General features: G+C 29.5%; 4 protein-coding genes across 4 annotated transcripts; 1 reads left to right on the forward strand and 3 right to left on the reverse strand.

The window, feature by feature from the left end:
- The first annotated feature begins 18,967 nt into the window (after positions 1-18,967).
- On the forward strand, positions 18,968-22,230 carry LOC124931956 (probable LRR receptor-like serine/threonine-protein kinase At4g30520). Its single transcript, XM_047472546.1, has 11 exons — positions 18,968-19,372; positions 19,467-19,599; positions 19,679-19,750; positions 19,829-19,972; positions 20,054-20,125; positions 20,202-20,261; positions 20,349-20,452; positions 20,523-20,660; positions 20,745-21,089; positions 21,181-21,563; positions 21,652-22,230. Exons 1-11 carry the CDS (start codon positions 19,276-19,278, stop codon positions 22,021-22,023), a joined length of 1,920 nt encoding a protein of 639 aa, XP_047328502.1. The 5' UTR covers positions 18,968-19,275; the 3' UTR covers positions 22,024-22,230.
- Positions 22,231-25,641: 3,411 nt separating this feature from the next.
- On the reverse strand, positions 25,642-26,194 carry LOC124932133 (counting factor 45-1-like). The gene has a single exon (XM_047472740.1). It carries the CDS (start codon positions 26,124-26,126, stop codon positions 25,776-25,778), a length of 351 nt encoding a protein of 116 aa, XP_047328696.1. The 5' UTR covers positions 26,127-26,194; the 3' UTR covers positions 25,642-25,775.
- Positions 26,195-29,594: 3,400 nt separating this feature from the next.
- Positions 29,595-30,173, reverse strand: LOC124932111 (lysozyme D-like). Its single transcript, XM_047472716.1, has one exon. The coding sequence runs from the start codon at positions 30,117-30,119 to the stop codon at positions 29,775-29,777; it is 345 nt and encodes a 114-aa protein (XP_047328672.1). The 5' UTR covers positions 30,120-30,173; the 3' UTR covers positions 29,595-29,774.
- Positions 30,174-33,059: 2,886 nt separating this feature from the next.
- LOC124929868 (probable polygalacturonase At3g15720) lies at positions 33,060-34,689 on the reverse strand. The gene is made up of 7 exons (XM_047470253.1): positions 34,606-34,689; positions 34,331-34,501; positions 33,950-34,157; positions 33,792-33,873; positions 33,577-33,688; positions 33,372-33,485; positions 33,060-33,293 (listed from the first exon to the last, which is right to left on the reverse strand). The coding sequence occupies exons 1-7, from the start codon at positions 34,687-34,689 to the stop codon at positions 33,060-33,062; spliced, it is 1,005 nt and encodes a 334-aa protein (XP_047326209.1).
- Between the last annotated feature and the right edge of the window lie 37,400 nt (positions 34,690-72,089).

Below are 72,089 nucleotides of genomic sequence, written 5' to 3' on the forward strand. Positions count from 1 at the left end.
TTGGATTTAAATTTATACAAATTTTGCTTTGGATCTTGTTTTTAATTTACACATAAAGCATTCTGTTTGTATTGCTTTTATTATGAGTTTACTTTATTTTAATACAAAAACATGTAACAGTATATTAAAACTATTCCACTAAAAGATAAAGTAGGAAGGAAAAGGAACAAATATATTTAAATAAGTAGACGACAGGTTGGAAGAATGAATTCCACTTTGAAGTAGAATATATCATAAAAAAGCACTCACTCCAACAAAGATTTGGCTTTGGCCCTTATCTAATTTCCTACCAATTATTTTATACTTTTTAGACTATTCAAAATGTTTTTCTAATCATGAACTCACTCACCATAGTTATATTTAGTAATTACTAGTTATAATTGAAAAATAACTTTATATATTACTTATAATCATATCTAAGTTCACCATTACCCTAAAAAGTTGTTTCATCCTAGTTTTTTCTTAAACTCTTCATCGTATTTATCGTTTTAATTATTAAATCACTTATTTTATTGACTAAAATATCAAAATACTTATTAAATTTAAATTTTAAATAAAAAAAAACATTTTAAATTTAGAAAAAATTCCATAAAATACCTAATATCAAATGAGCCCTAAGAGCTTGTTTTATTTTGGGTTATTTGTGATTTTTATTAGATTTTTGATGAAGATGTAGGTTATTTGTGTTTTTAATAGGTTAAATGTCTATAATTTACCATTTAAAATTTATAAAAATAAAATAAGAATATATTTTTTATGATATAATGATATTCATTCAAGCATAACGACACAAACAATAAATAAAAAAACACGAGTGTTCAATTTGTCACAAAATACAACGAGATTAGCTATTTGAGATCAACAATGAAAACGTAAACAAAAAATACTCAACACATAATCTGAAATCTAACGTTAATCAACTAAAAAATCCTAAAAAAATCAACAAATTCACCTATCATAATTGAAAAAATAATTATAATATATACTATGGAAACATTTGATGTAAAATCCGCTCCACTAGCTATATAAGAGTAATTAAATATTCCAGAAGAATAATATATGTCATATAAGCCTTGATTAACAACAACAAAATGAAAAAAAGAAAAAGATAACAAGATAGTAAGAAAAGAATGATTAAATACAAAATAACAAACGGTAAACAAAGAAAAAAAATACCAAGTAATGTATCATGAGCTTGTCAAGAAAATTGAAAATTAAAAAGTTTCACATGTTTTCAAAACATGCATTATAAACTGATTGATTGATGACAACATAAAGCAAACATAGTAGTGAGACTTTAACCACTAAAGCAATTTCATGCAACATGGGTGGCCAGGTGGGTGCTTATGTATGTCACATGCACTATCTCCATGCCTTTAATTTATTTTATTTGATTTTGTTTATTTCAGGGTTTTAATGGGTTTAATTTTTTTTTATAAGTAATAAAGTATTAAATAAATAAGTCTTATTAATTACACTAAATATAATAATTAATTTCTAAATTGTTTATAAATAGATAAACTATTGTGAAGATTAGTCATTAAATCATAATATTATTTCAATTTTTTTCTTTCATTAACTCAATCAAAATAGTATTTATTTATTTTATTAATTCTAGAAATCAAACTTGGTATTAGAGCTTATAAGGGAAAATTCTCGAAAACGATTTCATTAATAGAAGAAAAATATCAGTTGTCAGTTCTACCAATAATACCAGGAAGCGTAAAACTTGATAAACATAACTATATCTATTGGAAATCACAAGTTACTCCAATCATGATAAGTTATCATTTTATGAATATAGTTGAAGAGAATCTTGAAGTTCCTCCGAAATTTCTTCAAGAAAAAGATGATCAAAATAATATAATTCAAATCAAGAATCCAAAATTTAAACAATGACGTATTCAAGATCAAAGGGTACTTGCATGACTCTTTTCAACATTGACTGACGAGATTCATCAACAACTCTCAAAATAATCTTCGGTGCAAGAACTTTGGGAAACCCTAAAGAAAATCAATGTTTCTCAATCAAAGAGTCGACTATTTCAGTTACGGAGTCAACTCTTAAACGCACACAAAGGAAGTGACTCTCTTCTTAACTTCATTCAACATATCAAAAATCTGTCAGAAGCACTTAGCCAAACAATATGTTTCTAATGAAGATCTACAACTAACTCTACTCAACGGGCTTGGAGACGAGTTCGAGTCGATGATATGTGCTCCAACTTTTAGAAAAGATCTATCGTTTAATGAGATGACAAACATCCTTCTAAATCATGAAGGATGACTCATATTCAAGAAAATAAAATTCCATTATGAAAATATTTCGCCCTCAAACATTTCAGCGAATATTGCTTATATTTATGGGCATGGAGGTGGAAAGAACCAAAGACAATAATCGTCCGCAATGTAATTTTTATCATAAAATTGGTCATCGCTCCGAAAGTTGTTTTTATAATCCATCTTGTCAAATATGTAATGTATAAGGACGTAGTTCTCTCAAGTGCCCTCGTTTTAATCCTTCTATAAATTCTACGACAATGTTAGTTACATCTTTTACTATTGTAGATCCCACTTGGTGTTGAAATTTAGGTGCTACCGACCATATTACTTCCGATCTTAATAATCTACACGTACATTCTCCTTATATAGGTACTTAAACTATTAAAGTTGGAAACGGTATGACTCTGAATATTTATAATATTGGTACCACTAAAATTTTAAATCAACAAAAATCTCCCTACTTACGTAATATCTTACATGTTATGAATATTACTAAAAACTTTGATGAGTGTCGCGAGATTTTCATCAGATAATAGCGTATTTTTTGAATTCCACCTGAATGTTTGTCTTATTAAAGACTGAGATACAAAGATAGTGCTTTTTAAAGGATTACTCAAGGACGGACTTTATTGCATTGAACCTACTAAAAGTTCGTTTTCAACATGTTCTAATAAACAAGTGTTTATTGATATTCGATCTCCGACTCAAATTTGGCATTCACGACTTGGACATCCTTCTAGCGCAACTACATCTTTAGTTATATCACACTTTAAATTACCAATTTCAGGTAGTAATACTATTTCTTTTTGTGAATCATGTCAATATGGGAAAGCACATAAACTACTTTTTTTCGGCTTCAAAATCTACATCTATGGCTCCTTTAGACCTAATTCATTCGGATGTTTGGGGACCTGCTCTTAAATTTTTGTCTACTAGTTGTCGTTAATTTGTACATTTTGTGGATGATTTTAGTAAGTTCACATTAATATATCCACTAAAGAAAAAGTTGGATGTTTTGAATACGTTTATCAACTTTCTTCGACTTGTTGAAAATTTATTTAGTCGTAAAATCATAATATTGTAAACGGAAATTAGTCTCGCTTTATTGGCTCATGCATCTATGCCACTACATTATGGTAGTGAAGCTTTTGAAAAGTCACATATCTTATCAATCGTTTTCCTATTTCGACATTACATCAACGTTCACCATTCTAGACTATATTTAACTCTTCTCCTGACTATGGTTTTTTGACGACATTTGGGTGTTCTTATTATCCACTCACACGACCGTACAATTAACATAAACTTGATTTTCATATTACTGAATGTAGTTTCCTTGGTTACAGATCATTTCACAAAGGTTATAAGTGTCTTCACATTCTGTTTGGACGAATATTTATCTCTCGACATGTCATTTTTGACGAACTCACTTTTCCTTTCAAAAGTAAGGACCTTGTGCACTTGTCTAAAACACAAGAAGATAATGAGACATCTCTTCCAACAACTATACTTAATTCATCAATACCACCTCTATTATCTCATATCACTTCATAGTCTCCACCATCACCCTCTTCGACCTCCACATCATCACCAAACATTATATTATCTTCTTCTACTATTATTACTGTTTCTTCAACACAATCAATTATCATAACATTAATGCACATAAATCTTCTACTCATCAGATGATCACACGCAATAAAACACGATCTATGTCCTCATCAGCTCTCACTGCTACTTCTTCCGCTACTACACCTACATGTTTTACAAAAGCTAATAAGGATCCACAATGACATCTTGCTATGACAAATGAATATAATGTTCTTATTCAGAATAAAACATGGTCTCTTATTCCCCGCACGACATCTCATAATCTTGTTGGATGTAAATGGGTTTTCAAACCCAAGCATAAAGTTGACGGGTCTTTTGATCGACATAAAGCACGTCTTGTGGCTAAAGGATTCCATCAACAACAAGGTATTGATTATGAAGAGACATTCAGTCTTGTGGCAAAACCACTACTATTCATGTTATTCTTTCTTTGACAATATCTTATCAATGATTCATTCATCAACTTGATATTAGTAATGCATTTCTTCATGTGTCTCTACAAGAAGAAGTTTATATGGCACAACCACCTGATTTTATCCATCCAATTTTTCCTAATCATATATGCAAACTTCATAAAGCAATCTACGTTCTTAAACAGTTTCCTCGTGCTTGGTATGCTACCCTCCGGACTACTCTACTATCTCTCGATTTCATAAAATCAAAATCTGACACGACTCTCTTCACGTATCATGCACCTCAAATAACCGCATATTTTTTAGTATACGTGGACGATATTATTCTCACAGGCAACTCTAAAATGTTTCTAAAAAAAATTATATTTCAATTAAATAAATTATTTTTTGTTAAAGATTTAGGTCAATTACATTACTTTCTTGGAATGGAAGCCACTCGTACCAAAGATGACTTATTTCTTTCTCAATCCAAGTATATTGACGATATTCTCACTCGGGCTGATATGCTTCAAGCAAAGCCATTACACACTCCCGTCTCTGCTGTCTCATCTCTTTCTAAACATGATGGTGACTCTTTATCTGATTCATTTATCTATCAGAGTATAATAGAGGCTCTACAATATCTTACACTAACTCGTCCTGAGTTAGCCTTTGATGTCAATCGAGCTTATCAATTCATGCAAATTCCCACATCTCACTAGGGAGCGATTAAACGTATTCTTCAATATCTTCGTCATACTCCTCTTCATGGGATCTTTCTTCGTCCAAATTCTCAATTCACTCTTGTTGTCTACTCTGATGCTGACTGAGCATGATGTCCTGATGATCGTCGTTTAACAACTGAATTTTGTATTTTTCTAGGTGACAACCTCATTTCTTGGAATTCTAAGAAACAATGAGTAGTTGCTCGCTCTAGTACAACTGCTGATCTTTGTTGAATTCAATCTCTACTTAGTGAACTTCGAGTTTCACTTTCTTCTTCCCTAGTTCTATGGTGTGATAATATTGATGCCGCATTCTTATCAGCAAACCCAATATTTCATGCTCGCATAAACCATATTGAAATTGATTTTCACTTTATTCGAGAAAAAGTTGCTATAAACAACTACTCATCCAGTACTTTCATACTGAAAATCAAGTGGCTGATATCTTCACCAAAGGTCTTTATTCTCATCAATTTGCTCTTTTACGTAGTAAGCTCACAGTTTGTGCCTTATCTTTTCACTTGAAGGGATGATAAAGTATTAAATAAATAAGAAAAATTATTTATTTATCTCCTATTAATTAGGCTAAATAGAATAACTAATTCATAAGTTTCCTCAAATTAATTATATTTTCTATTACTATTGTAAATAGATAAATTATTTTAAAAATTACTTATTCAATCATAATATTATTTTAATCTTTCTCTTTAATAACTTAATTAAATAATTTTTATTTATTTTCTCAATTGTAAAAATCAAACAGACAAAATTTACTGATATATATATATAATTTCAAATAATTCATAATATATAAATGAAGCTCCAAGATTAGCTAGTCTCAAATCCCAATGCCAAGCAAGCACATCATTAGAAGTCTCATTCATATAACAAGAAAGGAGACATCCCGTTCACATCACATGTATGTTCTTTGTACTAATCGAGGCACAATGCCACTATTCAATTGAGATAGTGACCCATCTCACACACAGACAGACATACAGGGTTATTTGAAAATTAAAACTTCTTTTGGTAAAAAATACATTAATATGAGAGTAAAAGAAATGAATTTATAATAACAAGCAACAGGCAAGAGAGGGTCCATGACAAGTCATTGTTGGATGGATCTTTCCTATAAATCTAGATAGATAGATAAATAGGCTGTTAAAAATGGAAACCATTAAAATGGATAGCTAGCTTTGATCTGTCTCAACTTCAGACACAGGCATCTCAAATCGAATCAATTCACTCCCCAGTCCCTACTCAATGTAATCATTGTAAATATCAAACCTACCCCATGCATTTATCTATTTCATTTTCATACTTTACATACTCAGACCTTGTTTGATATTGTTTTTTATTTTTATTTTATTAGTTGGGTAAAATCTTTGTTAGACTTGATTTTATGAATTTTTTTTTTGTAAAGTTTAATGACAATTCCACATTCAAGATAGATTAAATTGATAGATGAGAGGAAGATATTAAATAAAATAATATTTTAGTATTTTGTGAATAAAATGAATGATACGATATATTAGTGAAAGAAGTGAAAATATTAGTATTTTTGTTTTAAATCTCAAAAGAAAAAAATTATTATAAAAGAAAACTCTTAATTTCATCAAATATTAGATGTGTTTGATTCTTATTTAAATAACTCAATTTAATTAAATGATATTCATTTTCTATCTTTTATCACATCACTAAATAATTAACAAAAATACTAAAATATCATATATTTAAAAAAATATTTTATATATATTAACAATTTATAAGTTTTTATCAAAAAAAAATATACATTTTCTCAAAATCATCACAAATAATTATTTTTTACATAATACAAATTATTTAAATAACCTAAATCCAAAACTTCATTGTTAATGTTAGGTTAATTGAGTATTTATTTTTAATATTTTTTATTAAATAAATAAATAAGTTTTTTTTTAATAAAAATTAAACAATGATATTTTTATATTTTATTTAATAAATTAATAAATTGAAAATAAATGAAATGTGATATGTGAGTTTTTGAATGATATAATATATATAATAAAAAAACTCAACATTCAAAATTTGTTTGGATGTAAAGGAAGTTGGAAGATATCTTGGCCTCCAACGAAAGGTTGTTTTTGTTCGGTCTGACATTTATAAAGAATAGAAACTGAAATAAATATATAATCAACACTAACTGTCTAAAATCGTAGCAGTATCTCCCCTCCAAATATTCGTCGTCCTCGATGAAGAGACCTTGGGCCTGGTTAGCCTTCAATGCTCATCCTCCAATCTCTAAAGAGAACTCTTTTCTCTTACTGTTCTACAACTGTTTAATGCGGTTTTGAGATATTTTAAGTAAGGTCGGGCTATGGAATCGTAACATTTGACAAACCTTCGATAACATCTTTTCAATTATTTTACTAATTACAGAACTGGTCATTTCCTCATTGTCTTTAGCTTTTTCGAGTCATTAATCACTCCATTTTCATTTGATATATGTCTCATGTGGAAGATTTATTTGCACCCTAAGTTACATTTTCTTTTGTTGAGAAATAACCTTTGTTGTTGCAATGTTGTCGGGATTTGGTGTAGATATAAAATAAAAACTCCTTCCAGCTCCGACTATACGCTAGGGTGTCATCGAAAATCCAGGACAAGTCCTTCTTCCGGATCAGCACCACAAGAGCAACAAAAGAACCATGGCTTCTAATTACTCCCCCTGTACAGAAAATTATTGACTAATTGCTCAATTTTTGTCTTTCGCAAGGTAGGGTACTAGTATGAGAACATGCACACAACTTTTGTTTCTTCTTTTAATGGGATTCGATGATGTTGTTCCCTGACTGGTGGTAGGCCTTCGAGTTACTAGAATAGAGTGTTGAAGTCTTCGAGCAGTCGCTGGAGATCCTCATGAATCTATTCTAATATCATTGTGGTAAGTGAAACAAATTATCCTTCATGCTTACTTCTTATTTGCACCATGGCAGCAATACTACATTTCTTTAATAACTTCTCATTTCCTTGTATCAGGTTGATCAGTGCACGAGATATACCCTACAAAACCGTGGTTCTCCCTTGTTTTTCATAAGAGAGGGTTAGTTTTTCAAAATTCCAAGATGAACGACTTAAAGTAAACATCCACTCGATGCCTAACACAATATCGTACACTTCCATGGTAAACACCTTCATATTTGTTTGGTAATTCTTTCCCTTCATTGACCATTTCAGGTCTTGAGAAATGATGGAGAATAATATGTTGGAACCATCTACCACTCGAATCGACAATACCTGAGTGGGCATGGTATTATGGCTTATTTTCTTCATAATCATGTTATTTATGAAGTTATGGGTGCTGCCTATATCAATTAGAATCATCGTCGACATGCTCTCGATCTTGCCGAGGATCTGGAGTGTCTGAAAATTATTAGCTCAATGCATGCAAGGAAATGACAATCTCTTCCACTACATTAGGATACAAAGGAAGATCATCAAAAACCGGCTCTGAAGTGGGTTCTTGGAAATATGGTAAGACTTCTTGGTCATTAGCCGAAACCATGAATAACTTTGATTTACACATGTGGTTGGGTTCCCGCTTTTCACTACAAGTGTAACATAGGCCTTTCCTCCTCTTTTCATCCATTACAGTCAGGTCTATTTGGCCCTGGTTTATACTGGAAGAAGATGCATGACAAGAATGCTTGAGGTCGGTAGTTCGGTTGGTGCTTTGCCAGATCGTGTTAACATTGAATGGCTTGGGTAGTAGTGGCGGTTCAACGCTGTACAAGTAGGGGTGGACACACCTATCGATCCGATATGATCTGGTATTTCGGATCGGATATCTGCCTTTATTTTAAAAAAAATTGCGATCCGTATCCGACCACTATCTGAATCGAAAACACCGGATCGGATCGGCCAGCCGGATACCTGTTGATCCGATTTTTTTCACATTTTAAATTTTTTTCATATGCTAGAAAATAGAAACTCTTCTATTAAGGATATCAGTTATAAATTCAACTCATAATTGAAAAACATATAAAAAAGGAAGGGAGATTAGCTAGGTCTTGTTTGATAATTAATTATTTAATAATTGTTTTGTTTGGGTAAACATAAAATTATTTTAATTGACGAATGTTATTCGTTGAAAATTACCAAAATACTATTTGAAACAAATAATAAAAATAGATTAACTATTGTTCAGGCCCTTAGGGTTTGTAATTTATATAATATGTTATTTTATTTTTAAATTTTAAAACTCACTAGATCGGCTTTGGTTATCCGATTTTTTTTTGTCCGATTTGGAAATTCAGTAAAAATATCGGATTCGGATTTTTTCGGATCGGATCGACCGGATCAATGGATCGAGCCTTTCAGATCGGTTTTTTTTGGCAAACCTTATGTACAAGTGCCCACTTCTCAACATGGACATGTATGTCGCTTCTTGGACCTTGGCCATCAACATGACTTTATTTACGAATCCGGGAACCGTAGCCTGATATAATTTGCAATTTCCATCCTCAACCTAGACAGGTAGCAATCTATAACATACTCCATTGGCATAAGGTTCATCAATTGTCTCATGAGGATGTCATGTATGGAAGTTCCGACTACAGCAAAAGGTCTCTCATAATTTTAATTATCACTCAGAATTTTTGATAGAGATTATCTCGACATTGTTTTATTGGTTCGTTTAGTTTGCACTACTTTAAGAATTATCGTTCAAGAACTGAAATGAGTTCGTCTTTAAAGAAATCCTCAACAAACGCATTATCATTGAATATTTTCAATTTGTGTTTTATTTTTATAAAATTGTTTGTGAAATTTAATATATAAATAATTTATTATTGATTTTGATTTGTAGATATTATTTTGTATTATTACTAGTTAATTTCTGATGTGTAACTTTAATGGAATTAATTATTTTTAAAAAATAAATAAAATATATTTGATTTTGGATTATTTTTTAAATAAGTTTTGGGTTATGCAGAACTTTATTATTTTGTAAAACGCTTAAAATGTATTAATATTTAGTCAAATATAATTATAAAAATATTTTAATTATTTTCAAACTCATTATTCTTCCACATATCTTTGTTAATATATTGTATTTTAAAAAAATTTCATAAAAACTTTAAATATTTTTTGTAAAAGAATTTGAAAGATATAAATCAAATTATTAGAAAACTGAAAGTTGTTTATTTAGAATTATTTTATTTAAAAACTTATTAATAATAAAGTAAAACAACTTAATATTTTAAATTATTTAACAGTAAAAAAAAATATTGAAAAAAAAGAAATTTTTTAAAGCAAATGATAATAAATTAAGTGATTTATGAAATCTTTTCATTTTTTTATTTTCTTCATATTTTGTTATTTGTTGTAATTCGTGTAGGTTGTGATCATGGTCTACTTTTTTTTTTCCAGTATTCCAGTTGTGCTCCTATTTATTATTATTATTATTATTATTATTATTATTATTATTATTATTATTATTTATTATTATTATTATTATTATTATTATAAAGTCCTTAGATAAATCTACAATAATTATTAAAGTGAATGAATAAAATAGCTTGTTCCTCTTCTTGTTTTTTTTTCTAAGAAACTTTATTTGATAAAAGTATATTATTTAAAATTTTAATTAATTTAATTATTATTTTTTTAGTATTTAAATTTTAAATTTAATAAAATATAAAATTAGAGTATTTTAGTTACAAAATAAATAATTTTATAATTAGAATGTTATTAATGTGATAGAAGAAAATTTAAAAAAAATGTGATAAGAAAAAAGAAAAATTCAAAAATTCTCATATCAAACGAATTTGGTTTGGTTCAGATTGAAATTAAAAGAAAATTAATTATTCAAAAAGTAATGATCGGTGATGATTTTAAAAAGGTTAAATTGATAAAATATTTAAATATTTAATATATAATGATAAAATAAAATAATTTAAAATAAATGTTATTTTAGTATTTTAGTTAATAAATTAAATAATATGATAGATGAGTATGGAGAATGAAAGAATATTATTTAATTGAGTTATTTAAATAACCAAAATCAAATAACCCATATTATTTGAATAATTAATATAATTATTTAAATATATTCTTTTCATTGATTTTACTAAAATTAAGTTCATAAGCATAAAAAAAATTTGACATACCCCAATATTATTAATTTATAATAATATTAAAATAATATTTTGAATTTTTTAATTTAAAATAATAAAATATATATATATTAAAACTAAATTAGGGTTAATTATTGTGATAATTAAACCATAATTAAAAACATTAAATAAAAATAAAAAATTTGAGATTAAACTTAAAATATTGTATTTGTTTTACCGAAATTAATTCCAAAAAAGATTAAAATAATTTAATTATGATTTTACACAATTTAATGTATAATTTATGGCTTAAGAAAATTAAATAAATACCCCAAAATACACAAAAATATCTAAAATAAAATAAATTAATATAATTTTTATTATGTTTCCAAAAATATTTTTGTGTATTAATTTGGTGAAGAAAAACGCAAGAATGAGTTAAAAATTCAATTTCAAATAACTCTTTTATTAAAAATATAAACCGATAATCCTATGTGACAGAAATTATGTTTAAACTTTGCAGCAGGATCTGTGGCCATCGGAAGAGCGCCTGGATTTCATACACCGCCCAGGAACACGCCCTGTAGCCGGTTGTAACCAAAACGACGTGCGCCTGGGTCCACACCAAATCAGCTAACGGAGATGCTAACTCCGTTAGCCTAGATGCCCAAACGCTAGACAGAACACCCGGCGATGGACGAAACACCAACGAAGCGTTCATTTAAACAAAATGACATCGTTTTGTTTTTCTTCTTCGCGAACGCCGGAGGCCCGCACTTTACGCCAACGACATTCCAAAAGCTCTATACTCTTCATCCTTCATCATTATCATTCGAGATTTCACCCACGAGCACGTGTCTTCCTCGCAATCATTACCCCTAAGGTTTGAATTCAAAACATATACTAGATCTAGACGGCCAAGGACAAAATAGAACGAAGAAGAATCAATTTTAGAAGCCAAATTCGATATGAATTCATCTATGAAACCGACTTAGCTCGGTTATAAATAGTCTATAGAGTCCTTCCAATCCATCGAACAAACATCACAAATTACAGCCTGATTCAAGAATTTCAAAGAACTCCGGCGACTGTCTTTTTGAAGAAATAATTCCGACGGTCTAAGCTTTGATCTAGGGGTTAGGAAAGCTTCTTACAGATCATTGGAGTGTTCTCCAATCACTAGTAAGCTTCCAGACCTACTATAATTCGAATTGTGATTAAAAATTGAATTTTTTCAAGTTTGATCGGGTTGATCTTGTTTAGGACTCAATTTTATTCTTTGTATATTCAAAATCCATCTGATAGGATCGGCTTTATCAATAGAGACGGAGGTCTGTCTAATGATGAAGGCTTATGAAAAACGGTTTGATAGAAATCCTGTTAGGGATTAATATCTCTTTCTATTCTACTCAAACTTGTATAAACACTTGAAACAGATTCAAGGCGGAATTGTTTACTTGGGTTTGAAGCACAAGATGAAATATGAAAAGATGACAGAAAATGAAGAACACAACAGTTTGTTTATGGATGTTCGGAGAAAATCTCCTACGTCACCCCTTCTTCCAACCACCGGAAGGATTCACTATATGATAAGAATCGAATACAGTTTACACACACACTTAGCTCACTATTGAACAGAACACTTTCTGTTCAATTACAAGAAAATGAAGAATATCACTCAGCTAATGGTGTTTTGATTCTAGCTCTCTCTCTCGATTCACACACAGTACAATCAGAAAGAAGCTTCACAAAATAAGTTCAGTAAGCAAGATGATTGAGTAGTCTCTCTCTCTGCAAAATCAGAATGCTTGTTCGTAAGATTGGTTGAGGCTGATAAAGTCGCTGCTTCGTTCGTTGCTCTAAGGATTGATTAAATACTGAGCAGGAGCTAACGGTCGAATCTTAAAGAATGATACGTGGCGCTCTTCCATTGGAAAGCCTCCATTGTACACAACAGGTTCTGAGCACAAGGATCGTGGCCGTACCGAACTGGTAGTGCGCCGAATATTCCATCAAAGATGTACCTGCAAAACGGGTAATGTGAGGAAAATTCTCTTATGTGGCATTCCTTGATTGGATGCATATAGCTGTTGTACTAATCTTCACAGGAAAATGGAGCAGAAGTAGGGTACAACTATAGCACGTGGGTATGAGAAATGCTAGATTCAAGCGTACTGCTTAAACAGAGCATCAGACGTATTTCAGTTAGACGGATTTGGGAAAATCAGTCTACTGAAATAAGTCAACTCCTTCTCAAGAAAAACGTCTATTAGACCGCTTGGTCTAATATAATTAGACTCGCGTCTAATTTCAATAACCATTAGACGGGTACATCTAACTCCACTGAGTTAGACTACACGTCTAATTCCGGTTCTACCTCAGACTAATCTGAAGGAGTTAGACCCACGTCTAACTTTCAATTAATTAGACAACCCGTCTAATTATAATAACCATTAGACCGGCACGTCTAACTCCACTGAGTTAGACTGCCCCGTCTAATTCCGGTTCTACCTCAGACTAATCTGAAGGAGTTAGACCCACGTCTAACTTTCAATTAGTTAGACAACCCGTCTAATTATTACATAACTATTAGACCGGCACGTCTAACTCCACTGAGTTAGACTGCCCCGTTTAATTCTAGTTCTACTTCAGACTAATCTGAAGGAGTTAGACCCACGTCTAACTTTCAATTAATTAGACAACCCGTCTAATTATTACATAACCATTAGACCGACACGTCTAACTCCACTGAGTTAGACTGTCCCGTCTAATTCCGGTTCTACTTCAGACTAATCTGAAGGAGTTAGACCCACGTCTAACTTTCAATTAATTAGACAACCCGTCTAATTATTACATAACCATTAGACCGACACGTCTAACTCCACTAAGTTAGACTGCCCCGTCTAATTCCGGTTCTACTTCAGACTAATCTGAAGGAGTTAGACTCACGTCTAACTTTCACTAATTAGACAACCCGTCTAATTATTACATCTATTAGACTTACACGTCTAATTCCGCGTATTCATTAGACTACCCGTCTAATTCTTTACGTCTATTAGACTTACACATCTAATTCCGCGTATTCATTAGACTACCCGTCTAATTCTTTACACATCTATTAGACTCACGTCTAATTCCATTAGACTTTCGTCTAATTCATGCGCCTATTAGACTGCCCCGTCTAACTCCGTTGAGTTAAACTGTGCGTCTGATTCCATTAGACTTGCGTCTAATTTTATGCGAATGGAGATCAAAATCGGTCTAATGACCCTCATTAGATCCAAGTCTAATAACATATTGTCTTAATACACCTGTATCAAAACTCATAAATTATTTCATCATCAAAATATTAGTGGGTAAATTATTTCAACACTTAGTCAAAATAATTTGACCCAACACCATCCCTAAATGATTTCTATTTTATCGAAAGAGATTTTATCAATTAAACTTAAATCAAAAAACCTAATTTGAAAATCTAGAAAATTTGAATTTTGTGCTCTTGAGCTTTTCAACTTGAATTTTGATTCAAATAGTTGCCCAACATATTGTAAACATGTTAGGATGATGTTCAAACCATAAATCATACATCTTGATCATGTTTGATCGATCTGGAATTTTTGAAATAAAAAGTTTTAAATTTAAGTTTTGAATTTTGTTACAGAGCTTGATTGATGTTCTTGTTTTAATCGTGTTCGGTTGTAAACATTATTTTGAAGCTGTTGGAACAAGAATTAGGCCATGAGATGGTCTAAATCAAAAGTTCCCAATTTTTGCCATAGAAATAGGGTTGAAAAATTAATCATCTTAGAGCTCAATTGATGAGATTTATGATTATGGATTATGATCCCAACATTCATATGAGTTGTTTATAACTTAAAGATTATGTTTTCATGATCTGTATCAAAAGTTCCCAATTTTTGCCATAAAAATAGGGTTGAAAAATTAATCATCTTAGAGCTCAATTTATCGAATTTTTGATTAGGGATTATGATCCCTACATTCATATGAGTTGTTTGTAACTTAAAAATCATGTTTTCATGATCTGTATCAAAAGTTATAAACTTGTATTCTTCATCTCAAATGAAGGACACTCGGTCTTCTTGGACCGAGTCTTGTAGGACCGAGGACCAAGAAGTATGAACGAGAATCCTTGGTCTTGACCGAGACCGAGAACTGAGACCAAGGACTAGTGTTCTTGAGTTTGAATCGAGCCCTAGGACCGGTGTTCTTGAGCAAGGACCAAGAAATCAGACTGAGGATTCTCACATATGACCGAGAGATTTGACTTAGGATCGAGCCTCCCAAGTTCTACGACCGAGAAATCTAGATCTGGGACCGAGACTCCTAGACCTAGGACCGAACAACCCGAGTTCAGGACCGAGCCTCCTAAACCCAAGGGATGAACCCTCCAGTCCCCTGACCGAGTGTTCTGAGCCCTGATCCAGACCACCCTCGGTCTAGACTGAGCCCATCCGGTCCTAAACCGGTAAAAATGGACCCAGGCCTTAGGACTCCGGTCCTAAGCTTGTTTGGTTCCACTTTTAGAAATAAAAATAATTTCAGAACTCGAATCCATTTTTAAATAATTATGAAAGGTCAGGAAAATATTTTTTTTAAAATATTTTTGGAATATTTACCAAACAATTATTTTGGCTAAGGCCCTGTTTGGAATATATTTTTAAATTCTAATACTTTTATGATATTTTTCAAGTATTGTACTCAATCATATATCAACGCAATCACATGTACGCACTTTTAAATAATTTTGTTAATTATTCACGTAATTTAAATTTATCCTTGTTTAGGACCTCCGGACTATTAATTAAATAAAATAAACGTTATAAATAAATCTTTTGATTGTGAGACTTTTACAAAATAAAATCGTCTTTGACGGACGTGGAGGAAATGGCGCGAAAGTCCTTTCCCGAGCGTAACTAAATACCGAACCCCTTATGGAAACTCTGGCGACTCTGTTTTTCAAATAAATAATGTTTTCTTAAATTAATTATGTTTAATTAATTTATATTGGATTTTTTGAAATTGTAATTTGATTGAAACAAATTCCTAGATTATTAAACTTTGAATATAATTAATAATTTTACGTAGTTAATTCTAAAAGCTGCAATGTATTATCAAAATCTTTAAAAATAATGTTTTATTTTAAAAAGATGTCTTGCACGCAAACTAAACTTGAAACGTATTGAACCTTGAGTCACCCCGAATCTCCTGTATTGCCACCTTTCATCCGACACATGCTAAGCTGCGAGAGGGACATTTTCGGGGTTACAAAGTCATTGTCTGATTGTGTTTAAAAAAAACAACAATCAAACATTACTTCATCAACTTTTTTTTTATCAATTAAATAACTTAATTCATTAACTAAAATACTCTATATTTTAAAATTATTATTATATATTAATACATTTTAAGTATTTTTTAAAAAAAATAAAAAAAATTAACCTCCTCAAACTCACAATCATAAATCTTTTTTAAATAAACCTTAATAAGCTCAAATTTAGTAAAAATATTTTAATTATTTTAATTTATAATGATAAAATATTTTTATTTAATTTTTTAACTATAAAATTTTTTAATTAATAAATGAGATTAATTAGAATAATATTAAATTTGGTAAAGTTATTAAAAGAAATAAAACGAAAAAAGGGTGAATGAGAAAACCACTATAGTAGAAAATGGTTCCAATGATAAATCCCACTACACTAATACTCTATTTTGCTCACAAAAAGAACATTTTGCTATTATTTCTGTTACCAATTAGTGTGGTCATAAGTAGAAAGGTTTCTAATTATTTTAATCAAATATGATATTTATTTCAAATCAAACAATGCACTGTATGATTATAAAATCCTGTAACATTTAAAAAAAAAAAAATCTCTATTCTAAAGCTAATGACTATAACATTCTTAATCAATCCGCATCGAGTGTACTTAGGAGTGTTCAATCGGTCGGTTAACCGGTTAAACAGTTCCGATTAAGTCCGATTTTACCTCTTATTTTATAAACCGGTTAACCAACCAGTATTGATATCGGTTTTACAGAATTTGGAACCATTAATTCCAGTAAGTGATAATTCAATTTTTTTAATTAAGTATTAAACTTATAAAATGATTTTTTTTCAATTTTTTTTTTCACTTTTATGTTATTCTTCATTTTTTTATATTATAATATAATCTAATATATTATATTATATTATTGTTATAATATAATATATTATAATAATATTTAGAATATTTTATAATATATTATATTATTTTAACAATATAATATATTTTAAAAGTATTATTTTTAAATTACTTCTAAACTAATAACTATATAATTTATTTAAAAAAAAAAACAGTTCTATATAAATTATAATTTAAAATTAAAAGAAAAACTAATATATATATATTATTAAATATTATTTATAATATATCTAACATTTAAAAAAAACTAATATAAATATATATGATTAAATTATTAGCGATTTACCGGTTAAACCGTTAGAAAAATAATTCAACCGAAAACTGAATCGTTTAACCGTTAAAAAACTGGTTAATCGGAACCGTTAAAACCGGTTAACTAATAAATCGATAAAATGAAACCGATAAGCTATCGGTTCGGTTGAGTTATCGATTTTCCGATTTTTTTGCATAACCCTAAGTGTACTCCTTGCAACATATTTTTTATTAGCATAAGAAAAATAATATAATCAAAATCACGTCACTATTTTCTCACCTCAAAACACAAGTATAGTCTACTAACTTACAAGATTATACCTTTTGTGCTTAATTGATGAGTTGTCTAAATACTTTAATCAAATACATACCACCATCCAAAAAAAGACTATAACAATTTCTTATTAGAATATTTTTATGTCAATGTTCCCTTCATGTCAAGACTTAAACTTTTCATTTTAAGAAATTTGATGTTGACCTAGGAATCACTAAAGTGCTGTAGTGAATTAAAAAGAGTGATGAATCATATGGATGCATTATGTTTATATCAAAAATATTTTTTCCATTTTTTCATTATACTCTTTTTTTTTTTCTTTCATATTTTCAAATTATGATTTTTTTCTCTAAATTTACAAATCATTTAATTATAATTATAATATATAAATAATTAGAATTAAACTTGCTAAATTAAATAATTAAAATAAAAAATTAATTAAATTTTATATATTAAAATAAAATATACTATATAAAAACATTAAAATAAAATTCATTAAATAAAAATTAAAATGAAATGCATTACATGTAATATATAAAATACATTGAATATTAATCATGAAAATCTTGAAGGCATGACTAAGATTAACTAAGTTTTGTAGGTACACAAGAATACCTTAAAATGCTTGTCATTAATATTTAATGTCTATTAATATATTTTACTTTCTAAGTAATGTATTTTATTTAATTTTATTATTTATATAATGTATTTAATTTTAATATATAATATTTAGAAATTTGGAGAGGACAAAAATAGTTGGAGAATATGAATTAAATAAAATAGTGAATGAGAATGTTGAATATAATTGAAATGCATTCCATAACTTAACGGTAGAGTAATAACTCTTTTTTTTTTAATTTTCACATCTACGCCATTTAAAAAAAAAACTTAATAGCATTAAATAATTTAAGATTAGAGCTTATTTAATATTGGATATTTTAGATATGGTAAAGTTTTGTTTAAACAGGTATACTCTAACAATTAAATTACTTAATTTATTAATTAAATTATTAATTATTTTATTTTTATTAAATTTAAATTTTAAATACAAAATAATATTTTAATAAATTCTCTTTAATAACCAAAAATAAAATTTATACAAAAAAATAAAAACACAAGATGAAACAATTGAAAATGCGCATTTTAGTAAAATGTTGATTAGAATGCGCACAATACCAACTTCTGTCACTCTCAAATTCTGTGCTTTCCCACCCTCACTGACACTCGTATCATCCGCCTGATTCGCTCGTCGTCTCTACTTCCTTTCCCTTCTCTCTTTCTTCTCTCTATCTCTGCACTTGCTCCTTCCTTCTTTCTTTCCTGAGAACTACAATTTGTATTCATTCTTCTTTCCTCCCACAAAATATGGTGATACCTGTAGTAGGCCCCTAGAACACCAAACTAAACAAACAATCATTCCCATTGCTTCAATAATTCATCATGTACATTAATCCCCACATAATTCTTCTTCTTCTTCTCATGCTAATCGCCTCTTCTTTTCCAGCTTCTTTCTCCTATGAGCCCAGAAATCATGAAGGTATTATTATTCTCCATCCTTTTTCTTTCTTTCTTGTCTCTGTGTGTGTTTGTTTGTTTACCCTCAAACCATCATTCATTCTGGAACTGTGCAGTTTTAGCTCTTATAGAAATCAGAATTTCTCTAAACGACCCTCATGGAGCTTTAAACAACTGGGATGAAGATTCTGTCGATCCTTGTAGCTGGGCTATGATCACCTGTTCCCCTGATAATCTTGTCACTGGCTTGTAAGTTCTTCAAAATATGACTTATTTATATATACAATGTTTACTGATTTCAGTTTTTCTTGGTGGGTAATGTTTATAGTGGAGCTCCAAGCCAAGGATTGTCAGGAACCTTATCAGGAAAGATAGGAAATCTGACAAATCTCAAACAAGTGTAAGAAATTTCTTCTTCTGTTTTCCCAATCTCGTTTCCCTCTGTTTTCTTACCTATATGTTTTTTTTTTTTCCGCAGGTTACTGCAGAACAATAATATCTCCGGCGACATTCCACCGGAGCTGGGTAATATTCCGAATCTTCAGACGTTGGATCTGTCTAACAACCGGTTCTCCGGTCACGTGCCGGAGACTTTTGGTATGATGAAGGGTCTTCAATATCTGTGAGTACTTTTCTGATAGTTTTGATTTACTCTGTTTTGGATTTCTTCTTTTTTTGTCTTGTAATGGTTCATTGTTTGTAGGAGGCTAAACAACAATAGCTTGTCTGGTCCTATTCTTCTGTCTTTATCTAAAGACCCCCAGCTTGCTTTCTTGTGAGTATATGATTATATGTCTGGTTTTTTAGACCTTATTTTCAAAATGTAATCGATTTTGGTTCCTATCTCTCAGGGACCTGTCTTTCAACAATCTTAGTGGGCCTATACCTAAATTTCCAGCAAGAACATTCAAGTATGTATCAAGTTATAAACCCTCTTTCTCTTTCTCTCTCGATTCCTATGATTGTTAATCGTCGTCATGTGGAATTCTCTTTACCAGTTTGGTCGGAAATCCACTTATCTGTAAAGGAGAGAAATCTGAAGGTTGTTCTATTACAACCATTCCAATGCCTCTTTCCTTCCCGCTTGGTTCATCATCCTCGGGTAAATTATTAATTTTCTAATGAATCTCTCATCTTTCTGTAAATCAACTTTCTTTTCTGTAAATTTGTAGGAAAACCCAAATCAAGGAAATTGGCTATTGCACTTGGGATCACTCTAACTGTCGTCTCCTTCACTGTTCTTGCAATTTCGTGGCTGTTTTGGAAGAAGAGAAACAACAGGGAGAAGCAAAGTATTTTGAATATTACTGGTAAACAGTTTACTTTGATTCTTTTTTCAGAAATGAAATTGTACCCATCTTGCTAGATTGTGAAAATGTTGATAATTGATTCAGATATACAAGAAGAGGGTCTAATAAGCCTTGGAAATCTGAGAATCTTTACGTTTAGAGAGCTTCAAGCATCGACGGATCACTTTAGCTCGAAGAATATATTAGGAACAGGTGGATTTGGTAATGTGTACAAGGGTAAATTGGGAAACGGAAATATGGTGGCCGTGAAACGATTGAAGGACGTTTCTGGTACCGCCGGAGAATCTCAATTCAGAACTGAGCTAGAAATGATTAGCCTGGCTGTTCATCGGAATTTGCTCCGGTTAATCGGTTATTGTGCTACCGCGAATGAACGGCTATTGGTTTATACTTATATGTCTAATGGAAGTGTTGCTTCCAGGCTTAGAGGTATGTATAAATTATGATGAGTGTTCATAAAACCAAATATTTTCAAAAAAGATCAACTTTTGTAAGGTTAATTTTGTGTTTTTTGTGACAGAAAAACCGACGAAACTAGATTGGAACACGAGGAAGAGAATAGCGGTTGGAGCTGCAAGAGGGCTTCTATATTTGCATGAACAATGCAATCCAAAGATTATTCATAGGGATGTGAAGGCGGCGAATATATTACTAGATGAATTCTTTGAAGCTGTTGTTGGTGATTTTGGACTTGCGAAGCTCCTTGATCATGCTGATTCGCATGTTACAACCGCGGTTCGTGGAACCGTGGGACATATTGCACCGGAGTATCTATCGACTGGTCAATCTTCGGAGAAAACAGATGTTTTTGGATTTGGAATACTCTTGTTGGAGCTTATAACTGGGATGAGAGCACTTGAATTTGGAAAAACAATTAATCAAAAAGGTGCCATTCTTGAGTGGGTAAGTATAATTGCTATTTTTCAAACCAATTTCAATCAAGGCTTGTTTAATGGTGTGACAAATTGAGTTGTTTCTTTGTTTTTGTAAGGTAAAGAAGGTTCTAGAAGAAAAGACGGTGGAATTATTGGTCGATAGAGAATTGGGAAGCAACTACGATAGAATAGAAGTGGCGGAAATGTTGCAAGTTGCTTTTCTCTGCACTCAATATCTTCCGGCTCATCGTCCTAAGATGTCGGAGATTGTCCACATGTTAGAAGGAGATGGTCTAGCTGAAAAATGGGCGTTGACACATAACCATTCGAATCCCAACTTAAACGTAAACGAAAAGAATGGTAAAGTTGTAGTTAGAACTACGAGTGTTAAACACGAAACAAATGATTACGAAGAATCGAGCACGATTGGATTGATGGATGGTGATCATGATGCTCACTATGCAATGGAACTCTCTGGTCCAAGATAGTGTTATTGAAGTAGATTAATTAATTAATTACATTATTTTGGTTAATTCAAGAAATGGTTAGATTTGTATGGTCTAAAGGGGTTTATTCTATTTTACTACAGTAAATTAAATTTGACAGCATGAGCAGATGGGAAAGTGAAAAAAGGAAACATCTTGTAATTTGACCGTTTGACCGATGAGGTCAAATCAGGACCATTTGTTTGTGTGGAGAGTGGGGTGTCAAATTATGTTTATTTTTACAGTTTTGGTTTCTTTATGCAGGTTCATGCATTCTCTTTTCACTTTTACTTTTTTAACTTTCTAAAAAGAAGTTTTTAAACTATTTCTTAAATCTTGATATTACTTTCACATTTTGAATTTCATATTAAATAGTTTATGATTTTTTATTTATTAAAAGCTCAATCTCACAAGTCTTTATTTTTTTAACAATCCAATCACTAAAGTCCTAATCAAAACACACAAATATTCTTATTTTATTTTATAATTTTAAAAATAAATACTCCTACTTTATTTTTAAAATTTAAATTATAAAAATACATTATAATAATTAAATATATTAAAAATCCAAATAACATATAACTTTATCAAACAATTTTGTTCTTTATAAATCAAATAAAAACATGAAATAATCCAACATTCAAACAAGTTATTAAATAGTTTTTTTTAGTTTTTCATCAAAAACCTCCATATGACATTTTATTTATTTAACAATTCAGTTTATCAATTCATACATTAAAATATCAAAATATTCTTACTTTATTTTTATAAAACTTAAATAAAAAAAATCATTGATTAAAAATCTAAATAACTTACTTTTCCCTATCAAATAATTTTTAAACAAAATCAATAAAAATTTCCAAATAACCAAATATCAAACAAGCATTTGATGTTGGATTTTTATGATTTTTTTCACTAAAAACTCTTTATCAGATCTCATTTTTTTCAATCATCAAATCACTTAATTAATCAATTAAAATATCAAAGTATTCATATTTTTTTCTTATAAAATTTAAATACAAAAATATTATGGCAATTCAAACAATTAAAAATTAAATAACCATTTTTTTCCCTAACAAAACTTAATAAAATTTTCAAATAACCCAACATCTAACAAGCTCCTAAGTTAATATTTGCTTTTTTTTTTATTTTTTTTTATTTTTTATCTTTTGATGACTTATTGATTTTTGTTGCTTTCTCAATGATCATTTTTATTGTCAATTTGTTGAAAAAACAATCATGTTCAAGTGATTTATCTAATTTAGGTGAATAATTAATTTTCTATAGTTTTTGTTTATGATTTTATGAAAAAAAACTATGGATTTATCACAATAATTAGGAATTCTACCAACTATTGTATTGATTGAGAACATGTTTTTATTAATTTATATTTATTTTTAATATGAAAGAATTGGCAGCAGAATTTTGGTGGATCAACTAGTACATTAAAGTACTGGAAATGCCGTTTCATATAAAGACAAGGCTTTGTCTCATTGATAAGGGACACCAACACGTCATTTTTATTTTTTATTTTACCAAATGTATAAAATTGACCTAATTTTTGTTGTTGTTGGTGAATTATTTTTTTACCAAATGTATAAATAATTCAATTTAGAGAAAAAAATAAATACAAATACATATTTCTAAAAAAACAAAACAAATATCTACTAGGTACCCCTACCACATATCTTAACCCTGTTATGATCTAAGGATAAACCAATTTGTATAATAATCAAGTTATGTTCTATTAAAAAACTCATAATTTGATTTATTTTAAAAAAAAGTTAATACAATTATAAGAGTTATTTAAGTACACCGATACAAATAATACAATAACACAACGAGTGTATTATATCGTAACTTGTTTAAATGAATTTCATAATTTGGTTAAGATTTTATGTTGAAATCTATATATATATAATGATGCTTAATTTTTAAAGTGTCCGGATTGGCGGGTCGAGAGATGTGGTTAATTTGGATACTTGGGTCGGATTGTGGGTTGACCCGTTTTTAAATTTAAAACGGTTAAAAATAAAATTAAAAATGCTAGAGGTATGTTTCGAACTTGCAACCTAACAAAACAAGTACAACTCTTTAACCAACTAGGCTACAAAGACTTTATATTTTAAATTCAACACCAAATTTGATAAACGCGGGACGTTTTAATATTAATATAAGTTCAACTTTTTAACTAACTAATCTATATATATATAATGATGCTTAATTTTTAAAGTGTCCGGATTGGCGGGTCGAGAGCTGTGGTTAATTTGGATACTTGGGTCGGATTGTGGGTTGACCCGTTTTTAAATTTAAAACGGTTAAAAATAAAATTTAAAATGCTAGAGGTATGTTTCGAACTTGCAACCTAACAAAACAAGTACAATTCTTTAACCAACTAGGCTACAAAAACTTTATATTTTAAATTCAACACCAAATTTGATAAACGCGGGACGTTTTAATATTAATATAAGTTCAACTTTTTAACTAACTAATCTATATATATATAATGATGCTTAATTTTTAAAGTGTCCGGATTGGCGGGTCGAGAGCTGTGGTTAATTTGGATACTTGGGTCGGATTGTGGGTTGACCCGTTTTTAAATTTAAAACGGTTAAAAATAAAATTAAAAATGCTAGAGGTATGTTTCGAATTTGCAACCTAACAAAACAAGTACAACTCTTTAACCAACTAGGCTACAAAGACTTTATATTTTAAATTCAACACCAAATTTGATAAACGCGGGACGTTTTAATATTAATATAAGTTCAACTTTTTAACTAACTAATCTATATATATATAATGATGCTTAATTTTTAAAGTGTCCGGATTGGCGGGTCGAGAGCTGTGGTTAATTTGGATACTTGGGTCGGATTGTGGGTTGACCCGTTTTTAAATTTAAAACGGTTAAAAATAAAATTTAAAATGCTAGAGGTATGTTTCGAACTTGCAACCTAACAAAACAAGTACAACTCTTTAACCAACTAGGCTACAAAGACTTTATATTTTAAATTCAACACCAAATTTGATAAACGCGGGACGTTTTAATATTAATATAAGTTCAACTTTTTAACTAACTAATCTATATATATATAATGATGCTTAATTTTTAAAGTGTCCGGATGGGCGGGTCGAGAGCTGTGGTTAATTTGGATACTTGGGTCGGATTGTGGGTTGACCCGTTTTTAAATTTAAAACGGTTAAAAATAAAATTAAAAATGCTAGAGGTATGTTTCGAACTTGCAACCTAACAAAACAAGTACAACTCTTTAACCAACTAGGCTACAAAGACTTTATATTTTAAATTCAACACCAAATTTGATAAACGCGGGACGTTTTAATATTAATATAAGTTCAACTTTTTAACTAACTAATCTATATAGGTGTTGAGTAAATGGATACTTGGGTCGAATTGTGGGTTGACCCACCCATAAACTTAAAACGGTTAAAAAAAAATAAAAAATATTATCCGTAATTTTTTTTCACGGTTTTATATTAATATTACTCGTGCAAATGCACGGGCTAAATGCTAGTGTCTTTAATTTCTTGTATTTGGTTGATTACTTAGATTATGTTAAAGAATAAATTTTGAAAAAGTAACTTTATATTACTATATTGAAGTTAATACTAAAGAAAACACAATAAAACAAGTACAAAGTTCAATCACACATACAAGACAAGGTGAAGATTCACCATTTATTCTACACATGGGTAAAATGAGAAGGGTATAAGTTTTTTCTGGCCGCCTATTTTCCTTTTCAATGGTGCCCTGATCCTGACCCGGCTCTGGATCCTGCAGATGACCCGGCACTTGATCCTGCCTCTGAGCCACTTTCGCCTGAGCCTGAGCCCGAACTTGTTGATGAAGAGGATGAGCTAGATGATGAACTAGAGCTAGAACCAGAACTAGAACCAGATCCAGCTCCAGCCCCAGAGCCAGAGCCACTCCCACCAACCCCAATGCCTATACCAATACCAAGGCCCACCCCTAAACCTCCCAGGTCCAAACCCAAGTCCTTTCGAGCCACTCGACTTTCCGACACCATAAACGACGTCGATAGCAACAAGGCTATAAGAAACAATACTAGTGTAGAGTTGACACCAGCCATTGATGGTTGTGAGAACTAGAAATTAATGATGATGATATTAATTCAAAGTTGTTGTAAACTTGTAATGGTATTGGCTAAGAGTTAGCAAGGTATTTATAGGCTATAGTAGAGAAATAAAGATAAATTGAAATAATTATTGGAAGTGCACGTTTTGATTAATAAAATATTTATTTAATTTGTGAATGAGGATTTGTGGACAGCTGACTATATATATATATATATATATATATATATATATATATTATCAATTAAATTATTACTTTATGGAGTGATAATATAATAATTAATCATGAAATATTGGAGGCCACAGGTTTGCCACCTTGGATGGATTTAGCCATGAATTCCACTAAACCTTTTACTGTAGCTAGTGGAGTAGATAGTTGTTTCTTTCACTCACTCCATTTAATTCGAAGACACGTGTCGGCTCTAAAATGAAGGAAAAATTTATTATAATGATATATTAAAAGTATGAAATTTAATAAAAATTGTACATTCAACTTGTGAATTTCAAAGTTTTAAAGTTTTCTTTCCTATTGTCTTCCGTCCTTAACATTCTAGAACGAATGTCAATAGACCTCTTAATCTATTTCACCAACATTCATTTTATATTAGTAGACGTTATAATAATAACATTACGAATGATACGTATTATATGTCTACGAAAATTAAAAGTTTGACGATTACTTTCAAATTAGATAGTTGACCAGAAAATAATCGGAATGATAACCCAAATATGTATTTATGCCATTAGTAAAATATGTACAATTATCTAGAATTGTCGCCGAGAGAGAAAAAATGCTCTTGGAAATATTAATATCACCCAGAGTAAAGGGTTGCCCTCGTAGATAGTTGTTAATATTATTGAGATCAAAGGGTTGTCGTCGATGATAATTATTATTACTGAGAGCAATTGAATACAACTCTCGGCGATATTCATTTAATATTATCACTGAGAGCACCCGACAACGTCCTCGGTAAAAGTATTCTTATTTTTTTTCTAATTTCGCGACCACCTATTTCTTATTCCTCTCTCCTTTCTCTCCCCCACTGGCTCTCTTAGGAAATTGAACGGCAACCCATTACCCATTAACTTCAATCTTTCAGCGAGATAGACACTTGAACTGATTATTATAGGCTTTTCACTTACTAAGTGTCAAGCTTGGAACTTTCTTCAATCAGAACTTGAATAAGAGAGAAAGACGATATTCAATTTTGCAGCAGCAAGTTATTCCAACAAGTAAGTTGTTAATCCTTAAACTATGCATAGTCTTTTCTTTGAGAATCATACTATACTATGTGAAGATTCATTTGATAGGGGAAGGCCATACCATTTATTTGCTTACATGTTAATTAAATTGAAATCAATATATGGCTTGTGAATAATCTTGAGTTGAATTTGAACAATAGGAATGATTCACTATAGTAGTTTTTGAATGCTTAGTTTTGTTAATTTGGTGTTTCTTTCGTCGCTCGTGTTTGATCCCTCGGATATTTAGAGCTTGCCTGCAGACTTGAGTTTGAAGTTTGATATTTTAGGTTTATGATATGTTTATGTTTATAATTGATTTTTAATTTTAGGTTTATTTTAGGGTTATCTTATATATGTTTGATATCTAAAGTTAACTCTTAATTATGATATTATGAAAGGTTTATGCAATTGTGCGAAACCTTCAATCTGATTACAAAAGGCTTATGCGATTGTGTTAGAGATGACTTAGCGAAAGTTAGGTGGAAATTAGATGAGTTAGTGCATATAAATTGCATATTTTTTTCTTAATATTGTTATAATACTAGCAGCTAGATCTACTATTGATAGAGATTATATATTTATTGTGTTAGAGACATTACAATGGAAAATGGAAATTCTAGACAAAAGTTAGATGTTCCTACGCCCAGATCATCCACAATATATGAAAGACGTTGAACAATTTCTAAACTTTTCTCAATGCGCTACTGGAAGGGAAAAGATTGTGTGTCATTGCGTTAAATATGCAAATCGACACTATGAGAGTGTTAGTATTGTGAAAACACATCTTATTATACACTGTATAAGAATGGACTACGACTTTTGGTGTTTTCACGGTGAAAGAAGGTCCACAAATGATATTGTTGATGATGGCGTTGATGCTGTTGATAATGATGACGAATTAAATAACGAAGATAATGTTAACGAGAATATTATAGAAGAAGAGAATATAGTGTTTACGAAGAAATTGTTAACTGTGATGATGACCGGTATGTGGAAGATATTCTCAATAATTTGTATACCAACATTCAACACTCTAGTTCTGAAGATCCGGTTGACGATAATAAAATATTCTACAAATTGTTGGAGGATTCAAAACTGCCTTTGTATGAAGGATATTGAATTTCAAAGATTTCAACATTATTGAAGTGACTTTATATTAAGAATGCTGGTCAATGGACAAATACATCATTTGACATATTGCTAAATTTGCTCAATGATGAGATTTTACTAGTAAATTCTCATTTATCTAATTCTTATTATGAGTGTAAAAAATTTATTACAGATATTTATCTTACATATGAAAATATCGACGTTTGTAATAATAATTATAAACTTTATCATAAGTAAGATAATGATCTGCAACGTTGGAAGGTGTGTGGCATCTTGAGATGAAAGATTGATAAGTCAACTGGTGAAGTTTGGAAAAAATAAAATGAAAAACACATTCCAGCTAAGGTGCTACATTATTTTCCATTGACACCAAAGCTATAAAAGTTATACATGTATTCAGAAACGGCTCCACTAATGAGATGACATAAAGATAATTGAGTAGACGACGAAGTCTTAAGGCATCCCGCAGATTCTATGACCGATAAGTCGTTTGATGAACACTACACTGATTTCTCTTTAGAGCCCCGAAACGTAAGACTTTGTTTAGCTAGTGATGTGTTTCAGTCATTTATTAATGGAAAACAATCGTACAATATTTGGCCAGCTGTTATAATACCTTACAATGTACCACCGACAATATGCATGGACTCAAGTAACTTCAAGTTATCCATGTTGATTCCTGAACCTAAGAGTTCTGGTGATGCGATTAATATTTTTCCGCAACCGTTGATTGAGGAATTGCAAGCCTTATGACATGCAGGTACTCGAACGTTTGATGCATCCACTTTAAAGTATTTTAACTTGTGTGCTGTATTGTTTTGGAAAATTAACGACTTCCTTGCATATGTAAATTTATCCGGTTGAAGTACTTAGAGAAAATTTGTTTGATAGTGTTGTAATAAGGGTACCACTTCAATGCGATTGATAAATTTGCAGAAAAATTGTTATATGTGTCACATGCGTTTTCTTCCATTAACCACATATTTTGGAAAAAATGTGAAGCCTCCTATGGTAATACAAAATATGAAATATTAAAATTGGTTAAGATTTTATCTTGAAATGTATTTAATTTTTTTGGTTGATTACTTAAATTATTTTAAAAGAATAAATTTTGACAAGTAACTATAGTCTATATATATTACTTTATAGATGTTAATCCTATAGAAAACACAATCAAACAAGTACAAAGATCAAAACACACATACAAGACAAGGTGAAGATTCACCATTTATTCTACACATGGGTAAAATGAGAAGGGTATAAGTTTTCCTGGCCGCCTATTTTCCTTTTCAATGGTGTCCCGATCCTGACCCGGCTCTGGATCCTGCAAATGACCCAGCACTTGATCCTGCCTCTGAGCCGCCTTCGCCTTCGCCCGAGCCCGAACTTGATGATGAAGAGGATGAGCTAGATGATGAACTAGAGCTAGAACCAGAACCAGATCCAGCTCCAGCCCCAGAGCCAGAGCCACTCCCACCAACTCCAATGCCTGTACCAATACCAAGGCCCACCCCTAAACCTCCCAGGTCCAAACCCAAGTCCTTTCGAGCCACTCGACTTTCCGACACCATAAAAGACGTCGATATCAACAAGGCTATAAGAAACAATACTAGTGTAGAGTTGACACCAGCCATTGATGGTCGTGAAAACTAGAAATTAAAGATGATGTTGATGATATTAATTCAAAGTTGTTGTAAACTTGTAATGGTACTGGCTAAGAGTTAGCAAGGTATTTATAGGCTATAGTTGAGAAATAGGATAAATCCAAATAATTATTGGAAGTGCACGTTTTAATTAATAAAATATTTATTTAATTTGTAAATGAGGATTTGTGGACAGTTGACTATATATTATCAATTAAATTATTACTTTATGGAGTGATAATATAATAATTAATCATGAAATATTGGAGGCCACAAGTTTGCCACCTTGGATGGATTTAGCCATGAATTCCACTAAATCTTTTACTGTAGCTAGTGGATTCGATAGTAGTTTCTTTCACTCACTACACTTAATTCGAAGACACGTGTCATCTGTAAAATGAAGGATTTCTATTATTATAATGATATATATGAATAATATGAAATTTATGAAAAATTAGTACATTCAACTTGTGAACCTGTATTTTTTTTTTTAAATCGTTTAAACATAACTATGATATTAAAAAAATTAAAAAAAATATAAACACGTTACTTAATAAATTATCGAACTCATAAATCTTTAAAAAAAAATTAATAATTCCCCACATATTTTACAAACATTTCAGAACAAATATCAGAAAAAGTCGTAATAATAACATTATGAATGATCGATAGTTGAAAGTTTAACGATTTTTCTTCAAGTAGATATTGCACCAGAAAATAATCGGGATGATAACTAAAATATGTATTAATGTCATATTATTTGTCTCAATCCAAACTTCACAGTAACTACCAAAAACTCGGACATCACATAATTATTCTCAATCATACTTCACAAAAAGACTATATATGACAATACAAAAGTAGGTGAGTCGCCGATTAAATAATATATTTACAATTATTCTTAATAAAAAATTAAATCTATATTTTTTCAATTCTCGATATATAGAGTTTTTGAAAAATAAAACACTCTTGTTGAGGTAAGAGTGATGTTTCAATTTATTCTTATAGTAAGTACTAATTTTTTTTTTAAAGAAAATCTATTATTATTATTATAGCAACACTTCAAAATGAAGTAATGATCATTTGAGGCAATTTCATTGTGGCAATGTCTAAGTCATGATTATGAATATTGGGTATTTTGGAGATGAATTATTATGGCAAAACAAATTGGCCATTTCTTTTGATTTTATTTTATTATATATATATTTTTGGTTCTCTATATTTGTAAATTTGTTGTAAGTTTGTATAATTGGAAACTTTACTTTATCTAAAAGGAAAAAAATATAAGAGAAATAAATGATCCACGTACATAATAAAAAAAAATTCTTTGAAAATAGTCAAATTTTGATAGTCATTTAAACTCAACGCCAAAATATTATAAAATTGAAAGAAAAACATTTAAAAAAAAATAAAAGGAAAAAAATCATAACACAAAATAGTGTTATAATAATCAAACAAAAAGAATAAATTTTAACCGGCACATAGATTTTAAAGAAGGTTGATGAGTTCTTCAACCGCCTCAACTAGGAGTGTAGAGAAAAAACTAGTGCCTCAACACAAAATAGTGCCCCAATAATCCATCAAAAAGAACCAATTTTAACGAGCACATAGATTTTAAAAAAGATTAATGAGTTCTCAAACTACCTCAACTGGGAATGTAAAAAAAAAACACTAGATGTTTCTAATTTGAATAATCAATCCATCCTATATAGATTTTTTGTCCATTGATAATGTGATATCATTTGTCATGTGTGATTAAGGTTTATAAGTTTATTTGGAGAATTTTGAGAACTATGAACTGGTTGGACAAACCAAATTCAATAAGAATTCAAAAATGTCACGATTGCACTATAGTAGTGGCACAATAAACGTGATGATATCAATGTCGATGTAATGATTAATAATTTGTCGTTTTTTGTTTTATCACAACTTTTTTTTTTGTGTTTTTTTATATTGCACAAGGGTGTTTTCTTAGGGGTATGGAAGTAACTTTAGTTAGGGTTGTGATCAAATGTAGGATGTTCTTACAATATTTATTAATAGTAAAATGATAAAGAATCAAAACAACATGTCATTTAAGAATAGCAACAATGTTTTTTTTTGTCACTATTATATATCTTCTTTTTATTAATATTTTCCTTTATCTGTGTTTTACTAGTGAAATAGAAATAGCGATGAATAATGAAACCATCCAATTTCATGCATTTCAACTATATCTATATACTTACTTTTATTTAAAAAAAATATGTAATTTATTCTACAATATTTTTATGTGTAAGATAAAAAAATATGATTTCTTTTGACTTAAAAGGAAAGAATGCTTATGCTTTTTGCGCGTGCATGTGTGACAGTACTGGGACCGGCCGGTCCAATGCATTATTATTTTTACAGCCACCAAACATGTCCCAAGAATATATACTTTCTTTTCCCTCAACTCAAGCAAAGAATTTTAGCAAAAAGAAAAAGAAAATTCAGTTGGTCCAAAAATCCATATCAATTATATTCATATTAAAGACAATAAGTTTAAGAACTTAAGAACCAGTTTGATTCAACTTATTTGATAAAAATATGATATTAATATTTAACTTATACGAAATGCTAATATTGAGTGTGTTTAATACGCCTTATACTTAAATATTCTTGTTTTTATTTATATGTGGTAAATAGATGATGTCGGATTCCTTGGCTAGTAATAGGGGATGCCAAGATCTAACGTCGAAACAAACCAATTGGGTGATTTATATTCGATTATAACTTATAAGGAAATCACGAAGAATTGGAGATTTCGATGATGGTAACTTTCAAGTCTTTATTGTTTTGATAAACATTTAAATATATAAAATTATAACTCATAATTTATTCAGAATATTTATTAAACAAAGAAGTTTGATTAAAACCTTAATTCGGTCTAATACAAACTAACTAAGCAAACTATGATGACATAGTCACTTTGGGAATATTCGTAGGGCTTGAACTTCCAAAGGCATTGTTAGAAACCGATGTAACTGGATCTTTTAAGCTGGCTGAACCACTTATCTTAATATTATCTAATTTAATGTTCATACATGGTACTCCCGAACTACAATCTAATTTTACCGCAACATTAGATGTAGTCGTTCCTTTGAATCCGGTGAATGTCACATCACTTATTTTCACTTTCGACATCTGCATAAAAAAGAAGTAATTTATTATTCTAAGCACCCTCAAATATTAATTTATAAATGTTTTTTCGATCAATCTTACATTGTTAGAACAATTTTGTCTAGGACAATAGTTTTGGTCAATTAGGATAGGATTTTCGGTATCGATCAGGATGATATCTTCGTATGAGATCATCTTAGCAGATCCACTTTCACCCTAAAAGGATGGTTAATTAATTCCATATTAAATTATATTTAAGAAAAATAAGATTATTAATTAACTTTTAACTTATGTACAAATTACATACATTTGCTGTTTTTATTCTAGCAGCATTTGTGGTTTTTGTAAATGTGCAATTTTTGACGTGTACATTTTCAACGTTTTCAATTCTACCTTCAAATCTTCCTAAGCTTCCAACACTGAAAAAAAAGACATATAAGGGTTAAAATGAGACGAAGTAATAAGTTGATTAATTATATTAGAAAAAAAAAATTATGAATTTAATTAAATACGGAAAACAACCTTATTCCATGGCCTGGGCCGCAATTGATACGTGTTATATTGATTTTTGCACTTCCACCATTAATAGCAACACAATCGTCGCCTACATATATACCGGTCTTGTTATATTTTTTAAAATTAAAATAGTTCAAGCAGCTTGACTAAATAAATTAACTCACCTGTTTGTACTTTGCTGTCACTAAAATTTATGTCACTAGAGTCGGAAATATCGATACCATCAGTGTTTGGACTATTTTCTGGCGCGTTTATTTGAATGTTTGAGATAGTCACATTGTTGCAACCATTTATATTAATATGAGCTTTTGGTGGCCGGAAGAATGATGGGCCATTAAGTCTTAGGTTTGAGCACGAAGATAAGTATAATACCTAGTTAATCAAAATGAATTAATTATATTTTATGAGTACAAGATTTGTTGAGTTTTTTTGTGAAAAATTTAAGGGTTGCTAACCCGTAAACCAATTATTTCAGACAAATAAATTTGATTATTAAAAAAAAAAGAGTTTGATATAGTTTAAAAGTCGAAAATTTAGTTACTCACTATTGGCCCAGTCGCGATACTTGAACCTTTCCACCAATCGTTCATAGTCGCCGAACCATCGAAGCTTCCATTTCCATTGATAACTAGCCCATTAACTTTTGAGAAAAGTAACCATTTTTCCGAAGGATTCTTGAAATTACTTTTACTTGGCGCGATAATAGTGCCCAAAAGCTGATGAATTAATTCATCAAATGTACAATAACAATTAAAATGTGCATAAGTAAAATCATTAGTTTTTTTTTTTTTTTTTAAATCCAAGATATTAACATAATTACCTGAAATGTGATTGATGAAGATGAACACGGACCATTAAATACGAGGGCTTGCGTCAAGAAACTCTTACCAGCAGGCACCACCATTGTTGAATTTGGTCCCTTATCACCGCACACAGCCGTCCATGCTTTGTTGAATGCCTTTCGATATTATAAGATATTTCGTAAATTCATCTTTCGATTAAAATCAATGATACCATATATACTAATGTAATTGTACGTAAATTCAATTTTATTTCCAAAAATCTAAAGAATTAATCACAATGCAGCTAATTTTCGGTAAAGCTAGATTAGGTTGTTGGAAATTCTTTTTGAATTGAGAAAGCTAACACGAACTAATCTAAAGTGTTCTTAATTAAATCGAACATAAACATTTAATTTCTTAGACGAAACTCTATAACTTACTTGAGTATTATCAGTTTTTCCATCTCCAACTGCTCCAAAGGTAGTAATATCAAATGCAGCTTGAGTTAAAATACATTTTAACAGGAATATGCATAATAATATAATTATGGGAAGATCCTGTCAACAAGATTAATAAGAAACAATTATGTCAAAATTAGTGTTAAACTAAATCATATAAAGAAGGAAATTTAATTAAATAAGAAGAGTAAATTAATTAACCATTCTGATAATCTGGGTTGTTCTTGTGTAGTTTGAGAGATTAGAGTTTGTTTCTCTTTGAATATATAATCCATAAAGTAGAATGAAATTTCTCATTTAAGAAAATGATATCAATCTAATTAAAGAACTCACTATCCAAATAGATAATTGGAAAATTAAGATGAGAATTAATGGTTAATCCAAATTAAATGGTAATGCATCTTGTGATATGTATATTTTTTTGTATGTAAAAGTATTTACTAATATAATATACATGCATGTGTTCTTTATGTAAAAACTCAATTTTCTTCATAAATTGAGATTCTGAAATGGAATGGAAGAGCTCCATGTGACACGATTTTAATTCCACCATAATTATTGTTAAAATATTTAAAATTATGTTTGTAAGTGAAATCCACAAGAAAATAATGGCGGTCCAAATGTACAATATCTTGTACCATAGCCACAAATGCATTATTTTTTGTGATTAGAATCAACTTTTTCTATGAAGACTAATTTAATTGAACATTATATTACAAAACTAGCTAGTTATGAGTCGGATCATTTGAAATAGAACTACATTTTTCAGTTGGATCGACTTAATTATAGTAGTGATAATACAATCCCAACAAAATAAATAGTTCGCAACATCTCCAAATCAAATCCATTTTATTCCAAAATTTTATTCAATTGGGATACATCATCAAATCACCAATTATTTAAATAAATAAATAAAGTTAACTCACATTTTTTGGGTGGATTTTCTACTATCTATCCAACAAATAACTTAAAAGGTTATACAAAATGTTGGGTATTGGTTGGCCCAACATTGTGGCTCAATCTCTAGTAATTCATTTACTGGACTTGACCTAATAATATAAATAGATATTATTCTCTTGGTGGGAGGCAAACGTCAAATTCCTTTGTGATGTTTTGAGACTAGATAAAAAGTTGTCGCCTTTGGTGAGGTAGTGGTGCAACAGAATCGATAAACAAGAGAAACTGAGCCAAACTTCAATCGCATTCACACCCAACAGTGATATCAAAGCTAGAGTTTAGGGTTTGTAATTGGAGTTTGAGATTGGATTGGAGGATATGAGTTATCTTCACCAATAAGCGCAGATTTGTTTATTCTTTCATCCTACTACTTTTATTTTCTACTTCTGCTGCTACTAGAGGAAGAAGAAAATCGTCGCCTCTAGAGAAGAAGCCATTGCTATCTTATTCAACCGTTGTCGATGTCGCGTTTGTCGCGACCGCTGAGAATCAAAGTCGCCGCCGTGCCGCTGCTGAGAAGACTAAGCAGCAAATCCCTGAGCGGGGTGGGTAAGTCGAAACTTTATTTGAGTTTCGCAATGTATCATAACTTAAACCCTCCTATTAATTTCTGCCAATTGATTGTTGATTTCTTTTAATTTATTTGATAGCATGTCTAGTGTTAATCAATATGATATGGTTTCTTTTGATGGAAAAACTGATTTTAGCATTTGGAAACAAAAAAATAAAATGTGTTTTGATTTAGAAAAAATGTTTTAAAGCTGTTAGTTAGATTTATGCTGTTATTGATACCGTTGAGAAAATAGTGAAATGAATGAAAATGCTTGTGCCTCTATTTACTTGAATTTATTTGATTCTATGATGAGAAAAATTGGTAATTTAGAGTGCAAAAACCTTGTGGGATAAATTGTCTGAACTTTATACTAAAACTTCTCTGCCTAATAAAATATTCTTACTTGAAAAGTTTTTCAAATTTAGATTGGATATATCCAAGGACATTGAAGATAATTTAGATGTTTTCACTAAACTTATTTATGATATTAAGTTGTGTGGTGATAAGAACATTGATGAGTATGCCCCCATTGTCTTGTTGAATGCTGATGTGAAGTCTACCATTAAGTATGGTAGAGACAATGTCACTCTTGATATTGTTGTCAATGGTCTTTAGAGTAAGGAGTTAGATTTGAGACACTCAAAGAGGGGTAAACAGTCTGGTGGGGAAGTCATGCATGTGAGGGGTAGATCTCAGGGTAGATCGAGTGCCCAAAAGAATGTCAGTAATGGGAGTTCTGGTAAGAAATCTAATCATGCTAGTAAAAATAGATCTAAGTCTAGGTCTAGTGCTAGAAAGTGTTAAAATTGTCATGAGTCTGGTCATTTTATCAAGGACTGTCCTAAGCCTAAGATAAATCAGCATGTTGAAAATGCTAATGTGACTGTTTGTGAGGGCAATATGGGTGATATTTTTATGATTAATAATTTATGTGATTATGCTAGCTTGAACTCTGTATTATTTGATCCTTTGTGCAAATCTGATTGGCTAGTTGACTATAGTTGTACTTTCCATGTGACTCCATTTAGAGATTTGTTTGCTAACTATAAAGAGATTGAACATGGTTTTGTGTCTATGAAAAATTCGAAAAATTGCAATGTGTTAGGAATAGGTGATGTATGCCTAAGGTTCTCTTGTAGTTCTGTGTTTATTTTGAAGAATGTGAGGCATGTTCCTGATTTGCGTTATAATTTGTTGTCTTGTGCATCTCTTAAGAATGATGGTTTGGAGGAAAAGTGGGGGAAATGTGTTATGAAAATTTTATGTGGGTCTCTTATTATCTTTACTGCTAAAAAGATGAACAATCTGTATGTGTGTCATGCTGAGACTACTTGTGACTCTATGAACTCTGTGATTAGTGATAAATATGTTCTTTGGCATAATAGATTAGGTCACATGAGTAACAAAGGTCAAGAAATTTTGTATAAAGGTGGTCACTTTGGTAATGATACATTATCCCCATCCCCTTCTGTGAATCATGTGTGCTAGGAAAACAACATAAGGTGAGTTTTCCCATCACCTCCTACCCAAACGTGTCTAAGTGTACTGATATCCTTGAATATTTGCATGCTGATGTGTGGGGTCCCTCTAGTGTTTCTACATATGGGGGGAACCAATATTTTTTGTCCATCATTGATGATTATTCTAAGAAAGTTTGGGTGTTACTTTTAAAACATAAGTCTGATGTTTCTGAAAATTTTAAGGAGTGGAAGATTTTGATTGAGAATCAAACAGGTAAGAGAATCAAAACTCTAAGGACAGATAATGCTCTTGAGTTCTGTAATAAACAAATATATGATTTATGTATTACCTGGGGTATTAAAAGATATAAGTCCGTGCCGTACACACCACAACAGAATGGTGTTGCTGAGAGGATGAATAAGACACTTCTAGAGAGGGTGAGAGCTATGTTAGCGTCATCTGGGTTGTCTAAGAAGTTTTGGGGGGATGTTTTGCATACTAGTGCTTATTTAATAAATAGGTCCCCTGGTGTTCCCTTAGGAGGGAAATGCCATGAATCTGTAATTTCAGGTAAACCTCTTGATTTGAGCAACTTGAAAGTTTTTGGCCGTGTTGGCTATGTGCATTAGAAGGTTGACAAGTTGGAGTTTAGGTCCAAGAAATGTGTGTTCTTAGACTTACCCTGAAGGGGTAAAAGGTTATAGGACTTAGGATAAGAGTGAACATGGGCTTAGGATTATGATAAGTAGAGATGTTGTCTTTAATGAGAATGATTTTCCTTGCTTGCATATGTCCTCCACTCCTGTTAATGATGCTTCTAATAAGGTGGAGCATGTGCCTGTAGTTTTTGATCAACATGCTAAACATGATGTGAATGTTCTCAATGAGGTGGAGCATGATAATGTGCATGATATTGATGATTTGCATGATTCAAATGTTTTGTCTAATTCACATTATTTTCTTGATGATTTGAATGATTCAAATGTGTTGTCTGATTCACATGATTTATCTGATGATTTGCATGACTATCAACTTGCTAGGGATAGAAGTAGAAGAACTATTAGAATGCCTGCTAAATTTAGGGATGATAATTTGAATAATTGTAATATGTCTGAATTTTCTTTTAACATGTTTGAATCCCTAGTCTATAATGAGCCTAGCTCTTATAAAGAAGCTTTGAGGTCTAAGTTTTCTATTGAATGGATTGTTTCTATGAATAATGAGATGAATTTCCTAAGAATCAATGATACTTGGAAACTTGTTCCTAAACCTCATAATTGCTCCTTAGTGGATTATAAGTGGTTGTATAAGGTGAAGCAAGAGTATGAAAAAGTTAGATTCAAGGCTAGGTTAGTAGCCAAGGGATTTACTCAAAAAGAGGGAATAGATTATGCTGAAATTTTCGCTCCTCTTGTCAAATTCACTACTATTAGAATTATGATTGCTTTTGTTGCTCACTTTGATTGGAAATTTAAGCAAATGGATGTTACTATTGCTTTCTTACATGGTGAACTTGATAAGAATATTTATATGCATCAACCTGAGGGATTTGTTGACCCCAAGTTTCCTGATCATGTTTGTTTGTTAAAAAAAGCCTTGTATGGTTTAAAACAATCTCCTAGGCAATGGAATATTAAGTTCGATAAGTGCATGTAATCTTTGATGTTTAAAAGAAGTTCTTCTGATCATTGTCTTTATTTCAAGAATATAGACTCTGTGCCAGTATTTCTTTTGTTGTATGTGGATGACATGTTGATTGTTAGCCCATGTCTGAAGTCTGTTATGCATGTGTAAAAATCGTTTTGTGAAAATTTTGACATGAAAGACTTAGGTGATGCTAAGAAGATTTTAGGCTTGAATATCATTAGAGATATAACACAATTTTCTCTTGTGTTGAATCAAAGTGTATATGTTGCTAAAATTTTAAGTAAATTTTCTATGTCTGATGCTAAATTTGTGAATGTGCCTCTTGCTTCCCACTTTGTGTTAAGTAAGGATCAGTCTCCTAAGACTGAAACTGAAATAACTGAAATGAAGAATGTGCCTTATTTCAATGCTATATGATCTGTTATGTATCTCATGATTAGTACTAGGCCTCATATATCATATGTAGTTAGTTGATTGAGTAGATTTATGTCTAACTCTGGTATGCCTCATTGGAATGCTTTGAAATAGCTTTTGAGATATCAAAAAAACACTCTTAATTTTGGCTTGACTTTCTCAAAGTGTTCTATAGGTACTGTTAGAATAAAGTGAGAAATTGTATTGAATGTTATATATTGAATTACATAAGTAATGTCTATTATATAGACATTACATTGAGCTTATAAGGAAACTAATAATATAATATAATATAATATTGATATAATATAATATACTAATGATATTATCACAATTTATAATATTGTGATAATATCTTACATTATATAATATTTTATATTCTAACATCCCTCCTCAAACTCAAGATGGAAAACGCTTGATCAACTTTAGGTTGAAGACGAGATGATGAAATGTTGATGTTGTATTCTTCAAACTTCAAAAATTCGTGAGCTCCATCCAGTTAAAGGATGGCAGTGTGTTGACGGATAAACCAACGAAGATGTAGAATCTCATGGGAATAGAATTCTGGGGATGAAACAACAACTGAATGAACTCCGAAGTTATTCGCGAGTCTCGAAATCCATCCAACGACGGGATGGCAGTGTGTTGAATTAAAGAAAAACCAGCGAAGAAGGTATGTAGAATCTCATGGGAATAGAATGTTGGAGTGAATCAACACCTGTAAAACCCATTCTAACGAGAGAATGACAGTGTGTTGACTAAATAACCAGTAAAGGAACACATATGATTGGATTAACACCAAAAAATATGGCATTAACTACTGGGATAAAGCAACAACTGAAAACAAACTCAGAGAATATGATTGTCAAAAAAAATAAGAATATCAACATAATTATTTGAAAGAAGAAAACATTATTATGAGATAGTAATAATGGTTAATAAAAAATTATTAGAGTCCTCCATCAATGGCTAAAGTAACCATTGATGGAGGCAACGGAAGATTATCAATTGATTGACTCAAGAACGATAATAATGCTCTGATACCATGTTAGAATAAAGAGAGAAATTGTATTGAATGTTATATATTGAATTACATAAGTAATGTCTATTATATAGACATTACATTGAGCTTATAAGGAAACTAATAATATAATATTGATATAATATAATATACTAATGATATTATCAAAATTTATAATATTGTGATAATATCTTACATTATATAATATCTTATATTCTAATATACATTGACTTTCTCAAAGTGTTCTATAGGTACTAAGTTAGTTGGTTATGTGGATTCCAATTATGCTAATGATAGGGATAATAGAAAGTCTACTACTTTCTATTTGTTTACTTTGTGTGGCTCTTGCATAAGTTGGAAGTCTCAACTTCAACCCATTGTTGTTTTATCTACTATAGAATCTGAGTATGTAGTTGTCATTGAAGCTTTTAAGGATGCAATTTGGCTTAGGGCTGTTTTGTCTGAAATTGGTTTTCTTGACAAAAATGTGGTTGTGTTTTCTGATAGTCAATCTGCTATTCAACTGTGTAAAAATCCTATTTTTCATGATAAAACTAAACACATTGATGTTAAGTTTCATCACATTCGAGATATTGTTGTAAAGGGCATTGTTAAGTTAGAGAAAATTCATTCGGAATTTAATCATGCTAATATGGGTACTAAGTGTTTACCTGCCGAAAAATTTATTTCATGTCAACGGATTTTAAACTTTGACTTAGAGAAAGCTCTTTGAGGTTCGTCCTTTGTGGGCATGGCATGCTTTGTGATTTTGCCTTTAATCCTTGTGATTTTCCCATACTTTGTGCTCTTGCGTTTGATCTTTGTGATTTTCGCATGTTTTGTGCTCTTGCATTTGATCTTTGTGATTTTCGCATGCTTTGTGCTATTGCGTTTGATTTTTGTGATTTTCTCATGCTTTGTGCTCTTGCATTTGATCTTAGTGGTTTTCGCATGCTTTGTGCTCTTGCGTTTGATCTTTGTGATTTTCGCATGTTTTGTGCTCTTGCGTTTGATCTTTGTGATTTTCGCATGCTTTGTGCTCTTGCGTTTGATCTTTATGATTTTCGCATGGTTTGTGCTCTTGTCATTGGTCTTTGTGACACAAGTTTACCTTGGGTATTCTCTTTGTTGACTTGGTGGTAATAAATTGGCGATGATGTGTCTTGTGATTCCGTGATTTTGTTTTGCACTGTTTTCGGACAAAGGTGGAGATTGTTGGTATTGGTTGTCCCAACATTGTGGCCCAATCTCTAATAACTCACTTACTGGACTTGACATAATAATATAAATAGATACTACTCTCTTGGTGGGAGACAGACGTCAAATTTCTTTGTGGTGTTTGGAGACTAGAGAAAGGGTTGCCGCCTTTAGTGAGGTAGTGGTGCAACAAAATCGATAAACAAGAGGAACTGAGCCAAACTTCAATCGCATTTACACCCAACACAAAACTTTAATTCCGTAACACAATTTAACTAATTTATAAACATTTTGCTTTGGGAACATTGAAAAGGTTTGCGATTCCACGTGCATTGACGCATCTCAAAAATATTGTTTGCCTTAATCTCTCTGAAGTAGTTATATTGATATTATCTACTCTAATATTTCAGCATGGTGCTAACGCAGTGCAATCTAGGTTTATTGTTTTTGCCATCATCGTTGTTCCCTTTAACCCTTTGAACGTTACAATATCACTTATTTTGACTTTGGAAGTCTACATAATAAAAATGAAAAATCATGTACGTCATGAATATATCACATAAAAAGGGGTCTATAAATATATGGTAACTTCATTTAGATGTGTCCTGAAATATGATTTTGATTTCTTTAATGCATAAAATCGATTAAAAATGTTTTAAGTTAGGTATGCATCAATATGAAACGAACCTAGGATTATTTATGACAAAAGTATAAGTGTAGAGACAAATTTTTTTAAAATACAGATCCCAACCTTCACTTCTTCAGTTTAGGTTAGATCAAAATCTTTAAAAATTCGACCTCACTATATCGGTTTTGCCGGTTCCTGTTTTAATTTTTGGGATTATTATTGGCCATGATAAAAATATGTGATTGAGTTTGATTATCTAGACAACATTTATATATAATATCCTTAATTTAATAGAAAATGTTAAGATTTAAATAAATTAATAGGTTTTTTTGGAAATTTTTGTTAGGGATTGAATTGCTTGAGGGAATGCTTGCTTTATCATGGAAGAGCAAGTTTTATAAAAAAAATTCTATGTTGAAGCTTTACCCATGATTTTAAGCACATGAGATCTTCTGTAACAGTTTTTATGTACTCAAGTGTTCCATAGCCTCATCCTCCCTCTTGAATTATTCTTTAAAACGTCATCGTTTTATCTTTAGGCAGTGTTCTCTCTGGGTTATTTAAAAAACACATTCAAAATCAATTTCCAATCAATCACTTCTCAACAATCACCTCATTCATTTCATTAACCAAAATACCAAAATATCCTTTATTTTAAATTATTATTTTTTATTTTATTCATATATATCAATACCCTTTAAGTCTTTTTATTAAAAATAATCATCACATTCTCAAAATCATCACCAATCATTACTTTTTTTCCTATGTAGATTTTTTCAAAAACCCCAATCCGAACAAGGCCTTAGAACACATTGGTACATGAAAATTGAGACAAAGAATTTAATCCCGGTTTTAAAGGCATACGATTTTAACCGTTTTTGCTTATTTTCATATTTCTCATTTTAATGTCACGGTTGATTTACCAAAAATCCTAAAAAAAAATATGAAATATTTGAAAATAAAATTTTCAACAAAAACCAAAAACATATTTTTCTTATGACTTGTTTGATTCATTTCTTTATTTTTTCATTATATTTATATTTATTACTTGTATTTAAAAATCTTAAAATATAAAACATTTGAAAATAGTATTTAAAAAAAAAAACTAAAAACATGTCTTAATTAGGACCGGTTTGATTCATTTCATTATTTTTTTTATTATATTTATAATTATTACTTGTAAATAAAAATCCAAAAAAAAAATTATAAAACACTTTAAAATAATATTTTCAACAAAAAATCGAAAACATATTTTTTTTCTTAGGACATGTTTAATTTATTTCTCTATTTTCTCATTATATTTGTATTTATTATTTGCATTTACAAAAATTAAAAATAAAAATCATTTTTCATAATTCCATTATAGAATCCACTTATTCAAATTTTGATTTTTTGGAATCCTTTTAGGTTTATCTAATTTATATCAATACACATGTATGCTATTTAAACTTGGTCTTTTTTATATCGTACAATGACAAATGTAGACACATGTATGTGAACACATGAGATCAATCCAGCTCTAGGATAAGAATTAGGCTAGAACCTTAAACATGGATTAGACTGGTATAATTTCAATAATAATTGTTTATTTGAAAATGTCCAAATATTTATAATAGAGATTATCTAACGAACACGTAAGACATAACACAAAAGCTTATTTCACGTGTTTTTAAGAGGTTTATTGAAGTCAATAAATTGTACCGTCATTTTCTTAAATGAAAATAAACATATATTTTTCTTAGTAATGGTTCATTAATGGTTAGATACCATGACCAAAACAAAGAAAATAATTTATATATTTTGGAGTTGTTTAAAAAAAATTGAATATATAATATAATGCTCAACTATGCGGTTTCTTATTTATTAAATTAATTATTTCACACTCACACTTATAATCTAAATAGAATCTAACTAGCCCTTAATCTCACATATATACTAATAATATACAATAAGTAAGTGAGGTGGATGTCATTACACAATTTTTGCAGGCAAATAATCGATGATATCGGATTCCCTGGCTAGTAATCGGAGATGCCAAGATCTAGTGTTGAAACAAATCAAATGGGTGATATACTTTCGGTTATAACTTATAAAGAAATCACAAAATTAAAGATTTCGATGATTGTAACTTTCACGTCTTGATTGTTTTGATCAACCATTTAAATATATCAAATTATAACTCATAATTTATTCTGAATATTTATTAAACAAATAAGTTTGATTAAAACCTTAATTCTGTCTAATACAAACTACCTAAGCAAAGTATTCGATGAAATAGTCACTTTGGGAATATTCAAAGGACTTGAACTTCCAAAGGCATTGTTGGAAACCGATATAACTGGATCCTTTAAGCTGGTTGAACCACTTATCTTAATATCATCTAATTTAATGTTCTCACATGGTGTTCCCGAACTACAATCTAATTTTATTGCAACATTACTTATAGTCGTTCCTTTGAATCCGGTGAATGTCACATTACTTACTTTCACTTTCGATGGCTGCATGAAAAAGAATTAAAATTATTATCCTAAGCAACCTCAAATATTAATTTGTAAATGTTTTGTCGATCAATCTTACATTATTAGCACAATTCTTGTTAGGACAATACTTTTGGTCAATTACAATAGGATTCTTGGTATCGATCAGAATGATATCTTCGTATGAGATCATTTTAGCAGATCCACCTCCAACCTAAAAGAATGGTTAATTCCATATTAAATTATTTTTAAGAAAAATAAGATTATTAATTAACTTTTAACTTATGTAAAAACTACATACATTTGCTGTTTTTATTCTAGCTGCATTCGAGGTTTTAGTAAATGTGCAATTTTTCACGTGTACATTTTCAATGTTTTCAACCTTATCCGCAAATCTTCCTAAACTTCCAATACTGAACAACGACATATAAGGGTTAAAATGAGACGAAGGAATAAGTTGATTAGATTAGACAAAATAAATGATGAATTTAAATTTGAAAACAACCTTATTCCATGGCCTGGGCCGCAATTGATACTTGTTATATTGATTCGGGCGCTTATACCATTAATAGCAACACAATCATCGCCTACATATATACCGGTATTTTTATATTATTATTTAAATTAAAATAGTTTAAATTTGACCAAATAAATTAACTCACCCGTTTGAACGTTGCTGTCACTAAAATATATGTCACTAGAGTCAGAAATATCGATACCATCTGTGTTTGGACTTTCATCAGGCGCGTTTATATTAATGTTTGAGATAGTCACGTTCTTGCAACCATCTAAATTAATATGAGCTTTTGGTGGTCGGAAGAATGATGGGCCATTAAGACTTAGGTTTTTGCATGAATTCAAAGTTAATACCTAGTTATAAATAGGAAATAAATTAATTAGATTTTGTGAGTACATGTTTTGTTTAGTTTTTTTGTGCGATAATTGTAAGGTTTGGCTGTACGAATGTACAAGTTTTGGTCGATTATAACCCGTAGACAAATTATTTCAGACGAATAAATTTGATTATTAAAAAAAAAAAGAGTTTGATATAGTTTAAAAGTCGAAAATTTAGTTACTCACTATTGGCCCAGTCGCGATACTTGAGCCTTTCCACCAATCGTTCATAGTCGCCGAACCATCGAAGCTTCCATTTCCATTGATAACTAGCCCATTAACTTTTGAGAAAAGTATCCATTTTTCTGAAGGATTCTTGAAATTACTTTTACTTGGCGCGATAATAGTGCCCAAAAGCTGATGAATTAATTCATCAAATGAACAATAACAATTAAAATGTGCATAAGTAAAATCATTAGATATATTTTTTTTAAATCCAAGATATTAACATAATTACCTGAAATGTGATTGATGAAGATGAACACGGACCATTAAATACGAGGGCTTGCGTCAAGAAACTCTTACCAGCAGGCACCACCATTGTTGAATTTGGTCCCTTATCACCGCACACAGCCGTCCATGCTTTGTTGAATGCCTTTCGATATTATAAGATATTTCGTAAATTCATCTTTCGATTAAAATCAATGATACCATATACTAATGTAATTGCACGTAAATTCAATTTTATTTCCAAAAAACTATAGAATTAATCACAATTCAACTAATTTTCGGTAATGCGTTAGATCAGGTTGTTAGAAATTCTTTTTGAATTGAGAAAGCTAACACAAACTAATCTAAAGTGTTCTTAATTAAATCGAACATAAAACCTTTCTAGAACTTACTTGAGTATTATCAGTTTTTCCATCTCCAACTGCTCCAAAGGTAGTAATATCAAATGCAGCTTGAGTTGTTAGAATACATTTTAACAGGAATATGCATAATAATATAATTATGGGAAGATCCTGTCAACAAGATTAATAAGAAATAATTATGTCAAAATTAGTTTTAAACTAAATCATATAAAGATAAGAAAATTTATTAAATAAGAAGTGTAAATTAATTAACCATTCTAATAATCTGGGTTGTTCTTGTGTAGTTTGATAGATTAGAGTTTGTTTCTCTTTGAATTTATAATCAATAAAGTAGAACTGCAATTTCTCATTTAAGAAAATGATATTAATCTAATTAAAGAACTCACTTGCCAAATAGATACAAGGAAAATTAAGATGAGAATTAATGGTTAATTCAGATTAATTGATAATACATCTTGTGATATATATTTTTTTGTGTAAAAGTATTTACAAATATAACATATGTGTTTTTTAATGTAAGATTTCAATTTTCTGAAATTAATGGAAAAGCTCCAAATGATAATTCTAATGATGCCAAAATTATCTTTACAAGATTTAAAATTATGTAGGTAAGTGACATCTATAAAGGAAAAACGATAGTCCAATATCTTGTATCAATCGCCTCAAATGAATTCTGTTATTATTTTTCTTTGATAGAGTTCACTTTTTCTATGAATACTAATTTAACTCAATATTAATGATAATACAACTCTAACAAAATAAATAGTTCACAACATATTGAAATCAAATTTTTTATTCAACTGGCCGGATACATCTTAAAACCACAAATTATTTAAATAGATCAAGATCAAGATCAAAACTCACATTTGTGTGTGGATTTTCTACAATCTATCCAACAAGAAAATGAAATATATATAACTAGTTAGCTAGATCATAACTAAATAACTAAAATTAAGGTTACACAATTTTAATTCCGTCAATACAAGTTAACCAACTAGACAGTTTACTTTGGGAACATCGAAAGGGCTTGCGGTTCCATGTGCATTGGCGCAGCTCGCAAATACCGTTTGCTTTACACTCTCCGAAGCAGTTATCTTGATATCATCTACTCTAATATTTCGGCATGGTGCTAATGGACTACAATCTAAGTTTACTGCTTTTGCCATCATCGTTGTTCCCTTAAACCCTTTGAACGTTACATCACTTACTTTGACTTTCGAAGGCTACATAAAAAACGAACAATCATGTTATGAATATATTACATAAAAGAAGGGGTTCTAAACTATATATATCAATAGAACTTACCTTTAAAGTCCAATAGTTTTGGTCGATGATGATAGGGTTATATGAATCGATTAGCGTGATATCCTCGTACGTGATGTTTCTAGCATATCCGCTTCCAGCCTTTCATGATTTTTAGAACAACATTTTTAGACAATGATCAAGACAAATAAGATACATTTAGTTTATTAACTTATAATGCACATACGCTAGTTGTTTTTATCCTAGCAGCCGTCAATGTTCCTCTAAATGTACAATTTTTTACGTGTACATCTTCCACAATATCGACGTCACCAGGAGTTCCTCCTAAGCTACCAATGCTGAAATATATATAAAAAACAATTAATTAAAGAAAAATAGTGTGAAAATAACGTAGAAAATTATGTTTCGAAAAATTGACCTTATTCCATGGCCTGGGCCGCAATTGATATTTTCTATGTTGATATTGGAGGTTCCACCGCTCATCGCAATGCAATCATCACCTATATATGATAAATGATTGACTTAAACATGTAAGTCAAATTGTCGCAACATTTAACTACAATGTCACAAAAATTAACTCACCACATTGGATCTTGCTATCATGAATATGTATGTTTCTAGAACGCGGGATGTTAATACCGTCAGTGTTTTGACTATTTTTGGGCGAAGATATTTGAATGTTTGAGATAACCACCCCCACACATTTTAATATAATAAGGTGGACTCTTGGTGATCGGAGGAATGTTATTCCATTAATGGTCAAGTTTGTGCACTTTGAAAATACTAACAACTGTCATTTAATTTAGAGTTATTAGAAATTAAATTTTCTAGAAATTATTGACCGAAATTTATTTAGCAACTCACTGCTGGACGATCGGAGGGAATCGGTTGTTTCCACCAATCGTTGAAAGTCGCCGAACCATCTAAGCTCCCGTTTCCATTGATAACTAACCCATTGACATGTTGGAAAGAAATCCATCTACCCGAAATGATCTTGAGATTATTTTTGTTTGGTGAAACAATTTGGCCCAAAATCTATGGCATAATTATATAACAATTTACATAATTAGTAAAAAAAAACTATATAAGAAACAAAGTAAATTAAAGATTATAATAGTTTAATTACCGTAACGGTGACTAATGATGAACACGAGCCCTCAAATCGCACCATTTGCAATAAAAACTTCTTACCCGCAGGCACCACCATTGTTGGGTTTGGCCTCTTATCTTGGCACACCGTGTTCCATGTTTTCAGGAATGCCTTTTAATTTATAAGTAATTTTCCAATTACTCTATCAATTTCAATTAATATATTTGAGATAAAAAAATTTATAGCGAAAATTTGATTTACCTGAGTATCATCGGTTCTTCCATCTCCCACAGCTCCAAAATGAGTTACGTCAAATTTTGTTTGGGTTGTTAAATTACATTTTAACATGAATATGCATAATAGCATAATAATTTTACTTGGAAATTCCTATGAAGAATAAAAAGAAATAAGAATTAGTGTTAGACTAATTAATTCATATAAACATAGACAAATTATATAAATGAGGAAAAAAAAAATCAATGAGAGTTAACTTATAACCATTCTAATACAAATATAGGCTGTAATGAAATTTTGCAAGGGAATGAACAAACTTATATAAAGGAGAAAGACTTGAATAATTAATTATATATATAAGATAACTAACTGAAATCTCTCTAATAATATAATATTTGATTGTTTTGCAAAGATTATGTAATATCTATATAACCTATAATAACATGAAATTTAATTGTGCATTTAAGGTATATATATATAATTTGGATTAATTTTTTAAATGTTATGGATAGATATATGTAATTTCTATTCAAAATACATGTTATTTATAAGCTAATTTAATTATCATTAATGCATTGAAATAACATTAGATTTTACTAATAAAATAATAATGTGTACCATACCATAAAATAAGTAATTTGAATGAATACTTTTAGTTTTTTTTTTTTAATTTAAAATTATTAAGTTTTGGTCCACATCATTTATAAGGATTTCATTAAAACCATCTTATTATTCAAATTTTGACAATAAGATTCAAAATATATATATAATTTTTTTTTAATTTGCAAGTGCATCAACAGTTTATTTCAATTTAATAAAAAAATATATTATTTAGTTAAATTTATTAAGATTTAACATATATAGAAGTGTGGGTAAGATAATAGGTTAAGATGAAAAAAAAAAAAAATTATTTAATTATGTGTTCAAATCTTATTAAAAATATATTTTTAACAATTAAAAAAAAAATTAATTAGGAGAACATTCTTTTCTCGTTTTTCTACTATAATTCACATATGACAATTTGGTGAAGAATGCACTTAATGTCCGATTCTACCTCTATGTTTTTTTTTAATATTATTTATGCTCTATTCAATTATTTTTCTTTTAATTTTCACGGCATACCATTAATTAAGAAGTGTTTGTTTGTGAGAAAATCACGGATAACTATAATTATAATAATTATAATAATTATAATAGTTCAAATCAAATATAACCCAATTAGGGGTAAACAATATAAGTTTGAGCCTTATGTTTTTATTTAATATATACATTATAATATACTATACTGAAAAGTTATATTATTATAAAAAAATTAAAACTGAAGTATAATTAATAAATATATGGTTGATATTATATATAATTTTTTTATGAAGAGGTAAGAGTAGCTTAAGCTAAATAAAACTAAAAATGACATAATAAAAACAAAATTACAATCTAGAAAGGTAGAAAGGGTGAAAATAATTAAAGATCCAAATAAGTCACAAATTAACTAACACAAATATTCTTAAGAAAGACAATAAGATTTCAAATCGATTTCATATGTTCACTAAACGAATCTAATGAAATGTTATAATAAAAATGTCATGTATGATACTCATTAATAGAATATGATCAATAAAAGCAGGTGATTTTTTTTCAGCAATCACATAATGACTCAACAATTTAAGTTTATTATTTTTAGCATTTAAATTCAAATCTTCCAACAATCACCGAGACTTAGACATTACTTAGTGAAGAACGCGAGAAGATTGAGACGTGAAAGAAGACAATATGGTCAAAAGACAGATATGGAGACAACATAGGTTGAGATAGCTAGATTGTAGTTTTTATTCATTTTAATCTGTGTTTTGTAATGTGACTTGACTGCCATCCTTCAGAAACTTTTGAGTCTTTTGTTTGTTATCTTACAATCAAAATTAGGGTTTGTCTAGTTTTGATTATTGACCCATCCCACTTTTGAGCTTTTCAATGAAATTGTGTTAAACCGTTTTAAAAAAAAATGTAAATGAAAGTGAGAGGTTGAATTCAATTTCCATAAAGCAAATTCAACTAATACTAACCATAATATAGCAATCTCTTTTCATGCATTTAATTGTTGTACCTCAAAATTTATGTTTCTAATTCTCACATTTAATTTAATTATTTGTATGTATAAATTATTTTTCTAAAAAATTGTATAAATGAAAATGACCATCTTCAAATAGTATTTATTTATGTTCAAGATTATAATTTATAATTATATATCATAAAAGTATGCTTGTGAATTGCATGCTAGCAATTGTTGAAATCTAGTATATTGCAGCAAAATATTTTATTTTTTTGCTAGGTATTGAACTCCTTTAGTTTGGTTGCTTTATATAATTCAGATAACAAGAAATCAAGTTTATGCTTACTTGAATATAGTATTTTGATTATTGTGGAACCCTAAATCAATATTTTGTCGAAGTTGTATGCAATTTATAGTGTCAAAATAAGTTTCGGTCCTAATATCAAAATATCGTTCAAACTCTAGACTTATTTACCCAAAAAGAAGAAGATCAAATTAAATTAAAACTTGAGAATGATAATATATTATTTTGGGACACATTTAAGTGATCATAAGAGATTAAGAAACCTTAATTTGGTCCAATACACATGCACTAACTAGTTACTTGACTCATTTGTAAGACAATTTACTTTGGGAGTACACGAAATGCAGGTTGAGCTTCCGTGGGCATTGTTACAATTGGATGTCATTGGTTCCCATAAGTCATTAGAAGGTTGTATCTTGATTACTTGATTTCGTCTACTGTAATGTTTTCTAACGGAGTTTCGGGATTACTTCTAGTCTTTTTATTTGTTTCTTATTAAATGAAAAAATATTTTCATAAAATATCGCATCTCTTTATGTCACAATTTTATTTGTATCAATTTGATATAATATGTATCATTTTTTTTTTTTTATATTTGAAGGATATCCTACAAACAAGATATTCTACAAATATGCATTTGATTCCTCTATGTTCAAATTTTTATTTTTTAAGATTATTGTTAGACATATAACATAAACATCCAAAAATTTGAGAATTTTATAATTAGCTTCATATTTATTTTTTGAAAAATGACTTATTGTCATTTAATTAAAATCTCAAAAGGAAAGAAAAGTACCAGAGTTTAGAAATTAGGACAAGACATTTGTCCTAATTTTGAAAACAAAAAATATCCTGAGAATTCAACAATGAAATTACATAGCCAACACAAAATCAACACAAATGAATATCAAGCAAAGTGAATATGCATTCACCAAATAAATGAGAGATCGACTCCTCATATTTGATACAAATGACACAACTTGTGTTAGAGTCTTAGAGATTGTCATGAACCTGCTCAAGCGGTTCCTAGTCATCAATCTACCTCTATAAACCAACCAAAGTGTAATTTGATGTCGAGGTATGATCCTAAAAGACCACACACTCCGAGCCCACTCAACAATCTGTCCTCTAGAGCAACTACACTGCCATGCCAAATTGGAGTTAAACTTGTTATTAATCTCAACCTTCCATTCATGCGCGTCAACCTTATCAAGAAATGTTATGTTGTCAACAACCTCAAGGATTCTTGCCCCATCCGGAGTTAGTCTTAGAATATCATTGTATTGGCCTTCTTTAACATCACACACAATTGGCATATGTTGTTATCTTCTTATTCTAATATTTCTATCTTCATATCTCGTGAGGAGAGGGTCTCCTTCAAACCATGAATCATACCAGAATAAGGTGCCTCTACCATTGCCAAATCTTACTTATATAACAGTCCCGCACTTTATTTCAATTTTATTATCTTCTTTAAAGACCAAAGCATGTCCTCCTTCAGATTGCATGTCCAAATGCTTCTCTCAAATTTCAGAAATCTAGAATGAACTCATTTGACCCATAACGAATCTTCCTTCTTAACAATCGCCCAGAAGTGTTTGTAACTAAACACTTTGTTCCATTCAGTGCAATTTTTAATACAAGGCCACCTTCTTTCTTGGGCTTACAAACCTCCTCTTCCCATTTTACTTTCTTGCCTCCTCTCCCTTGAGTACCCCATATGAAATTTCTCATTAACTTATGAAGATTTATTATCACCATCTTAGGAATTAAAAGTTGTTGTGCCCATAAACCAAATTCTATCCATAATGACATTTGTAACCAATTCAATTCTTCCAGCTCTTCAAGGCCCAACCATTTATAGAGTTCTTGACCTTCTCAATGAGTAATCTGCAATGGATTATTCTGAGTTGTTTAGACAATAGAGGAACTCCCAAATACCGAGTTACAGTTCGCCTTCTTTGATACCAAGAACATTAAAGATATTCTCCTTAATCACCTCATCAATGCCTCCATAAAAACAAGACTCTTTTCTTCATTAATGTATAGAACTGTGATACTTGAAACTGCCTTTGTATTTCCTTTATAGTATTCATGGAGTCCACATCGAAATGTGCTATAATAAATAGATCATCTGCAAAACAAATATGGGTAATTTTTTCGTCCAAAGAGAAAGGATGATAGATATATGGCTTACTCTTCAGTATCTCCTTGAAGATACAATTGAAGATTTCTATGATAATACAAAAATGTATAAGGAAAAGGGGTCCCCTTGTCTAACACCGTTTTCGCCTTTAAAGAATCCTTCATGAACACCATTCACGTTTACAATTAAATGGGTGGACGACACGCACTGCATAATCCACTCCACAAAAACATTTGGAAAGTCTGAAACAATAAAAAAATTCTTGAATATCATCCTATCTAATGGAATCAAATGCTTTTCTAATGTCAACTTTAATAGAAATTCTAAGTGTAATTTTCTTTCTACCATAACATTTTAAAACACCTTGCATAAGGAGAATATTATGAGAAATAAAACGACCAAGAATGAATGTTGACTGCCCATGACTTTAACGTTTTTAAACCTATTAGCTATGATTTTAGAAATGATTTTGTAAACAACATTACAACAGAAAATATGACGAAAACACGTATCCTTTTAGGAGCAAATCCTTTAGGAATAAGAGTCAATATGATCACATTCCACTGCTTTAACATTCTCTTGTTTAGAAAGAATTACGTATAGCACACCATTCGTCACATCTTTGCCCACAACATTCCAGTTACACTTGAAAAAAATTGTATTAAATCCATATGGGCCGAGACTTTTGTCCCCATTCATGTAGAAAACCGCCTGCTTAACTTCCTAAATTAGCTTCATACTTGTTCAATATGAGATGTGGAGTTTAATTTCTAGTTAAAAACTTCTATTCCAATAGAAGTTACAAATGTTCCAACAAGAAGTGATAATGACCAAAAAATTTATTGGTTTATTTGACTGTTACTTCGGTTAAATGTTTATGTTTTTTTTCCACATCCCTATGTTATTGTGAAATGTAAACACATGTTTTGGGTGAATAATTATTCATTCATTAAAAAGTTTGTATACCTAGAATTAACAAATTATGTCCGATTATAATTTCTAACTATTTTAACACTTCTTTCCTATTGATTTTTGACTGATGTGTGAATATTTTTTAATTTCATAAAAACAATTTTTTTTTTTGTTTTTGGCACTTCGGTTAAAATTTGTGTTTTTTTCCACAGCCCCATATTGTGAGAGGTAAACACATGTTTTTTTTGTTAAATAAATCTCAATTCATTACAAAGTTGTGTATACATGCATAGAATTAACAAACTATGTCCCATTATTATTTGTAACTATTTTAACACTTATTGACTAATGTGATATTAGAGTCGGTTTCTCTTTGAATATATAATCAATAAAGTAGAACTGCAATTCTCATTTAAGAAAATGATATAAATCTAATTAAAGAGATCACTATCCAAATTTAATCCAGATTAATTGGTAATGCATCTTGTGATATATATTTTTTATGTAAAAGTATTTACAAATATAATATTTGTGTTTTTTTTATGTAAAAAATTTAATTTTCTGAAATGTAATGGAAGAGCTCCATGTGATAATTATAATGTCGCCAAAATTATCGTAATGAAATCCACAAGGGAATAAAGATGGTCCAATATCTCATACCAATCGCCACAAATGAATTCTGTTATTATTTTTTGTACTGAAGTCGACTTTTTCTATAAAAACTAATTTAACTCAATATTAACAGTAATACAACTCTAACAAAATAAATAGTTCACAACATATTGAAAGCAAATTCATTTTATTCCAAACTTAATTTTATTCAACTGGGATACATAATCAAATCACAAATTATTTAAATAGATCAAGATCAAAACTCACATTTGTGTGTGGATTTTCTACAATCTATCCAACAAGAAAATGAAATATATATAGCTAGTTAGCTAGATCATAACTAAATAACTAAAATTAAGGTTACACAACTTTAATTCCGTCAATACAAGTTAACTAACTAGACAGTTTACTTTGGGAACATCGAAAGGGCTTGCGGTTCCATGTGCGTTGGCGCAGCTCGCAAATACCGTTTGCTTTACACTCTCCGAAGCAGTTATCTTGATATCATCTACTCTAATATTTCGGCATGGTGCTAATGAACTACAATCTAAGTTTACTGCTTTTGCCATCATCGTTGTTCCCTTAAACCCTTTGAACGTGACATCACTTACTTTGACTTGCGAAGGCTACATAAAAAACCAATAATGAAGTTATGAATATATTAGACAAAAGAAGGGGTTCTCTATATATATATATATCAATAGAACTTAATTACCTCTCCAGTCCAATAGTGTTGGTCAATGATGATAGGGTTATATGAATCGATTAGCGTGATATCCTCGTATGTGATGTTTCTAGCATATCCGCTTCCACCCTTTCATGTTTTTTAGAACAGCATTTTTAGTCGACAAGATAAATTTAATTTATTAACTTATAACAGTGTACATACGCTCTTTGTTTTTATCCTAGCAGCCGTCAATGTCCCTCTGAATGTACAGTTTTTTACGCGTACATGTTCTATAGTATCAAAGCCACCAGGAGTTCCTCCTAATCTACCAACACTGAAATATATACACAAAACAATTAATTAAAGAAAGAAAAATGAGTGAAAATAACATAGAAATTTATTTTTCGGAAAATCGACCTTATTCCATGGCCTGGGCCGCAATAGATATTTTCTATGGTTATATTGGAGTTTCCACCCATCATGCCAATGCAATCATCACCTATAAATATGATATATAATTGATTGACTTAAACATGTAATTAAATCAAATCGTTGCAAAATTTAACTACAATATATCACATAAATTAACTCACCACATTGGATATTGCTATTATGAATATATACGTTTCTAGAACGGGCGATGTTGATACCGTCAGTGTTTTGACTATTTTTGGGCGAAGATATTCGAATGTTTGAGATAACCACCCCCACACATTTTATTATAACAAGGTGGACTCTCGGTGATCGGAGGAATGTTAGCCCATTAACGTTTAAGTTTGTGCACGCCGCAAATGTTAATATCTGTTGTTTAATTAAGAATTATTAGAAATTAAGTGTTCTAGAAATTATTGACCTGAAATTTATTTAGCAACTCACCACTGGACGATCGGAGGGAATCGGTTGTTTCCACCAATCGTTGAAAGTCGCCGAACCATCTAAGCTCCCGTTTCCATTGATAACTAACCCATTGACATATTGAAAAGAAATCCATCTACCCGAATTGATCTTGAGATTATTTTTGTTTGGTGAAACAATTTGACCCAAAATCTATGGCATAATTATATAACAATTTACATAATTAGTAAACAAACTATATAAGAAACAAAGTAATTAAATTAAAGATTAATATAATAGTTTAATTACCGTAACGGTGACCAATGATGAACACGAGCCCACAAATTTCACCGTTTGCAATAAAAACTTCTTACCCGCAGGCACGACCATTGTTGGGTTTGGCCTCTTATCTTGGCACACCGTGTTCCATGTTTTAAGGAATGCCTTTTAATTTATAAGTAATTTTCCAATTACTCTGTCAATTTCAATTAATATATTTTAGATATAAATTTTAATAGCGAAAATTTGATTTACCTGAGTATCATCGGTTCTTCCATCTCCCACAGCTCCAAAATGAGTTACATCAAATTTTGTTTGGGTTGTTAAAATACATTTTAACATGAATATGCATAATAACATAAAAATTTTACTAGAAAATTCCTACGAAGAATAAAAAGAAATAAGAATTAGTGTTGGACTAATTAATTCATATAAACATAGACAAATTATATAAATGAGGAAACAAAAAATCAATGAGTAAACTAACCATTCTAAATACAATTAAAGGCTGTAATGAAATTTTGCAAAGGAATGAACAAACTTATATGAAGGAGAAGACTTAAATAATTAATTACATATATAATTAAGATTACTAACTGTAATATATATATAATATTATTTGATTGTTTTTGCTAAGATTACATAATTATGTAATATCTATATATAACCTATAATTAATAACATGAAACTTAATTGTGCTTAATTTGGATTACTTTTTTAAATGTTATGGATATATATATGTAATTTCTATTAAGATTACATGTTATTTATCATTAAAGCATTGAAATAACTTTAGATTTTACTAATAAAATATTAATGTGTACATATCATAAAATATAATATAATAAGTAATTTTAATGAATACTTTTAGTTTTTTAATTTTAAAATTATTAAGTTTTTGTCCACATCATTTATAATGAATTTCATTAAAATCATCTTATTATTTAAATTTTGATATTAATATATATATAAAATTTATTTGAGATAATAGAATGTCAGTCTTAGTAAGACCAGCAAACTCAGTAGTCCATTCTCTATGAAAACCTATATAATAAAATAAATTATGTTATTTAGTTAAATTTACTAATTGTTTTAACATAAAAGATGAATAACATAGTGGTTTATGATGAAAAAAAAAATCATAGCATGCAATTAATAAAGAAAATAAAAAATAACATTTTAAAGTAAGAAAGACAAATATTTATTGGTTTGTAAAAAACATATAGTTGAATTGGATGATAACAATATAAGTTTGAGGCTTACTTTTTGATATATACAGTATATTAAAAATCATACTATTATAAAATAATTAAAACTTATAAAATATGAAGTATAATTAAATAAATATAATAATGATATTATATATTTTTTTTATTTGTTAGAACTTGTGTGGGTAACCAATAACATCCCACCCTGATAAACTAATTAGTAAATTGAGAAAAAAAATCCAAACAATCAATTAGATAAAAAAAAAAAATAAGATTATTAACAATCAAAGGGAGATGATCAGTTATTTAGGGTCATGATAAGTAATGTGAGTAAGTTCTTTTTTGTTTAAATACGAGTACATTCTTATTGAAAACTTGGTTTTGCTGTCTAACTTGTTTGATGTTAAGTCTTTATTGATTTTTTTATCAATAAAAATTATTTATTATATTATATTTTTTTCGAATTATATAATTAATAAACCCAAATATTATAATAGTTTTATTTTTACTTTTATGAATTCAAAGTTTAAATAAATATTATAATAACTTAATAAATTAAAAAATTAAAAATTCATAAAACTAACTTCTTCTTTATTTTTTTATCATTAAAACCTCAAATAACCCAACATCAAAGAATCTCTAATGTGAGAATGAATGTTTGTTTCTATCTAATTAAAGCATAATTGTATTTTGATGATATTTTTGGTACTGCAATTAATTACGAGTAATATTCTAATGTAAATGAAATCTATTTAAATAAAGTAGAAAAGTGGATTACATATATAAGAGAATTTGTTGAAATCTTCTAAAATTGTTAGAATTTAAAATGTAAATTTTGTGGGTTTTTTTTCACGGTCCCATATTGTTGTGAGATGTAAACACATGTTTTTTTTTAATAATTCTCAATTCATTTTATGGCGTCTTCGATGTGATCATGGGACCACTGAACCAAGGCCTGTGCCGCGAATTAAACGGCGTTGTCAAATAGCTTCTAGCTTTCTTCAAGCAAGAGTCCACAAGGAAAGCTCCCTCAACAGAAAGATGGGACAGAGTCGCTTGAGCAGACGTGAAAGACAGGATGAATCAGACTTGAGATGCAACTGCCCCAATCATGTGTATATATAGAATTATCAAACTATGTCTCATTATTATTTCTAACTATTTTAAACTTATTGACTAATGTGAGATTAGAGTCGGTTTCTCTTTTAATATATAATCAATAGAGTAGAATTGCAATTTCTCATTTAAGAAAATGATATCAATCTAATTAAAGAGCTCACTATCCAAATAGATAATAGGAAAATTATGTCGAGAATGGTTAATCCAGATTAATATGTAATGCATCTTGTGGTATATCTTTTTTTTTATGTAAAAGTATTTACAAATATAATATTTGTGTTTTTTTTATGTAAAAATTCAATTTTATGAAATGTAATGGAAGAGCTCCATGTGATAATTAATTCTAATGTCGCCAAAATTATCCTTATAAGATTTAAAATTATATTGGTAAGTGAAATTCATAAGGATAAGGATAAGGATAAGGATAAGGATAAGGATAAGGATAAGGATAAGGATAAGGATAAGGATAAGGAATTGAAATTAGAATTAGAATTTCAATTTCAATTCCATGAGAATTGGCATTGAATTACAATTCAATTCCTATGTTTGAAAAATTATAAAATTATAATTAAATCTCAATTCTTATGTTTGTAAAATATAATATAACAAAAATAATTACCAAAATTATATAAATTATATAAATTTAGTTTAATTCTCTTTTATTAATCCAATATAAACTAACCATCTTTTACTTCAATATATTCTCTTCATTTTTACTACGGTGATTTTCATTGCAGTCGAACATGTTTTAAACATGTTTAACACGTATTTGACATGTTTAACACGTTCAACATATTTTTTACACGTTTAACATATTTTCACGTTTTTGGCATGTTTAAACACGTTTTTGACATGTTTAACACGTTTTCACACTTAAAACACGTTTTCACACGTTTAACATGTTTAAAATGTTTTTGACATTTTTAATATGTTTAACATGTTTTTCACATGTTTTTGATAAGTTTAACATATTTTTCACGTTTTGGCACTTTCAACACGTTTTTGACATGTTTAACACGTTTAACATGTTTTTCATACATTTATCACGTTTTCGCATATTAAACTTATTTTTCACGTTTTGGCACGTTTAACACGTTTTGGGCATGATTAACACGTTTTTCACACGTTTTATACATTTTTGGTATGTTTAACACGTTTTTGGCACGTTAGCACGTTTGACAAGTTTAACAAATTTTTGGCACGTTTAACATATTTTTAGCACATTAAAAATGTTTTGGCATGTTTAACACGTTTTTCATGTTTTTTGGCATGTTTAACACATTTTTCACATTTTTCATGTTTTTGGCACGTTTAAAACGTTTTTGACATTTTAACACGGTTTGGCACATTTAATACGTTTTGGCTCATTTGACAAGTTTTAACACGTTTTTTGCACGTTTAACATATTTTGGCACATTTAACACGTTTTGGCACGTTTAACATGTTTTAACATGTTTAACGGAACATTTAACACGTTTTGTGCACATTTTGGAATGCTTAATACGTTTTTGACATATTTAACACATTTTGGCCCGTTTAACATACTTGTGAAACATTTAAAATTTTCGGTTCGTTTAATTTATTTTTTCTCTTTCTAATATGTCTTTAGCATTATTATTATACGTTTTTTTGATCCGCTTAACATAATTTTGATTTTTTAATATTAATTTAATATTTTAATTACTAAATTAGTTAAAGAAATAAAATGTGAGATTAATATGAATTATTTAAATAATATTTAAATCATTCATACTAAATAAAGTCTTGAATATGGTAAACCTTGTTAATTTTCAAAAATAAATTAATTCATTAAACTGACCAAAAATATTAAATGTGTCATAAATGTGTTAAACGGGCCAAACCGTATTAAACATGTCAAAATATGGTAAATGTGTCAAAATTTATCATACGTACCAAAATGTGTTAAACATGCCAAAAACGTGTTAAACATGTCAAAACGTGTTAAACGTGCCAAAAATGTGTTAAACATGTAAAAAACGTATTAAATGTGCCAAAACGTAAAAAGTGTTAAACGTATAAAAAAACGTATTAAACGTGTCAAAAACGTGTTAAAGGTGCCAAAATATGATAAACATGTTTAATGTGTGAAAAACGTGTAAAAAATGTGAAAACATGTTAAACGAGTCAAATATGTGAAAAACTTATTAAGCATGTAAATACGTGAAAAACGTGCCAAAATATGAAAAACATGTGAAAACGTGTCAAAATGTGAAAAACATGTTAAACGTGTAAAAAAAACTTGTTAAACGTGTCAAAAACGTGAAAACGTGTTAAACGTGTCAAAAATGTGTTAAACGTGACAAAAACGTGTTAAACGTGTTAAACGTGTTCAACGTGTCAAAAATATGTTAAACGTGCCAAAAATGTGAAAACATGTTAATCGTGTGAAAAACGTGTTAAACGTGTCAAAACGTGTCAAATATGTGAAAAACTTGTTAAACATGTCAAAACGTGAAAAACGTGTTAAACATGTCAAAAATGTGTTAAACGTGTAAAAAATGCGTTAAACGTGTAAAAAATCTAAAAAAAACGTGTTAAACGTGTAAAACATGTAAAAAACATGTTAAACGTGCCAAAAACGTGAAAACATATTAACATGTGAAAATGTGTTAAACATGATAAACGTATTTAATGTGTGAAAAACGTGTTAAACATGTCAAAAACGTGTTAAACTTACTCAACAAAAAAAATATCGATTCAATATTTTAAAATCCTAAATTCCAAAAACAAATATTATCGATTGAAATCTTTAATCCTGTTTTAAATAATAAAAAAATTAATTATTTTATTGAATATATATATATATATATATATATATATATATATATATATATATATATATAATTTAGAATTACAATTTCGAACTAAAAAATTAGAATTAAGAAATAAAATATTACACTATATTGAATTTTAATGTTAATTTCAATTTTTAATATTAAAATGTTTACTAAACATAAAAATTAGAATGGAATCTCTAATTTTAATTTCAATACCAATACCAATTCCAATTCCAATACCAATTCTATGGGAATAATGATGGTCCAATATCTCGTACCAATTGCCAGAAATAATTTTGGTTATGATTTTTCTTTATTAGAGTCGACTCTACTATAAAGACTAATTTAACTCAATATTAATGATATTACAACTCTAACAAAATAAATAGTTCACAACATATTGAAAGCAAATTCATTTTATTCCAAACTTAATTTTATTCAACTGGGATACATAATCAAATCACAAATTATTTAAATAGATCAAGATCAAAACTCACATTTGTGTGTGAATTTTCTACAATCTATCCAACAAGAATATGAAATATATATAGCTAGTTAGCTAGATCATAACTAAATAACTAAAATTAAGGTTACACAACTTTAATTCCGTCAATACATCAAGTTACCTAACTAGACAGTTTACTTTGGGAACATCGAAAGGGCTTGCGGTTCCATGTGCATAGGCGCAGCTCGCAAATACCGCTTGCTTTACACTGTTCGAAGCAGTTATCTTGATATTATCTACTCTGATATTTCGGCATGGTGCTAATGGACTACAATCTAAGTTTACTGCTTTTGCCATCATCGTTGTTCCCTTAAACCCTTTGAACGTTACATCACTTACTTTGACTTTCGAATGCTACATCAAAAAACGAACAATCATGTTATAATGAATATATTAGATAAAAGAAGGGGTTCTATATATATATATATATATCAATAGAACTTAATTACCTCTCCAGTCCAATAGTTTTGGTCAATGATGATAGGGTTATATGAATCGATTAGCGTGATATCCTCGTATGTGATGTTTCTAACATATCCGCTTCCACCCTTTTATGTTTTTTAGAACAACATTTTTAGACAATTAATGATCAGGATTCAGGACAAATAAGATAAATTTAATTTATTAACTTATAATATTGTACATACACTCTTTGTTTTTATCCTAGCAGCCGTCAATGTTCCTCTAAATGTACAATTTTTTACGTGTACATGTTCCACAGTATCGAAACCACCAGGAGTTCCTCCTAAGCTACCAACACTGAAATATATAAACAAAACAATTAATTAAAGAAAAACGAGTGAAATTAACATAGAAAATTATTTTTCGGAAAAATCGACCTTATTCCATGGCCAGGGCCGCAATTGATATTTTCTATGTTGATACGGGAGTTTCCACCGATCATGGCAATGCAATCATCACCTATAAATAAGATGATTGATTAACTTAAACATGTAAATCAAATAGTTGCAAAATTTAACTACAATGTCACATAAATTAACTCACCACATTGGATATTGCTATTATGAATATATACGTTTCTAGAACGGGCGATGTTGATACCGTCAGTGTTTTGACTATTTTTGGGCGAAGATATTTTAATGTTTGAGATAACCACCCCCACGCAGTTTAAGATAACAAGGTGGACTCTTGGTGATCGGAGGAATGTCACCTCATTAATGCTTAAGTTTGTGCACGTCGCAAATGTTAACATCTGTTGTTCAATTTAGAATTATTAGAAATTAAGTTTCTTAGAAATTATTGACCGAAATTTATTTAGCAACTCACTACTGGACGATCGGAGGGAACCGGTTGTTTCCACCAATCGTTGAAAGTCGCCGAACCATCTAAGCTCCCGTTTCCATTGATAACTAATCCATTGACATATTGAAAAGAAATCCATCTACCCGAAATGATCTTGAGATTATTTTTGTTTGGTGAAACAATTTGGCCCAAAATCTATGGCATAATTATACAACAATTTACATAGTTAGTAAACAAACTATATAAGAAACAAAGTAATTAAATTAAAGATTAATATAATAGTTTAATTACCGTAACGGTGACCAATGATGAACACGAACCCACAAATCGCACCATTTGCAATAGAAACTTCTTACCCGCAGGCACCACCATTGTTGGGTTTGGCCTCTTATCTTTGCACACCGTGTTCCATGTTTTAAGGAATGCCTTTTAATTTATAAGCAATTTTCAATTACACTGTCAATTTCAATTAATATATTTTAGATATAAATTTTAATAGTGAAAATTTGATTTACCTGAGTATCATCGGTTCTTCCATCTCCCACAGCTCCAAAATGAGTTACGTCAAATTTTGTTTGGGTTGTTAAATTACATTTTAACATGAATATGCATAATAACATAATAATTTTACTAGAAATTTCCTATAAAGAATAAAAAGAAATAAGAATTAGTGTTGGACTAATTAATTCATATAAACATAGACAGATTATATAAATGAGGGGAAAAAAATTCTATGAGAGTAAACTAACCATTCTAAATACAATAAAAGGCTGTAATGAAATTTTGCAAAGGAATGAACAAACTTATATGAAGGAGAAGACTTAAATAATTAATTAATTACATATATAAGATAACTAACTGAAATCTATCTAATCATATAATATTTGATTGTTTTGCTAAGATTGCATGATTATGTAATATCTATATATAACCTATAATTAATAACATGAAACTTAATTGTGCTTAATTTGGATTACTTTTTTAAATGTTATGGATATATATATGTAATTTCTATTCAATATACATGTTGTTTATCAACTAATTTTAATTATCGTTAATGCAATTGAAATAACATTTGATTTTACGAATAAAATATTAATATGTACATACCATAAAATATGATAAAAATAATTAATTACATATATAAGATAACTAACTGAAATCTCTCTAATCATATAATATTTGATTAATTGTTTTGCTAAGATTACATGATTATGTAATATCTATATATAACCTATAATGAATAACATAAACTTAATTTATATTCAAAATACATGTTATTTATCAACTAATTTTAATTAGTATTAATGCATTGAAATAACATTTGATTTTACTAATAAAATATTAATGTGTACATACCATAAAATATGATAAAATAAGTAATTATAATGAATACTTTTATTTTTTTAATTTTAAAATTATTAAGTTTTGGTCCACATCATTTATAATGGATTTCATTAAAATCATCTTATTATTTAAATTTTGATATTAATATTAATATATATATATATTAATATTAATATATATATATATATTAATATATATATATATATATATATAATATATATATATATATATCTATAAAATTTATTTGAGATAATAGACTTCACATAAGGCAAGTCTTGGTTAAGCCCAACAAACCCATAATCCATTATCTATGAAACCTTTATAATAAAATAAATTAGGTTATTTAGTTAACATATATAAAAAATGTATAACAGAGTGGTTTATGATGGAAAAAAAATCATAGCATAAAATTAATAAAGAAAATAAAAAATAATATTTTAAAGTAAAAGACAAATATTTATTGGTTTGTAAAAAACATATAGTTGCATTGGATGATAACACTATAAGTTTGAGCCTTACTTTTGAAATATATATATATATATATATATATATATATATATATATATATATATATATTATATTAAAAATCATAAAACTTATAAAATGTAAAATATATTTAAATAAATATATTGATAATATTATATATTTTTTTATTTATTAGTGCTTGGGTGGGTAACCAATAACATCCCACCCTGATAAACTAATAAGTAAATTGAGAAAAAAAATTCAAATAATCAATTCGGATCGAAAAAAAAAGATTATTAACAATGATCAATTATTTAGGTTCATGATAAGTTTTATTTTTAGGGTTTTTTTTATGATGGAGGAGTTTGTTGGGTTATTTAATTGAGCTCTCAACTATGAAATAAAAAGTTTAAGAAGTCCAGAAACTAGAAGCCCAAAGTTTAAAATTAAACTCAGAAGCTTAGAAGTCCAGAAGCTCAAGATTCCTTTTATATTAAATAGGAGCAAAGTTGTCTTATTGAAAAAAGACTCTTGAGTTGTCTTCGTTCTGCTATAAAAGGTGGAGAAGTGGGTTATCAAAACACATCTCTGAAAGTCATCTAGCATACACTTGTAGAGAGATAGTAAGATCTCTTATTTGTTTAGCTCTTATCTACAATTGTTTTGCGTTTAACATTTGATTATAGTGAATTTTCTTTTGGACAAAAGTCCCGTGGTTTTTACTCATTGATTTGAGAATGTTTTCCACGGTAAATTCTTGGTGTTCTTGTTTCATTTATATTTCCTTTTATATTTGTTGTTTCTCGCTCCTAAAAATCCAATAAAGCGGGGAATAGTTTATTATCACGAGTGTGGTGATTATTCGCTTTATTCCCAACAGTTTGAGCAGCTTGAAGGGGACCCAATTTGGCCCCTGATAAGTAAAAATAGTTAATTAAGTAGTAGTATTAATTAACTATTTAAATATGCTAATCAACTTAAAAAACTAGTCAACAACTATAAAATTATCAAAGTTTTGAATATTTAGTTTAAATAATCAAAAAGGAGAAATAATTAAAATTTATGAAAAGTTTTAATAATGAATTGATAAAACTAAGTTCAATTAAATATATAAGTTAAAACTATATATATTGGTAAGCACTTTTGTCTGTCACACGGGTGATCAGGGATCGAATTTCACCAGTTGCAAATAATAATTAAAGTTTTTTTTATTTCAGGGAAGCTGAGCAAAATACCAAAATTTCCACGTAGGCGCATCGGCATTATTAAAAACCGAAGTCCAAGAATCTACAGATTCAGTATTTAATGAGATCGGTCCGGTATTTAATGTTCCGGTTAATTAATGAGATCGATATTTAATACTTCGGTATTAAATGATTCCGACATTAAATGAGCCGTGCATTCCGTATTAAATTAGCTCTGGTTATTAAATGCAAATGTTTTCCTCATACTCCAAATTGAGCATTCATTAGTAGTCTGACAAAGTAGCTTTTATAATCTCAGACTGATTTGTTGTCATTTTAGTGCAGGTTTGACGAAGACTTTTTGGGAGCAGAGACAAAATGTCACATGCCAAGATTAATGTCAAAATCTCTGAAAAGAAAGCTTTAGTACAACATGCTCCATTAAATGAATTTCTATTATCAAGAACAACATCTGAATAAATGATTTCCTCTACCTGATCAATCTTAGCTCCAAATTGAGCATTCATTATGAGTAGTTTGGCAAAATAGCTTTCATAATCTCAGACTGATTTGTTGCCATTTTAGTGCAAGTCTGATGAAAACTTCTTGAGAGCAGATGTAGTAGAGACAGACTGTCACATGCCAAGATTAATGTCAAAATCTCTGCAAAGAAAACTTTAGTACAACAGGCTCCATTAAATGAATTTCTATTATCAAGAACAGACAAGATCAAAGAAGATCTTCTTTGTTGTACCAATTCTGAAGCTCCACCAATCAAAAAAGGACTAGTATCATTTGAAGTCAACATGTCCGTTGAAAAAATTATTACCGTTGTTGTGTGCTTTGGATATATAAAAAGATTAAAGGAAGGCCAGAAGAACAAGGGACTTGAAGAACAGAGCAGAACCTTGAAGATCTAAGATCTCTTGTTAATAAAAACTCTTTACAAGCTCTTGTCTTAGCATATTTTATGTGAGAGAGTGTCTTCATACCGAAAAATCATTGTATCATTTTTCCATTATTATGAGTTCTTTTTAAGTTGATAGAGTATCTATCAACAAGTGTTGTGTGTGTGCTAGAAGTTCGAAAAAAGACAACAACTAAGTCCTGACTATTCGACTGGGTTGTGTACAAGTGTGTTGTATTTAACCAAATCTTCTAGTGAATACTCTTCTGAATGTTGAGAAGAGTATCCTTCTCGAGGTCGAGAAGAATGAGTGACGTAAGAGAGTTTTCTCCGAACATCCATAAAATCCTTTGTGTCTTGTGTTCTTTTCTTTCAGTATCTTCCAAACCGATTATTCATTGCTTGAAATCGAAACAAATATTTCTGCACTTGAACTCGGTTCAAGAGTTTGTGACGGTTTGCGTAGAATAGAGACTGATATTAACCTCTAACAGGGTTAGTATCAACTAGTGTGTGTGTAAGCGTTTACCCTAGCGAGACCCCAGTCTCCTTTGACGATCCCGATCCTAACAGCCCTTAACAAGGAAACGTGTCAGACGTGTGAATCTGACTTCCATCTAGCAAATTGAGGCGACATACAACTGTTCCAATCATGTGTATACATAGAATTAACAAACTATATCCCATTATTATTTCTAATTATTTTAAACTTATTGACTAATGTGAGATTATAGTCGGTTTCTCTTTGAATATATAATCAATAAAGTAGAATTTCAATTTCTCATTTAAGAATATATAATAATAAAGTAGAACTGCAATTTCTCATTTAAGATAATTATATCAATCTAATTAAAGAGCTCATTATCCAAATAGATAATAGGAAAATTAAGACGAGAATGGTTAATCCAGATTAATATGTAATGCATCTTGTGAAATATATTTATTTTTATGTAAAAAGTATTTACAAATATAATATTTGTGTTTTTTTATGTAAAAATTCAATTTTTATGAAATGTAATGGAAGAGCTCCATGTGATAATTCTAATGTCGCCAAAATTATCGTTACAAGGTTTAAAATTATGTTGGTAAGTGAAATTCATAAGGGTAAAATTATGTTGGTAAGTGAAATTCATAAGGGTATGTTTGAATAAGTGGAATTGGAATTGGAATTAGAAATAGAATTAGAATTGGAATTGGGATTCGGAATTGGAATTGGCATTGGAATTCCATTTCAATTCCATTTGTTGGAAAAATTATAAAATTGTAATTCAATCTCAACTCCTATGTTTATAAAATAGAATATAATAAAAATAATTACCAAAATTATATACATTTAGTTTAATTCTCTTTTATTAATCCAATATAAACTAATCATCTTTCACTTCAATATATTCTCTAATTTTTACTACGTTGATTTCCATCACAGTCGAACACGTTTTTAACACATTTAACACGTTTTTGACATGTTTAACACATTTTTGACATGTTTAACACGTTCAACACGTTTTTTCACGTTCAACACATTTTTCACATTTTTGTCACGTTTAAACACGCTTTTTTGACATGTTTAATATATTTTCACACTTAAACACATTTTCACATGATTAACATGTTTTCCACGTTTTTGGCACGTTTAAAACGTTTTTGACATTTTTAATATGTTTCACATGTTTTTCATACATTATGACAAGTTTAACACATTTTTCACGTTTTTGGCAAATTTAACATGTTTTTGGCAAGTTTAACACGTTTTTAACATATTTAACACGTTTAACACGTTTTTAACATAATTAAGTTTAACATGTTTTTCACACATTCAACACATTTTTCACACGTTTAACTTGTTTTTCACGTTTTTGATACGCTTAACACATTTTTGGCATGATTAACACGTTTTACACATTTTTGGCATGTTTAACACATTTTTAACATGTTTAACACGTTTTTGGCATGTTAATATATTTTTGACAAGTTTAACACATTTTTGACACATTTAACATATTTTTAGCACATTAAAAACGTTTAACACGTTTTTCACGTTTTAAACACGTTTAACACATTTATGGAACCTTTAACACATTTTTGACATTTTAACATGTTTAACACATTTTGGCACAATTATTACGTTTTGGCTCATTTGACAAGTTTTAACACGTTTTTTTGTACGTTTAACATATTTTGGCACATTTAACACGTTTTGACACGTCTAACATGTTTTAACATGTTTAATGGCACATTCAACACGTTTTGGCACTTTTGACACATTTTGGCATGTTTAATGCGTTTTTGACATGTTTAACACGTTTTGGCCCGTTTAACATACTTGTGAAACATTTAAAATTTTCGGTCTGTTTAATTTATTTTTTCTCTTTCTAATATGTCTTTAGCATTATTATATACATTTTTTTGATTCGCTTAACATAATTTTGATTTTTTGATATTATTTTAATATTTTAATTACTAAATTAGTTGAAAAAATAAAATGTGAGATTAATATGAATTATTTAAAAAATATTTAAATTATTCATACTAAATAAAGTCTTGAATATGGTAAACCCTATTAATTTTCAAAAATGAATTAATTCATTTAATGGATCAAAAATATTAAATGTGTCACAAGTGTGTTAAACGGGCCAAAATGTATTAAATAAGTTAAAATGTCGTAAATGTGTCAAAATTTATCAAGCGTGTCAAACCGTGTTGAACGTGCCAAAAACGTGAAAAATGTATTAAACGTGTCAAAAATGTGTTAAACATGTAAAAATGTATTAAATGTGCTAAAACATGAAAAATGTTAAAAGTATAAAACGTATCAAAAACGTGTTAAACGTGCCAAAAACATAATAAAAGTGTTTAATGTGTAAAAAAACATATTAAACGTGTCAAAATATGAAAACGTATTAAACGTACCAAATATGTGAAACACTTGTTAAATGTGCTAATACGTGAAAAATGTGTCAAACTGTGAAAAATATGTGAAAACGTGTTAAACGTGTAAAAAACTTGTTAAACGTGTCAAAAATGTGAAAACATATTAAATGTGTTAAAAAAACATTTTAAACGTGTCAAAAACGTGTTAAATGTGACAAAAACATGTGAAACATATACAACGTGTCAAAAAAGTGAAAATATGTTAAATGTGTGAAAACGTGTTAAACATGTTAAACGTGCCAAATATGTGAAAAACTTGTTAAACGTGCCAAAATGTGTGAAAACGTGTAAAACATGTCAAAAACGTGTTAAACGTGTAAAAAATAGTAAACGTGTCAAAAACAGGTTAAACGTGTAAAAAACATGTTAAACGTGCCAAAAACGTGAAAACATGTTAAACGTGTTAAATGCGACATAAACGTGATAAACATGTTTAATGTGTGAAAAACGTATTAAACATATCAAAATCGTGAAAAACGTGTTAAACGTGTCAAAAACGTGTTAAACGTACTCAATAGAAAAAATATCGATTCAATATTTTAACATCCTAAATTCCAAAAACAAATATTATCGATTGAAAACTTTAATCGTGTTTTAAATAATAAAAAAATAAATTATTTCTTTGAAAAAATATATAATATTTTTTTTGAAATTACAATTCCGACCTTAAAATATTGGAATTGAGAACTATATATAATATTACACTATATTGAATTCCATTGAAATTTTAATTTAAATTTCAATTCTTAATATTAAAGTTACTACCAAACATAAGATTGTAATTAGACTCTCTAATTCCAATTTCAGGGGTTACCAAACACCCCAATATCTTGTACCAATCGCCACAAATGAATTCTGTTATGATTTTTCTTTATTAGAGTCGACTTT

This window comes from Impatiens glandulifera, chromosome 3 (genome assembly GCF_907164915.1).
Source record: "Impatiens glandulifera chromosome 3, dImpGla2.1, whole genome shotgun sequence".
In the NCBI taxonomy this organism is placed as follows: Eukaryota; Viridiplantae; Streptophyta; class Magnoliopsida; order Ericales; family Balsaminaceae; genus Impatiens; species Impatiens glandulifera.

Excerpts from the sequence above, each read along its gene's own strand:
- LOC124931956 (XM_047472546.1), top strand. The coding sequence starts at position 19,276 with ATGTACATTAATCCCCACATAATTCTTCTTCTTCTTCTCATGCTAATC. Across the intron at positions 19,373-19,466 it reads TGAGCCCAGAAATCATGAAG|TTTTAGCTCTTATAGAAATC; the intron begins GTATTATTATTC and ends GGAACTGTGCAG. Across the intron at positions 20,453-20,522 it reads GCTTGGTTCATCATCCTCGG|GAAAACCCAAATCAAGGAAA; the intron begins GTAAATTATTAA and ends GTAAATTTGTAG.
- LOC124932133 (XM_047472740.1), bottom strand. The coding sequence starts at position 26,126 with ATGGCTGGTGTCAACTCTACACTAGTATTGTTTCTTATAGCCTTGTTG.
- LOC124932111 (XM_047472716.1), bottom strand. The coding sequence starts at position 30,119 with ATGGCTGGTGTCAACTCTACACTAGTATTGTTTCTTATAGCCTTGTTG.
- LOC124929868 (XM_047470253.1), bottom strand. The coding sequence starts at position 34,689 with ATGGTGGTGCCTGCTGGTAAGAGTTTCTTGACGCAAGCCCTCGTATTT. Across the intron at positions 33,689-33,791 it reads GGCCCAGGCCATGGAATAAG|TGTTGGAAGCTTAGGAAGAT; the intron begins GTTGTTTTCCGT and ends CTTTTTTTTCAG. Across the intron at positions 33,486-33,576 it reads CTAGAATAAAAACAGCAAAT|GGTGAAAGTGGATCTGCTAA; the intron begins GTATGTAATTTG and ends CCATCCTTTTAG.